The 60,948-nt window shown below is 56.8% G+C and overlaps 3 protein-coding genes across 10 annotated transcripts; 1 reads left to right on the forward strand and 2 right to left on the reverse strand.

Moving 5' to 3' along the window:
- Positions 1-8,342: 8,342 nt before the first annotated feature.
- On the reverse strand, positions 8,343-14,442 carry Fbxo2 (F-box protein 2). 3 transcript variants are annotated; one of them, XM_048349821.1, is made up of 6 exons: positions 14,328-14,442; positions 10,299-10,673; positions 9,954-10,062; positions 9,749-9,844; positions 9,068-9,206; positions 8,343-8,735 (listed from the first exon to the last, which is right to left on the reverse strand). In XM_048349821.1, exons 1-6 carry the CDS (start codon positions 14,347-14,349, stop codon positions 8,601-8,603), a joined length of 876 nt encoding a protein of 291 aa, XP_048205778.1. In that variant the 5' UTR covers positions 14,350-14,442; the 3' UTR covers positions 8,343-8,600. The 3 variants fall into 3 exon arrangements, with proteins under 3 accessions (XP_048205778.1, XP_048205776.1, XP_048205777.1); XM_048349819.1 differs by having other exon boundaries at positions 9,933-10,062; XM_048349820.1 differs by lacking the exon at positions 14,328-14,442 and adding an exon at positions 11,806-11,824 and having other exon boundaries at positions 9,933-10,062.
- A 137-nt stretch (positions 14,443-14,579) lies between these two features.
- LOC125354574 (F-box only protein 44) lies at positions 14,580-40,146 on the forward strand. Of its 6 annotated transcripts, XM_048350233.1 has the most exons (7): positions 32,082-32,293; positions 33,122-33,234; positions 35,274-35,578; positions 37,687-37,813; positions 38,787-38,882; positions 39,485-39,620; positions 39,715-40,146. In XM_048350233.1, exons 3-7 carry the CDS (start codon positions 35,314-35,316, stop codon positions 39,955-39,957), a joined length of 867 nt encoding a protein of 288 aa, XP_048206190.1. In that variant the 5' UTR covers positions 32,082-32,293; positions 33,122-33,234; positions 35,274-35,313; the 3' UTR covers positions 39,958-40,146. The 6 variants fall into 6 exon arrangements, with proteins under 6 accessions (XP_048206193.1, XP_048206192.1, XP_048206194.1 ...); XM_048350236.1 differs by lacking the exons at positions 32,082-32,293; positions 33,122-33,234; positions 35,274-35,578; ... (2 more) ...; positions 39,485-39,620; positions 39,715-40,146 and adding exons at positions 14,580-14,596; positions 15,585-15,870; positions 17,898-18,027; ... (1 more) ...; positions 18,372-18,507; positions 30,107-30,384; XM_048350235.1 differs by lacking the exons at positions 32,082-32,293; positions 33,122-33,234; positions 35,274-35,578; ... (2 more) ...; positions 39,485-39,620; positions 39,715-40,146 and adding exons at positions 14,882-14,954; positions 15,585-15,870; positions 17,898-18,027; ... (1 more) ...; positions 18,372-18,507; positions 30,107-30,384.
- A 130-nt stretch (positions 40,147-40,276) lies between these two features.
- On the reverse strand, positions 40,277-45,047 carry Mad2l2 (mitotic arrest deficient 2 like 2). The gene is made up of 8 exons (XM_048350238.1): positions 44,583-45,047; positions 44,364-44,482; positions 42,376-42,447; positions 41,844-41,944; positions 41,427-41,521; positions 41,221-41,294; positions 40,739-40,831; positions 40,277-40,597 (listed from the first exon to the last, which is right to left on the reverse strand). Exons 1-8 carry the CDS (start codon positions 44,620-44,622, stop codon positions 40,556-40,558), a joined length of 636 nt encoding a protein of 211 aa, XP_048206195.1. The 5' UTR covers positions 44,623-45,047; the 3' UTR covers positions 40,277-40,555.
- Between the last annotated feature and the right edge of the window lie 15,901 nt (positions 45,048-60,948).

Genomic DNA, 60,948 nt, shown 5'->3' on the forward strand with positions numbered 1-60,948 from the left:
TGGTGAAGAGGAGAAGAGCGTCTCGTGGACTGGTCTTGAACTTCAGTCCTCAGAGCTCAGCCTCCTCAGTGGCTAGGATGACAGGCGCGAGCCACCAGTGGCTTTTTTTATGGAACCTGCTCCCCCCCAGGAAGTGAAGTGACCAGGACACAAGCCCCGCACAATGTGAGAGCTCAGCCGGTGAACAGCTGCGGGGCCCTGTGGTCTCCTGACCGCGGCCCTGGCCTCTGGAGGCCGCTGCCACCATGGAGCTCCAGCTCCGGCCCTGGAGGCCCAGCTACCCTCCATGCCTCCATCCTCCATCTTCCCATCGCTAATGGAGACCTGGGGTCAAGACCTGCTACACAGCGAATGCCCAGCCCTGCTGGAGGAGGAGGAGGAGGAGGGGTGGAGGGGGAGGGGGAGGGGGAGGGGGAAGAGGAGGGGAGGGGGAGGAGGAGGTGGAGGAGGAAGAGGATCAAAGCACATCGCTGTGCTGAGCCGCGGCCCTGGAGGATGGGGGGGGGGCTCTCAGCTTGGTTGTCTTGTGCTCTGGGGAGGCCTGGGGAGCCCTGGGAAGGCTTCCTGGAGGTGGGGTGTGTGTGTGTGTGAGTGTGTGTGTATGTGCGTGTGTAACCAGAAGAGTGATGGCTCCTTGGGGAAAGGCTCAGCCGGTGGAAAGATCTAGAGGCAGCGGCAGCGGGAAGAAGTAACTCTGGGTCGTGGGTGCCGGCGGGGCGGCTCCGCTTGCCCTCCGGGAGGTGGGGGGGGGGACCTGGGAGGCCTCCCTGCGGGCCTGGGGCAGGGGCGGAGCCCAACCCCGCCCCCTCCACCCCGCTCTGCCGGGGCCGGGCGGGCGGGGGCCGCGTCTCACTCCCGGGCTGCCCGGGGGCCCACTGGCTGCTGCGCCCCGCGAAGGCCGCCGGACCTGACGCCCGAATCCCAGGCGCTGGTGCGGGCTCAGCCCTCCGTCCGCTGCGGCTCAGCTCCTTAAGCCCTGCAGGGGACAGGGCGGGGGGGTGGGGGGGAGGGCACCGGGGACATCTCCTGGCAGCCCAGGAGCCCCGGGCACCGCCGCCCCCCCGCGCCCTCCCCCGGGCACCGGCGCTCACACGGGGCCGGGCGGGGTTTAGTGCCGCACGCTGCCGAGTTCAGCCAGGGCGAAAAGATGCTGGAGCCCAGCGAACAGGAGAGGAGGGCGATCCGCCCGGAACCAGCCGCCCGGGCTGCGGGCTGAAGGGGAGGTGGGGCCCAGGGAGCGAGGGGCGGACGCCCAACACAGCCCCCCGCCCCCCTCCCCGCGCCCAGGGCCCGCCCCGCCCGCCCGCGCCCCGCCCGGAGCCCCCCCCTCCCCGCCCGGCCCGCCCCGCCCCGCCCGCGCCCCGCCCGAGCCCCCCCCTCCCCGCCCGCCCGCGCCCCGCCCGGAGCCCCCCTCCCCGCCCGGCCCGCCGCCCCCCGGGCTGGGTGGGCGCTGTCCGCGGTGCTGCCCCGCGCCCTCTCCGCGGCCGGGCCTGGCGAGTCCTCATCCACCCCGGGCGCCTCAGTCCACGTGGGAAGTCACCCGACAGCCCCGGCACCCCAGCTCGGCGAAGCCCCAGCACGGCTGCCGGGCCCTCGCGGGCGGATCCGGGGGCCAGGCGCCCCGCTTCCCGCTGCATCGGGGCTGAGGGCCCGGCAGGGAAGGCTCCGCTTGGAAGACGCCTCGAGCAGCCCCGGACGGGGCGGGGCGCGGCCTGACGGCCCTCCAGCCCCCACCCACCCGGGCCACCGGTCACCTGGGTGGACAGAGAGCCCAGGGGCGGGGAGGCGGGGGGGGGGGGAGGCGGGGGGGGGAGGTGGGGAGGGGAGGTCGGGAGGGGAGGGGAGGCTGCGAGGGGCAGCAGGAGCAGCTGGTTGGGGAGGAGCGGCTGGGAGCTTAGGAGAAGCTGGGAGGTCACCCCCCCCCACCCCCGCCAGGGCTGCCAGCCAGGTCCGCTCTCGCCGCCCCAGCACACCCGCGGAAGGCCGTCGGTCCGTCCTCAGGCCTCTAGCAGCTCACGGGGCCCACGCGGGCCCACGCGGGCCGGGAGAGGACTAACGCGCACAAGGCTGCCTTCCCATCGCGTAAAATCAAGTTTACTGGGTCAGACTCCCGGGAGTGGAAGCGAGGGCTTTTTCCCTGTTGCTGTCTGTTGTCTTTGTCTTCCAGTCTTGCTTGGGGGGGTCGGGGGGGTCCACGGAAATGGAGGGACGCGCGGTGAACAGATGCAGCAGTGGAACTCACTAGACTTTGTTGAAAATCAACTGTACAACGTGGGGTGGGGGGGACTGGGAGGGAATCGGAGAGAGCGAAGGAAGGGGTGACACTGCCCAAAAAGAAATGAACTCTCGCCCGGCGCGGGTGGCTCCCATCTGTCATCCTAGCTACTCCGGAGGCCGAGACCTGAAGCTCACAGTTCAAAGCCAGCCTGGCAGAAAAGTCCAATCAACTCCAATGAGCCACCAGAAAACCAGCAGTGGCACTGTGGCTTGAGAAGCAGAGCGCTAGCCTTGAGCAAAACAAGCTCAGGGACAGGGCCCGGGCCCTGAGTTCAAGCCCCAGGACCTGCACAAAGAAAAAAAAAAAGAACTGTCACCTGTCTCCATCCCAGAGGATGGCGCACCAGAGCCCCCCCACCCCCCCCCCAACTGCCAGGCTCCACCAACGTCTCCCACACCTGGATGAAATCCAAGCCCCCGGGAGACCCCGCCGGCTCTGCAGTGTAGGATGCATCCGGCTACGCGCCTGCTTTTCGGGGAATAATTCATGTTTCCGGTATTGGAGAGGAGAGTAATTGATCTAGGGGGAGTGGGGGCTGGAGCTCCCCCCACTCTCCCTCCCCTGGGCGCACCGCCTGATTTCCAATGCAGCCGGGAGCCGGCTAGGTCAGCGTCACGGCGGAGAATGGCGGGGGCTCCGCCGGCGTAGATTGGATTATTCCGCTCGCTGGAGACGAAAAACAAGATTTAATTCCCCTAGAAACGCCGGCCGGGAAAATCATTCTCCCCGCCTGCTTTCCTTTTGCTGTTCCTCTTTGCCAGACATCTTTGTCTTGGGGCAGCCAGGAGGGCCTTGTAATCCCAGCCCCCTCCCCGGCCCACCAACCCGGCAGGGATTCCGCTCCGTACTGGGATTTGAACTCAGGACCTCAACTCTGCAACTTAAGCCACACACGCAACCCCCCTCCCCCCCACCACACACACACCAGCCCAGCCCTTGGTGCTTTCGGTTTTCTTTCCGAGCAAGATCATGCATTTTTGCCCCACCAAATCTCCATTCCCCTCCTGCCACCTCTGCCTCCCGTATTGCTGAGACTACAGATGCACCCTACCCCACCGAGCTCCTTTGTGGACATGGGGGCCTCTGTAGCTGTGCAGGTGTCCCACTGGGAGCCTTCTGCTCCCTGCTGCCCGATAGCTAGAATTACAGGCAGGAGCTACCTTGCCCAGCCTGACTGCGTTCCTTTCACACACTTGTCCACCACCGTCCTTATGAGCAGCCGCTGATGAAGAGTAACGTGTTAGCTCTCTGCCACAACACAGGGAGGGTGTTTCCACTGGACAGATGGAGAAACTGAGGCAGCCTGGCTGAGCTCCTGAACCCCATTCCCTCTGGGAGCCCCCTAGGGGGCAAGGACCCTCCCCCCACACCGCTGGCTTCCAGAGGGTCCCAAAGGGTCCTGCACACAGACGGTGCTCAATAAATGCTCGCCTGCTAAAGGCATTCACACATGACCGCGTGTCTAGCCGGGCCCCGCTCCCCTCCCTGCCAGCACCCCCACCCCCAATTCTGGGGTGACAGGCGTCGGCGGCCCCCCAGCTTTGTGGGGGAGCTCGCTGTGTGGCCTGTGTGGGGTCCCTGAGCCTCTGACGTGGGGTGCACGGCACCGGCGCGAGCTTGGCGCTCCCCACGCGCCAGGCTCCGGGAACTGGAGCCGGGGGACACTGAGGCACAGACCTCGGGGGGGGGTTCCGGGGAAACAAAGGCAGCTCTGGATAGGGGGTGTCAGCCCCTCAAAAGCCAAACCACCTTCTGAGAGTTACCAAGAGTGGAACACTGAGGTTTGGCCTCAGCAGGGTGGGGGGTGCCAGGGGGGGGCCCACCTGGTCTACAGGGGAGACCCTCCCACCCCACCCCCGCCCGTGAGCCTTCCTCCTGCCCACACTGGGCGACCAGGCGAGGCGCGGTTATCCCCCAAGTGCGCCCCCCCCCCCAGGCTGGCAGGGCCGGGACCCCAGGCGCACCAGCTTCTAGAAGCATCCAAACAGGCCACGGCCACTCCTGCAGACCAGGACAAGGGCCAAAGCCCGGAGAGACCCCGCTGCCAGTCCTGGAGGAGGAAAGCCGGAGGGAGGGGGGCTGGAGACCCCTGCACTCGGCCCCGGGGATCAGAGCTCACAGCTGAAAGACAGGGGGTGACAGCATCCCCCGTGTTCTCGGGTTGCACGCGTGTTACACGCCTGTGCAGGGATCCCCCCCCCCCCCCCCCCCGCCGAGCGCCTTCCAGCATGGTGTGCACGCTGGGTCCACACTTCCCGTTCCTCTCCTGGACTCCGGACTTTTTCCTCATCCAGGAAGTCCCTCCTTACAGCTGCCTGCAGTCTTTCCTGCTGCCTTGCCACCGACATCCCAGCCAGCCAGCCTCCCCCCCCCTCCCCCTCCCCCCTCCCCGCCCTCCCTGCCCCTCTCCACAGCTGACAGCGGCTGGCTCAGGGCGATAATCCCGCCGCCGATTAATTGGCTTTTGTGGGGGAATGAAAACCATCTCATCTTAATCTCCTGCATTATTCTCCTTGTTCTGCAGAGTCAACACGAGATTAGGTTTAATTTACAGGGGGAGGAAAAAAATAGAGAAGTCATTACTCACTAGGTGCGCGGTGTCGGAGCAGCCTGGGTGCGCGAGCTCACCGCGGGCCAGCCCCCCCCCTGCACCCCCCCAGCCCGTCACTGTCCATGCAGACCCAGCTCTGGAGATGCTCCCCACAGCCCCCGGGGGGGGGGGCGGGTGAAGAAGCACCAAAGCCCCGGCCCCGAGGACGGCGGCTCGGCCCCCAGCAGCGGGCAGAGGTGTGGACGTGGGTTCGAATCTCGCCTCTGAGAAGGGAGGCTCGGCGGGTTGGGGCGCCTTGGTGATACTGACACCTTGTGGTCATCCTGGGAACTGCTCCTCCCAGGCCGGCTTCCCATCGAAAAAGCCGAGTGGGAGCCCTGAGTTCTGATCCCGGGACTGGCACCCAATATACGGATGCAGCTTTGCAGGGAGGGCAAATCGATCCAAAGGGCACGGAGGGGCTGCCCCCCCCTACAAAACCGGTAAACAGAGGCATCCGCCTAAAAGAACCCCATGTATTTGCTTTTAGATCCCCAGCCCCCTGACCAGAATGGCCTGGAAGCTCCTAGCGTCCCCTCCTGCTGCGGCCCTGGGGTCACTGTGACCTTCATCTGCAGCTCTCCGTCCATCTGTCCTCCCTCACCTTGGAGCCCCCTTGCTTCCCCTACTCCATCTGCCCCAGGCACCATCTTTGTTCCTGTTTCCTCCGCGAGCTGCCTCTTTGTTGTATGACCCACCGGACAGGTGACCTAACTGTGAGCTCTGAAACTTCCGCGGGGCCACCGCTGCCCCCTAGGGTGGGGAGGAGGGACCACGGGACGGACGGAATGAGCCTGGGCACTTGGCGCAGGAGCCTCCCGCTAGCTCTCAGCTCCTGCAACGATTGTTTGCTTCCTGAGATGCTGACACCACAGAGGGCAGAGCACACAGTGGGTCCTCCAGCTTTGTGGGTTGCCTGCTTCCATCTCCAAGCTCATGGCTTCAGCCATGGATCTGTAAATCAGTCATGCCTACCCCCAGGGCCTTTGCTTCTGAAGACCTCCCCCAGAAATCTCCTTCCTCATCTGCTTCCTCTTCACCATCTGACTCAAGTGTCAGCTCCTCAGAGAGTTCTTTCCCCTGCACCCTGATCAGGAAGTAGATCGCTCCCACTCATGTCTCCTATTTTGTTTATTTTACTCTACTATAGAGGTTCCTGAGGAAGTAGAATCTTAATTTTACTTTTTTACCAGCCCAAGACTTGAACTCAGGGCTTGGGCACTGTCCCTGAGATTGTGGCTCTCTACTACTTCGAGCCACAGCTCTACTTCTGACTTTCTGGTGGTTAATCTAAGAGTCTCATAGACTTTCCTGCCTGGGCTGGCTTTGAACCACAATCCTCAGATCTCAGCCTCCTGAGGTGTTAGGAATACAGGCATGAGCCACCAGCACCTGGCTGAGAATCTTACTCATAGGAATGAGCACCTAGCTTTGTGGTCTGAGGCAAGTTGTTTTACCTCTCTGGGCTTTGGTTTTCTTCATCTGTAAAAACCAGGAGACATAACTGTGTCTGTTTCATAAGGTTATTGTGATACATGTGTGTGCATACATATAATATTTATAATCTTAGAGTGGTGCTGGTTGGTAGATTGAGAGCTATATCTTGCTGGTAATTATCCTGATGTTTTTTTAAGTTTGATTGCTTCTTCACATTTACATTTCTCCTTCTAGGTTGTATTTTCTGCAGTGTGCGCTCGATTCTAACGATGACTTAGGAGGAGGCCCAGGGGACACCAGGCCCCATCTGCCCCCTGCTGGACAGCACTGGGGGTTCTGCCTTAAAGGAAGCTGCCCTCTGCCTTCCGGTAAAGCCGGGGGTGGAGGGCACCGCACCGGCAAGGGTTGGGGCACACATGGAGCCGATGCCCCTGGATTGGGACCTGTGCCTCCCTGGGGACTGTGTGTCCCTGGCCACCAGTGTCTCTCTCCTCCCGGGACGCCTCCTATGTGCAGAGTGGGAGTGATGGTGAGGCCCTCCCCCCTCCCCATCTCTGATTGACAGGAGAGGCGTGGCCCTGGCAGGTCCCTCCCCCAGCAGGGCCAGGGCCTGGCTGGCTCTGGGGCAGCTGCTGTCTCCGGGAACTGAATGCCACTAGCATGTGCACTGTCCCTCCAGTGAAAGATGCTCCAGAGCAGCAGGGTGAGGGCACCCCACTCTCCAAGAGCCCCCAGAGAGAGGCCACAGCAGCCTCCTGGCAGGACGCCGAGCTTCGGGTGGCTGGCTGGGGGCCCGGGCAGCTGAACCCCTCGCCACCCCGGCTCTGCCTGCCTGGCCCTCCCGGCCCCCACCCCTCTCCAGGGCCACACACCAGCTCCTGTAGCCCATCTCCAGCTGGAGCCCTGGCAGCCTCCCCCCACGGGGACCTCAAATTCAGAAAGCCCCCACTTGCAGCACCTCCACACTGCTGTCCAGACATCCAGGTCTGGGACAGGCCTACTCCAGCCTCCTGGCTTCACCCCCGTGCCGTGTGTCCCGCCTCCTCCACGGCCCAGTGGTTCCGTCCACACTGGAGGACCCCCATGTCCACTCCCAGACCCCCGAAAACGCCACCTTGCAGACATCAGCAGGTCACCCTGATCACTGTCTCATGACCGGCCCAGGCTGAACCCCAGACTTGGCACCCTGGAGAAGGCTCTGCAGGGGCCCAGGGCAGGGGCTTGGCCTTCCTGGCTTTGGTCTGTGAGTTCCTGAGGTCAACGCTCGTCTTTTGTCAGGCTGAAATGCCCACAGCAGGCCTGTGCCCCACTAGACCAGGCCCCCAGGACACTGCCCCGGGGGGCACAGCCTCCGTGAGGCCCTGCTGCTCACCCTCCCGGGACCTTCACTCCTGGGGCCTTCACTCCAGGGCCTCACGTGAGTGGGGCTCAGATCCTGGTGAAGGAATGAACGAGGGGCCAGCACCTGGGGGCAGGGTGATGAGGTTGGCCTCATTTCAGTAGACTTCCAAAGTGGTCTGGGGACACCCCTCCTGACACTGGGCATTTGGGGGTGCCAGGAAGCAAGTGGCTGGGCACACAGGGACCCCAAGGGCCAAGGTTGTACATCTGGCCAGGGCTTGGAAAAGACCCAAGACGCCCAAGGCGAATGCTTCGTGGTGGATCCAGTACCCAGCCCGGGGGAGCAGAGGCAGCGGAGGGGGTGGGGGTGCAGCCTCCACCCCCTCCCGGGCCACCCACCCCGGAGCCCCCAGCAGCCCTCCCCAGCCGGGGTCGGGGCAGCTCGGTGCCGGGCAGGCGCCGGGCCCAGCTCCCCCCTCCTTGGCCGCACAATCCCAGCCTTTGTCCGCGGCCTGCCCAGGCCCAGCTGGCCCCAGACCAGCCCCAGGGCCCTTGGAAACGGGATCCGCTGGAACCCCACCAAGTACTTTTCCAGCCGGGCCAGGGGCCCTCGGGAGATGGGATGGAAAGGGGAGGCGTCCGTCACCCGTCGATCGTTCGCTCATTCGTTCATTCATTCATTCCTTCATTCCTTGGAGAAATAGCGTTTATTGCGCGCCCACCCGCAGGCAGGCGCGGGCTAGCGCGGGGTTCAGCGGCAGGCCCCCGCCCCGCGGGGCTCACACTCTAGAGGCTCGGTCTTCACCCATCAAAGCCCGCTCTCCCCGCGGGGCCGGGCTGGGCGGGGCGGGAGGGGCGGTGCCAGGCGCGGGCACGGGCGAGGATGCACTACCGACTAAGGGGCCGATCTTCCCAGCCTCGGCCCTCCAGGGCGGCCGGGGGAGCGGGGCTCACTCAGGGCTCCACCCACACGCTGCTGTTGGTCACCCGGGCCCCGAACCAGCCCTTCCAGTACACGGAGTCCTGCCCGCCGTGCTCGAAGCGGACGAAGCGGACGCCGGGCCCGTAGTCGGTGAAGGTGTGGGAGATCTGGGGGCACGGGGAGAGGGCGAGTCAACTTCCCGGTCCCGAGGCCACGCCCCCGCGTGCAGGCCACGCCCCCTCCGCCCAAGGCTCGCCACGCCCCCACCGCATGCCCCGCCTCCGGCGAGGTCACGCTCACACCCCCGAAGGCCACGCCCCCGCCGCCCAGGCTCGCCACACCCCCACCGCATGCCCCGCCTCCGGCGAGGTCACGCTCACACCCCCGAAGGCCACGCCCCTCCCGGCGCGCCGCTCGGGTCGCTCGCTGCCCTTGTGGGCGTGGTTCCCACGCGCCACGCCCCCCCGCCCAGGCTCCTCCCCCTGCCCTACCGCCTCACCTCCATCCAGCCGCCGTCCTCGCTGTCCTGGGGCACGGCCACCTGCCCGCTGCTGAACTCGGCCAGCACGTCCTCGTGCTCCGACAGCAGCCTCACCGTGAGCTCGTACAGGCAGCCGGCGTCCGTGCGGCCCGAGTACCTGCGGAGAGGGGCGTGGGGAGGGCGGAGGAGGGGAGGGACGAAGCGGCACCTGCTGAGCACCGCGGGGACTCGCCCTCCATCCAAGCTCCTTTCCGCTCAGCGCTCAGCATCCCTGCCCGGTCCAACCAGTGACCCCGCTTTACAGACGGAGGTCGGCGATGGCCTTACAGCCAAGGCAGAGGACCACGTTTTGCTGAAAAGTGAGCTAATCAATCTCTCTCTCACACACACACAAATACCTATGCGCTAACATTCCACACGCCAGGGGCTCACGCCTGTCATCCCAGCTACTGAGGAGGCTGAGATCTGAGGATTGCAATTCGAAGCCAGCCCAGGCAGGAAAACTCCATGAGCGTCTTATCTCCAATGAACCACCAGAAACCCAGAAATGTGGCTGTGGTTCAAGCGACAGCGCACCAGGCTTGAGTTGAGCAAAAATAAAACAGCGAAGGGACAGTGCCCAAGCCCTGAGTTCAAGCCCCAGTACTGGCACATGCCTCCCCTCCCCCACCGCCTGGCCCCGCCCCCCGGGGCTCTCACCAGTCCTTCACCACGATGGCCGGCTGGGTGGTGTCCAGCAGCTCCTCCCAGTAGCCCTCAGCCTGCAGGTCAATGACCTGCGCTTTGCGACACCACCTGCGGGGGGGCCTGGGGTCAGAGTGTGGGGGCGGGGGTCCCGTCCCCCCTCCCCTTCCCCCACGCCCCTTCTCCCTCCCCCCCTTACTCGAAGGAGGAGGCGAAGTACTTCTTGACGCTGTCGTCGTGGATGAATTCCACGCCGCTGTCCCCAGGCATCTCCTCCACCCTCCAGCCGTCCCCGCCGTTCTCCACGTCGCTCCAGCCTTCCAGGTCCTCTGCGGGGACGGGACAGGCCCACCCTGGTCACCCGGTCCCTCCGGGGTCCTTGCCACGAATGGCGCGCGTGTGTGTGCGCCCGATGGACACCTGGATGGTGGGGGAGGGCCCTCTACAGTCTCCCTCCCGGGCGACCGTCTCTAGTGCCAGCTCACTGGGTGGCAGGCCCCGGCACAGGTGCCCCGGGGGCGGCTCGGTGCTGGGCCCCCGGCCCCGGCCTGCCCGCGGGCCTCACCTTCCCCGCAGGGGTTGCGCAGCAGGTTGCGGCGCCGCTTGCTCAGGAAGTAGAAGTGCTGCCAGTGGTCGCCGTCCTCGGCGTCGCCCTCGGGCACCAGCCCCTCCTGCTGGCACTTGAGCAGCCACAGCGGGGCGCCGTCCACCAGCTCCTTCCAGCGCAGGCACACCAGGCGGCAGGCCTGCACCAGCTGGGCGGCCGGCAGCTCGGCCAGCACGCGCAGCAGCAGCGGCTCGGGCAGCTCGGCCAGGTACGCGGCCGCCTCCCCCTCCTCCTCCCCCGGCTGCTCCTCCTCGGCGCTCCCCTCGGCGCACGCCGCCGCCTCCTCCTCGGGCTGCTCTTCCAGGCTCGCCTCCTCCGGCTGGCCCACGCTCTCTGTGGAAAGAGGGGCGTGCGGAGGCTTGGACTCCCCTAGCCTGGCCCCACTCCCAACCCCAGATCCGTCCTCACCCCAAACCTGGGACAACCACAGCTGAGCCAGGGATTCTGCAACTGGAGGCTGGTGCCCAGGGAGCAGACCCCAGATGAGACCCCTTCATCTGAAGAAATGAGTCCACTGCCCTTCCCCCTGCACATCTGGTAAGCCCCAGACCCTGGCAGAGGAAACTGAGGCCCAGTGGCTCTCCTCAGGCCGTAGCACAGAAGGGACGCTGGCATCACCGGTGGCAGATGGCTCTAGCACTGTTATTATGGGGAAGGGGCATTCCTGGAACTTGAACTCGGGCCTGAGCACTGTCCCTGAGCTTTTGTGCTCAAACCCAGAACTCTACAACTTGAGCAACAGCGCCACTTCTGGCTTCTTTAGGTGACTAATTGAAGACAGGAGTCTCACTACAGCAGGGCACTGGTAGCTCACACCTCTAATCCAAGTTCCTCAAGAGGTTGAGATCTGAGGATCACAGTTCAAAGCCAGCCCAGGCAGGAAAGTTCATGAAACTTTTATCTCCAATTAACTACCAAAAAAGCTGAAAGTGGGGGCTGGGGATATGGCCTAGTGGCAAGAGTGCTTGCCTTGTATACATGAAGTCCTGGGTTCAATTCTTCAGCACCACATATACAGAAAATGGCCAGAAGGGGCGCTGTGGCTCAAGTGGCAGAGTGCTAGCCTTGAGCAAAAAGAAGCTAGGGACAGTGCTCAGGCCCTGAGTCCAAGGCCCAGGACTGGCAGAAAAAAAAAAAAAAGCTGAAAGTGGAGCTGTGGCTCAAGTGGTGGAGCACTAGCTTTGAGCACAAAAGCTCAGGGACAGCAGGAGCTAGGATTACAGACAGGAGCCCCTGGTACCCGGTTCTAGCACTATTCTAATACTTCAATCCTCCAAGGCCCTTGCTCCGCTCCCCTCCTCCGGAAGACTTCCCAGCCCCCCTGCCCCAGGCACAGGCTCTCAAGTCCGTGTTCAAAGATGGATAAAGGGCTTCCTTGGCTGCAGTCCTCTGGTAAATGCCTTGGTCTCTGAAGGGCCGCCCGATCTAGAGAAGGTCAGAACCACTCCTTCCCCAGGGTGCTTACTGTGTGGCGCCATTCCGAGCACTTCAACTTCCCCTTACATCCTCACAGCTCATCACCTCCCAGGGAGCCCCTGTGTTCATCGACGAAGACTCAGGCATGGTACCCCTGTGTTCATCGATGAGGACTCAGGCATGGTACCCCTGTGTTCATCAATGAGGACTCAGGCATAGGCAGGTGAAAGGACTGGGGAATCACAAAACTCTAGATGGAGTCTACGTGGGAACCCAGAGAGTTTGGCTCCAAGGCCGACTTTGTCGCAGTGTCGACGAAAGAATTCACTGAGGCGGGACGCGGGTGGCTCATGCCTGTGATCCTTGCGAGGCAAGAGGCTGAAATACAGAGCATCACCGTGTGAGGCCATCCTGGGCAGAAAAACCCTGCTAGACTCCATTTCCAAAATAATCAGCACACAGCGACGCTGGAGGTGTGGCTCAGGTAGTAAAGCACCAGCAGAGCAAGCAAACGGAGCACGTGGAAGGCCCCACGTTCAAACCCCGATACTACTAAAAGAAAAGCCATTGAATGAACAGGTATGGCTGTGGTTTTGGTTTTGGGGATGGAAGTGTTCTAAGGCGGTGAGATGGGGAGTGATTTGTTGAAGGGTTGACCTGCCAGCATTGGAAAAGGAGACAAGAGGACTCGAGAGCTGAGGAGAAATGAGGACAAGAACAGAAGCCCCAACTGTCCCCGGCTGGCCACTGCGTGACTAAGGAGCTGGGAGGTGGCCATCTACCAAACAGAAAGATGGACAGGTGTTGGGAAAGAATACTTTTCTCCTTCTCCCATACCTGACACCCAGTTTCCTCATCTATGAAAGGGGAGGGGGGTGACCAGGGGCTGGGAATGTGGCTTAGTGGTAGAGTGCTTGCCTAACATGTATGAAACCCTGGGTTCGATTCCTCAACACCACATAAACAGAAAAAGCCAGAAGTGGTGCTGTGGCTCAAGTGGTAGAGCGCTAGCCTTGAGCAACAAAAGAAGCCAGGGACAGTGCTCAGGCCCTGAGTTCAAGCCCAAGGACTGTCAAAAAAAAAGGGGGGGGGTGCTGATCATTGTGCCAGGGTGCAATGATGATGCTGTGGTTCAAGTTCCCAGAGGAAAAGGCAAGACCATTCTGATCCCAAGGCCTGGGCAGATGTCCGGGCCGGCTGGACATGCTCTTGGATCCCAGCCTGCCTCATCTGGGCCATCTAAGCCTTGAGTAAACAGATACCAAGTTACCAGTATCTCAGAAGGAGGGAGAGCCCCAGGGGAGGACACAGGACCACTCTGGGTGGCTTGGGAGGCTTCCCCTTGCTCTCAGACGACCCAGGAGGAGGAACTCCAGAGGGCCCTGGAAAGCCAAGGGGACGGTGGAAGCAGGCCTGGCAGTGAGGGAGGGGGCCAGGGCAGACCCTGGGCTGGGCGGAAAATGCTGCGCACAGCCCTCTGGGGACCTAGGTCCAGTGTCCTCTCTTTCCAACGCCACTCCTGCCCTGCCCTGGCCCCATTGGACACCTGATGCTCCCCGAAAGGTGTACCTCACTCGATCAGTCCCCTCTCCTGGCCCCCAGGCCTGGCACTGAGGCCCCAGATCCAATTACGGCCCCCCAGCCCCCACTCTCACGCAGACAGTCCCCACATTGTTGCTGTGGGAAAGTTATCTGGCTCTGAAAGCCGGCTCTGGGCTGATTCACTTACCTGGGTCGGGCCTGACCAGGGAGTCCAGGGAATAGCTAGGCCTTGGGAAAAGTCATAAGCCCACGCTGGCACCCCAGTTGCAGGGGGGGGGCAAGCTGGGGGGGTGGGGGGTGATGGAGGAGCTGGGGTTTCAGGGCTGGAGAAAGGGTTGGCTACCTGAGCATGCATCTCCGGGGAAAGAAGGGGTGTGGGTGATGGAGACGATGCTCTTGTCCTTACCCTGACTCAGCAGGCCTGGCGGGCCACTGGAGAGGTGGAGGGGGTCTTTGGTGCCAGGAAAGATGACTGGGCAGTCCCGGGGAGCCCAAGACATTGGCCAAGACCAGCCCCAAATCTTTCTCACCACTAGCCCGCTTCCTGCAGGGCACCCTGCCACCCAGCCTGAGAGCAGCCCCTCCAGAGGAGGAAAGCCCGAAGAGGGAGGCTGGGAGGGGTGGATTCGAGGCCAGGAGTGAATCCAAAAGCCTACGGGAATTCAAGCTGCTCAGGGGCTGGGGCTGGCAAACCGCAGAAGTTGCTGGAAGACAAGGCTAGCAGGCACCGCCATCCCTGACGCCTCTGGGGCCCCCCAGCCCGCACCTTAGGGAAGCGGAGAGGCCGGCCTGGGTGAGGCCTCCGATGTCATTTCTAGGACCCTGGAGTCCCCTCTCCGGCCTGTCGCCTCTCACAGCCCCCCCGCCTGCCCACCACGGCCCAGGGAAGCCCGCGCTGCGGGGCTGCGTGCGGGGCTCCGCGCGAGTGGAAGTTTGCGCGCCGGATCTCGGAGCCCCACGGGCTCCGTGCTCGCCCGCCGGCCCCGTCTCCCCTCCGGGCTGGAGCGACTGGATCCAGGCGGCAGCTACCTGGGTCCCCGTCTCCGTCCATCGCTGCGGAGCGCGGTCGCTGGAGGAGGAGGAGGAGCCGAGCGCTGCGGGCCGCGAGTCCCGGCCGGCTGGCGACGAGTCCCCGGCGCTGCCCGCGTCTGGCCGGGTCCCGGCGGCCGCGCCTCTTAAAGGCCCCGCGCCCGCCCCGCCCCGCCCTTGGCCCCGCGCCCCGCCAACCCCGCACCCCCCCCCTCCCCGCGAACCCCCGAGGCTGCCGCCTCCCCGGAAGAACTGGGAGGTCAGGAAAGGTCAGGCGTCGGTTTCTACAACTGGCGACGGTGGGTGGGCGGTCCGACGCGGGGGTCCCGAGGCTGGCTGCGGGGAGCGGGGTCCCGGCGAGCTGGGGAGGGCGCGGGGAGCCGGCCTGGGCCGCGCTGGGGGCGGGAGCAGAGCGGCTCCTCGGCCCCGCGCCCCGAGGTGATTTTCCTGGGGCTGGGGGGCGGGGCGGACAGGGTCCGAGGGGCGGGGCCTGCTGCGTGCGGGGCGGGGCGGTGGGCGGGGCGGGGCGCCGCACGGGGCGGGGCCGGGCCGCCTCCCGGGTCACCCCAGGCCTGGACGGCTGCAGCCCCGCGGCCCGGCCCATCGCGCAGCGGAGGCTGAGCGCAGGTGACGCTCCAGGGGGGTCGTGGGGAGTGCAGGGCACCGGGCCCCACAGGCGGGGGGCCTGCAGGGCTGCTCCCCGGTCCCCGCCCGCAGTGCGGGGCGCCCCCGGAGGCCCGGCCCCCACCGGGCCCGAGCCGCGGGGCTCTGGGCTGCGCGGCCGCGATCGGAGGGGCGGCCCGGCGCACGGGCTGGGGGCCTCCATCCGCGTGCTGGGGTCCGGGCGCGGCGTGGGAGGCTGCGGGGGCGCGCGGGGGCGCGGGATGGGGGTAGGGAGGTCGGAGGGAGGGCCCTTCCCCATCGCCCAGCCTCGGCCCAGTCCCAGGTCGGCGGATCGCTGTCTCTCGGACCGGGAGGGGTCGGAGTTTGGCCTGGAGAGACCGTGACAATGCCCTCCCCGCCCCCTCCGCGCCCTCCCATCTCCCAGCTGGAGTTGGGGATCAGGACCGAGGAGGTCGGGCTCCTGGGACTGGCTCCTCCCTCCGCGGGTCTGCGTGACCTTGGGCCGCTCCTCCAAGGCTGTGTGTGCTCCGGCGCCCGGGGGAGGCTGGGATCCGGTCGGAGCTCACCTTTCCCCCATCACCTGCCCCGTGCCGGGAGCCCCGCCCCGCGCCTGACGGCCTTCCGCTCCCTCAGGAGGGGCGCCCCGGCCTGGCCATGGCCGTGGGGAACATCAACGAGCTCCCGGAGAACATCCTGCTGGAGCTCTTCACGCACGTGCCCGCCCGCCAGCTGCTGCTGCGCTGCCGCCCCGTCTGCAGCCTCTGGCGGGACCTCATCGACCTGGCCACGCTCTGGAAGCGCAAGTGCCTGCGCGAGGGCTTCATCACCCGGGACGGGGACCAGCCCGTGGCCGACTGGAAGATCTTCTACTTCCTGCGCAGCCTGCACAGGAACCTCCTGCACAACCCCTGTGCTGAAGGTGGGGTGCAGAGGGGCAGGAGGCCTGGCACGCACGCACGCGCACACACACGAGGGCAGCTAATGTTTTCTGAACACCAAGATGAGCCCGGTCCTTTGGCTGGCGTCACACTTTTGAGCCTCTCACAATAACTTACTTAGCGCATCCATTTTTCAGATGGATAGACTGAGGCCAAGGGACATTTCTTACTCCACTCCTAGATTAGTTCTCTCAGCCAGGTGCAGGGAGCTCACGCCTGTCACCCTAGTGACTCATGATGCTGAGAGCTGAGGGACTGAGGTCTGAAGCCAGCCCAGGCAGAATAGTTTGCCAGACTCCAGACTCCATCCTCATACTAGCCAGCAAAAAAAAAACCCAAACAGGCTGGAGACATGGCTCAAGTGATAAAGCACCAGCCAGACAAGCTCAAAGATCTGAGTTCTAAGTTCAAACCTTGGTACCAGCCTCCCTCCCCTCCAAAAAAGATTAGATCTTCTACATCCTTCCTGGAATAGGGAATGCCCAAGACATAAGCCATGGGGGAGGGGTTGTTTTTGTGCCAGTCCTGGGGCGTAAACTCAAGGCCTGAGCACTGTCCTTCAGATTTTTTACTTAAGGCTAGTGCTCAACCACTTCCAGCTTTTTGCTGCTTAATTGGAGATAAACTGCCTGGGCTGGCTTTGAACTGTGATCCTCAGATCTCAGCCTCCTGAGTAGCTAGGATGACAGAGGTGAGTCACCCGCACCTGGCCCAAGCCATGTTTTGTTAGCCTCCTTCACAGACTTCAGGCCTACTGAGACTGTCCCAGAAGGCACTCTTGCTTCTGGGAAACCCCAGACTTCTTTCTAGTGTGAACAGTGAGAAGCAAAATAATGAGGAAAAGAGCTCCAAGCTGCCCAGAGCTGTCTGGAACCCCAGCACCCAAGCTGTTCACCAACATTTTGCAAACTATAGTCCACCAGCCAAATCTAGCCTAGGGGTTCAGTATAGTTTTATTCTTCTAAAGGGTTGGGAAACACAAAGCAAGGCCAGCTGCGATGTCTCACATAAACTGAAGACCTTATCTGAAAAATAACCTAAAGTAAAAAGAGACTAGTGGCATGCCTCAAGTAGTAAAGCACCTGCCTGGCAAGTTTAAGTCACTGCATTCAAGCCCCAGTGCCACAGAAAGACAGGAGGAGGTGGAGGAGGGAGGAGAGAAGAAAAGGCAAAACTGTGATTTAAAAAATAAAAAAGCTGGGGCTGGGGATATGGCCTAGTGGCAAGAGTGCTTGCCCCGTATACATGAGGCCCTGGGTTCAATTCCCCAGCACCACATATATAGAAAATGGCCAGAAGTGGCGCTGTGACTCAAGTGGCAGAGTGCTAGCCTTGAGCAAAAAGAAGCCAGGGACAGTGCTCAGGCCCTGAGTTCAAGGCCCAGGACTGGCCAAAATAAATAAATAAATGAAAATGAAAATAAAAAAGCTAGAATCCTGTGGCACTTTTTTTTTTTTTTTTTTTTTTGCCAGTCTTGGGGCTTGAACTCAGGGCCTGGACACTGTCCCTAAGCTTCTTTTGCTCAAGGCTAGCTAGCACTCTACCACTTTAGCCACAGCACCACGTCTGGCTTTTTCTGTGGTACTGAGGAATCGAACCCCCGGCTCCATGCATGCTAGGCAAGCACTCTACCACTAAGCCACATTCCCAGCCCCTCGGGTGTAACAAAAGGTTTCTAGACCTTGTTCTGTTTAATGAAAAGTCCAAGCTCCGAGAGGAAAAGCAATTGTCTAAGGACACACAGCCCAGAATTGTTGGATTCCGTGAGACGCTTGGGTCTGTCCGCCCCACGGCAATGCTCCCCCATAGAGAACGGGCCTGGTATACATTCTCAGTGCCCAGGACACAGGAAACACCTGATGTTGAAGTGGGCCCTGTCCACGCAGCGACCCACACAGCACAGGGCTGGAGGGCAGCTGCCCAGGCCTCGGGAGAGGAGCAGAAGGAAGGGGTGTGCGGAGCAGGGGAAGCAGGGGGGCATCCTGCATGGTGAACTCTGCCTTCCCAGCAGAGGGCTTTGAGTTCTGGAGCCTAGATGTGAACGGAGGGGACGAGTGGAAGGTGGAAGACCTCTCTAAAGACCAGAGGAAGGAGTTCCCCAATGACCAGGTCAAGAAATACTTCGTGACATCTTATTAGTAAGATCTAGGGGTGGGGTCTCAGGGAGGGGGGGGTTGCCGAGGATACCCCCAGGGCTTCTGGCCTGGGGGAGGGGCAGCCTAGCTCCCAATGGGGCTGTTGCTGAGCCTCAGCCCCACGCCCCTCCACCTGCCCCCAGCACCTGCCTCAAGTCCCAGGTAGTGGACCTCAAGGCCGAAGGGTACTGGGAGGAGCTGATGGACACCACCCGGCCGGTCATCGAGGTCAAGGACTGGTGAGTGCAGGGGCGAAGTGGGGGAAGGGAAGGGGTCCTGCTGCTCAGCCCTCACCCCCACCCTGCCCCCATCTCCGAGGCCCTAACAGACCCTCCCTCTACCTGCAGGTTCGCAGCCAGGCCAGACTGCGGGTCCAAGTACCAGCTGTGCGTCCAGCTCCTGTCGTCTGCGCACGCACCTCTGGGGACCTTCCAGCCGGACCCCGCGACGATCCAGCAGAAGAGCGACGCCAAGTGGAGGGAGGTGAGTGGGGGCAGGTGGGGGGGCGGGACGGGGCCTGGATAGAAGGGGCTGGAGGGGGAGGGGCGGGGCACGTCCTGGTGGGCGTGTCTGGGGCGTGGCCGGGCCTGGATAGAAAGGGCCAGAGGTGGAGGGGAAGGGCATGTCCTGGGTGGGCGTGACAGGGGCGGGGCCTGGAGGTGATGGGGAGGGGCATGTCCTGGGTGGGCGTGGTAGGGCGGGGCCTGGAGGTGATGGGGAGGGGCATGTCCTGGGTGGGCGTGGCCAGGGCAAAGGGATTGGGCGGGACCTGGATAGAAGTTGTTGGAGGTGGAGGGGCGGGGCCTGGAGGGGCAGGGCAGGGTCCCTAGGCTGAGACTGCTGAGTCCGACCAAGGATCCGTCCTAAGCTCCGCCCTTTCACGGCTGGGTTGTGGAGCCGGAGCCTGGCTCACTTCATCTGTGAGCTGGGACTAAGAAGGCTTCCTGGGGAGGCCAACAAGATGCTGGCAGGGGGCTGGGAATGTGGCTTAGTGGTAGAGCGCTTGCCTAGCGTGCATGAAGCCCCGGGTTCGAGTCCTCAGCACCACATACACAGAAAATGTTGAAAGTGGTGCTGTGACTCAAGTGGCAGAGTGCAAAAAGGGAGCTCGGGGACAGTGCTCAGGCCCTGAGTTCAAGCCCCAGGACTGGCAAAAAGAAAAAGAAAGCTGGCAGTGGGAGCTGGAGCTTGGAGTACTTGCCTAGTAAGGTCTGGGTTCAGTCCTCCATGTCGGGGGAGAAGTGCAAAATTTAAAAAAAAAAAATGCTCACAGGCCAGGTGCTGGTGGCTCTTGCCTGCCATCCTAGTTACTCAAGAGACTGAGATCTGAAGATCAAGTTTCAAAAGCCAGCCTGGACAGGAAAGGCCATGACCACAGAAAGGCCATTCACCACCCGAAACCAGAAGTGGAGCTGTGCCTAGAGCATAAAAGCTCAGGGGCCCTGAGTTCAGGCCCCACAACTCAAAATGCTTATGTTATGCTCGCGTTCAGGACTCCCGAAAAGACCACCAGAGACCAAGACCGATGTAAACAGCAAAGAGGCGTTATTGCGAGCTAGCTCGGACCTCCGCTGATGACACTCAGAGGCCTCGAGTCACAATCTAGCAGTCTTTTTATATCATGAAACAAACAACTCTTAAGCAATCTGGGGAAACTTCCACACAGTCAGGCATATGTTTGATTAACAATACATCACACAAGCAAGCAGAGGGAAATAGGCTCATCTTATCCATAGTTAACTTTGTTAGCAGAGGGTCATAGTTAACTCTGTTAGCAGACGGCTATAGTAAAACTGTTAGCAGAGGGCTAAACCGCATTCCTAAAGTTAAACTTAATCTCTGTTTATATCTAACACATACATCCTCCATTTGAGACATTCAGCAGTTTTTCTCAAAAAATGTTTTGTGCACGCTTTCTGTGTCACCTCCTGATTTAGGGGAGAGCAAGCTTAGATTTTTAAGATGGAGTCACTTAGGCCCTTTTCATTCCCCCATTTCTTTTATGAGCCTTGGGAACCAATCATGGTTTCCTGGGGCTGGGGATATGGCCTAGTGGCAAGAGTGCCTGCCTCATATACATGAGGCCCTGGGTTCGATTCCCCAGCACCACATATACAGAAAATGACCAGAAGTGGCGCTGTGGCTCAAGTGGCAGAGTGCTAGCCTTAAGCAAAAAGAAGCCAGGGACAGTACTCAGGCCCTGAGTCCAAGGCCCAGGACTGGCAAAAAAAAAAAAAAAGAAAAAAAAGAAAGAAACCAGAAGCAACAATCCCCAAAAGATATGGCAGAGAGTGGTGTAGTCTGTTGGGGTTGCTCAACAAACACAATGTCCCAGGACTGGCCAAAAAAAAACACAAAACAAACAAAAACAAAAACAATCATGGTTTCCTTTGAGTTGGTTTATAAGATGTTACCTCACCATAGCATACAGGTTGGTATTGGTCCCGCAACAGCATTAACTGAACAGCATTAACTCTATCTTTTACAAAGGCAATAAGTTTGCTAATTACATAGGGTCCAATAGTAAGCACAAGCAAAAGTATTATTAGGGGGTCCCATAAGGGTAGAAATTAAGGTAGTCAGCCAAGGGAAGTTGCGCACCTGTTTCCTTAGGCTACACATAATGAGCCAATCAGGCTTCACCTACTTTGCAAAACCATCTCAGCAAGGGAATCAAGCAGTGAAAGATATTTACATGAGATCTTTCTGGTTTACATTTAGATGACATCACACAAGTCCCTTACCCCTGCAGATGCAGGTACAGATAAACATAGTTTCACACCAAAGCCCCAATTCTGACCCTATTTATATTATAGCCAATTTGATTACATACTAACTTTACTCATAAACTCTAATTTTAAGACATATTGATACTATTTGCTACATACTCAAACTTCCTAGGGAATGTCTTCCTTTTTCTAACCTAAAGGGAATCACTTGTCTTCCAAAATTTTCTTTTTTTTTTGGCCAGTCCTGGGGCTTGGCCTCAGGGCCTGAGCACTGTCCCTGGCTTCTTTTTGCTCAAGGCTAGCACTCTGCCACTTGAGCCACAGCGCCACTTCTGGCCATTTTCTATATATGTGGTGCTGGGGAATTGAACCCAGGGCTTCATGTATACGAGGCAAGCGCTCTTGCCACTATGCCATATCCCCAGCCCCCCAAAATTTTCTTTTTAAAGTTTTTCCTTATCCCCATTCATGCGCTCTTCTACTCACTCCGACCATCAGCGACTTACTTGAACATGCTGTGACAATTGACAATCCTTTCTTTCCAAATCCCTTTCTTATCCAGAGGAAACCATCTTGTTTCCTCTCTCCCTTTTTCCAAGGCTTTCTATACTAACTTTCCTCTTTACATTTCCTGGGGCTTCTTAGCTGCTAGAGTTTTAAACTGTCTACATTTTCTTTTCCTCTGGTTTGTGGAATCCGGTTTATCTCAACTACAGCAAGGTAATTTACTGTTGGGGAAAACAAAGATGGGGCCAGGATCAGCCCGATGGGACTGCTGCTCCTAAGAAACCAGACCAGACCCAACTATCATGAGTTACTATTTTAGAGTAGATTTCTCCAGTTTCCAGTGCCTTTAAGTGCCTAATGTTGGCCAGTGGCATCTGTAAGATCCACCCCCCAGGAGGGCTCCATGAAGATGCCCCAGCAGTTTAAATCTCTGTCCAGTTACCTTGGTACCTGGCACACCTGTTGGCAGTTACCTCCCTCTCTTCTGAGGTCACACCCTAATCCATCTGGACACACTCTAATGCTCTTGGACACACCGCCCACCCCAGGCATTGCCTGGAAGTGACTCTCCAGCCTGTCATACATGCTTTGGGTTTAGCAGCAGGCCATCAATTCCATGGAATTGCCTACCTGAAAAATCTCTTACAATATCCAATTTTCTTAAGAGAGGTAGTCAACTCAAGAATGTCCCTCCAAAATTTTAGTTTTAGCAGATCCAAAGCACTTTCCAGAAGAAATCAGCTGCGTGTGATAGAGTCCCATCTGTTTTTAACAAGATAGGGCTGCACAGGGTGAAGCTGTAGATTCTTTGCGATGACTGTCAGGCAGGGGGCGTGGCGGCAGCCGGCAGGCAGCAGTGTTTCCCAGTGGCTCCAACAGAATGTCGCACCTCCTGCTGGGCTGACTCGTTGGTGGTAAATTCCAAAGTTAGCTGGAAAATCCTGAATCCTTGGCCAAAAGTTAGGAGACATTTTAAACTGGTATTATCTGAAAGACACTATAGGAAATCTTAGATATCTTTTATAATGTGAAAAAGAAAAGCAGTTTACTGTTACTTATTTAAAATAATTATTTGCCACTGATCAAGTAGCTGTCCAGCCTCATCCACACACAGTCACTGAGCTCAGGCCACAATAAAATTGACAGTAAGCGGGAAACAGTTTTTAGCAGCAAAGAGCACTGTTTTTACAGGAAACAAAAATCCAGAATCTTTTCCATGTGCTTAAATTATTCTTTCAAGGAAGATAATGTTCCTTGAATAACTTAAACTATTTTACTGCACCACTTACTGCTTTCAGTAACTAAACCTTTTAAATTATTATTATTTTTTATAGGCCAACATAGAAGATTTGGCCTGTAATCGTCTCTCACAAGTGCAGTTTTCACACTGTTTACCATTTACCTACTCCCTCGGATCCCTTGATCTCAAAGGGGAGCTGATGGGCGAAGATCATCCATCTTCTGTAATTTCTTCAAGCTGACTCATGGGCGTTGCTTACCTAGTTAGGATCCTCTTACCTTAAACTACTTTACCAAGGGGCAGCAGGATCAGAAGTCCTCTAGGATTTTTTTTTTTTTCCAGTCCTAGGCTGTGAACTCAGGGCTTGAGCACTGTCCCTGGCTTCTTGTTTGCTCAAGGCTAGCACTCTGCCACTTGAGCCACAGCGCCACTTCTGGCCATTTTCTGTATATGTGGTGCTGAGGAATCGAACCCAGCGCCTCATGTATATGAGGCAAGCACTCTTGCCACTAGGCCATATCCCCAGCCCCATCCTTTAGGATTTTTACTCCATACTGGAAATTATTAACCATTTAACTTTTAACAATTATACAAACCCTCTCTTGGGCTACAGCACTGTAGCCTCTTATCATTTTAATTTGTATAAGCATTTTTTTGACCAGCTGAGGAAACCTAACAATGCCTAAATTACCTTTGTAGGCCTAGATCTCAATAAAGACAATTTTAGGTCCACAAGCTTTCTTTCCTGAACAAATATGCTAGCTCAGGATTCTCGTTGCCAATTAGAACTTTGAGTAGATGCAGGGGTTTGGGATTTTAAACTATCCCCCCATGTGACAGTCTTATCACTACTACTCACTATTACAGGTGGCTGGCAAGTTCCTGCCCAGTAACAGACATGGGCATTAGAAAGGCATACTTATGAACTATTCTTCTAGGACCTCCCGGCTCTGATTAACTTTCAAAGGGCCAAGCACACATGACTGACACCATCTCTGCCATTTAAGCAGTGGCTTACTGCATCCGGATGCTCCATCCTTTCTGTCCCAGGAGTGACTTTTCCATTCTGAGGTAAATGCTCCTTTAGCATTTTGTTTGGTCCGTTGCTGGACTTGGGCTCAGGGCCTGAGTGCTGTCCCTCAGCTCTCCAGCTCAAGGCTAACACTCTGCCACTTTTGAGCTCTAACATAACTCACAACTTTATTCCCAGCACTCTGCTGGCTGATTAGAGACGAGACTCTCACAGGGACCTTTCTCTGCCCGGGCTGGCTTTGAACCACAGATCATGAGTCTGTAAGGCCACTTTATACTCCAATTAAAGCAACAAGGTGGTCCACACAGAAATAGTTTTTAAGCATGATCTTACCTGGAACTTATTAAGGACCAAAGTTACATCTGACAAACCTGTAGGAATCGTCTGTCCTCCGTGAACCTGTCTACAATTTTTACAGAAAACCTGCAAAGTAAACTGGAGTAGCAATTAAACAATCATTTGGTAGCCATAATTTTCCTTTACATAACTTTAAACAGACATTTAGGACAAGTTTTATTTCCAAATCTCATATCTAGAAATCCAACATATTTTTTAAAGTCTTTAATATTTACTCTCTGGCACTCTGGCTGCTCAGATTCTTTATCTAGAAATGTATTTTAAAGCCTTTAAAGTCAAGGCTTTTACACCTTTGCCTCAGCCTTATTTGCATCCAAAAACTCTGAAACCCAGGAGGCATCCAGCCTCCTGGCTGCCTGTTTTAAAAGAGCCATTTTTTTTTCCTTTCAGTCCCAGCTACTGCATGAAGACCTTTAAACTCAAAAGACAATTTTTCCTTAATGCAAGAATTACAATTACAAAATTAGAAATACTTATCCATTCAGCTTTCCAATGAATTAGTGAGAAATGTTAGCCCATTTTGCCATTTCTTCCTACATAAAGAGAGTTAATGAGAGTTTACTTCTATTCCCATTAGTTTACTATATATATACTTTAAAATACTTGCCTGATTATATGTAACTTAAGATAGTTAAGTCTTACTATTACATCACAGTATACACATAAAATTCAGTACTTAAATCATTAAACTAATACCCAAAACAGTTGTAACAAAAGTACTTTTAACAGTGTTCACCAGAATTACAAACACAATAACTCCAGTCTCAGCATCTTTGCTTTTTCAATACATCCGAATTGCAAAAATAGCACAGGAATCAAATCACATCAGGTAAATCAACTTTTTAACCATTTAAAAAATCTTTTCCAATTCTTAGTACCTCTCAAGGGGTAGTTTTAGAAATTCCCATCAAATCATTTATTTTTACCACCAGGTTTCCAATGTTCACCTGAAAACAAAGGGACAAAAGAAAGGCCTCTATTGGCTCCATCCTGACTCCATAGAGCTTGATGAATTCACGCCAGCTTGCCCTCTTCCACCATGAACGGCCACCCCCATGGCTGTCCCACCACGTGGAGTGGCTACACAAGCAGGTTTTTTTTTTTTTTAGCAGTGACAAACCTTTATATTCAAATTTCTGATATTTAGCAGTGAAGGAAAATAAATTTCAAGTTCCCAATGCCCTTTGCTAAATCGGGTAACATCTTAATTCATTAAGATACACACTTTTTTTGACTGCAAATTAAAGAACCCTTAGAAATCTTTTTTTAACTCTAGTTCCTGTTTGTTTGTTTTTTTAAAAACAACAAAAACAATGCATTAATCTTTTAAAACATTTGATAATGCCTGAACTTGATGGCTTCCTGAAGGCTAAGCTTAAACTCATCCATTTTTGCATCACCCAGTCACATTTCTTTTTTTTTTTGGCTAGTCCTGGGGCTTGGACTCATGGCCTGAGCACTGTCCCTGGCTTCCTTTTTTTTTTTTTTTTTTGTTTTGTTTTGTTTTGTTTTTTGCCAGTCCTGGGCCTTGGACTCAGGGCCTGAGCACTGTCCCTGGCTTCTTTTTTTTTGCTCAAGGCTAGCACTCTGCCACTGGAGTCACAGCGCCACTTCTGGCCATTTTTCTGTATGTGGTGCTGGGGAATCGAACCCAGGGCTTCATGTATGCGAGGCAAGCGCTCTTGCCACTAGGCCATATCCCCAGCCCCCTGGCTTCCTTTTGCTCAAGGCTAGCACTCTGCCACTTGAGCCACAGCACCACTTCTGGCCATTTTCTGTATATGTGGTGCTGGGGAATTGAACCCAGGGCTTCATGTATACGAGGCAAGCTCTCTTGCCACTAGGCCATATCCCCAGCCCCACCCAGTCACATTATACACATACATACACATGCGTGCACACACACATACATACTCATACACAAATATTTGTTTAAAAACTTAAAAGCGCGCAAAATTAATACCGGCTATACATTTCCCAGTGGCAAGAGGAATTTTTGCCAATCTTACTTTTGCAACACCCAAACTTTAAGACAAAACTTTTTTACTTTTTTTTTTTTTTTTTTTTTTTGGCCAGTCCTGGGGCTTGGACTCAGGGCCTGAGCACTGTCCCTGGCTTCTTTTTGCTCAAGGCTAGCACTCTGCCACTTGAGCCACAGCGCCGCTTCTGGCCGTTTTCTGTATATGTGGTGCTGGGGAATCGAACCTAGGGCCTCGTGTATCCGAGGCAGGCACTCTTGCCACTAGGCTATATCCCCAGCCCCAAGACAAAACTTTTAACAAATGATTTTAGCATTCTCCAGCCTCCTTTTCCAGGGCTTGATAGTTTTGGCAAAACATTTTAGCACACCAAATAATTTTCTGCTGAAGGCTGGGTGGGGGTCTCCCAGAGTTCTTTCTGTGGACACTCACACTCTCATTGTGAGCTTTTGCCTGTACATCTTTCCAAATGAGCTAAACATAAATCCAGGGGGGTAGAGGGAGTCTGTCCCATTTCGTCAGTCACAGTAAGGAGATACAGAAAACAGAGAAGAACAGTCCAGACCAGTCCTATAACAAATATAGGCATTTTTTTTCTTTTCTGTAACACAATCTTTTCTAGTATCTGATTGGATTTACTTTTACTTTCTTTCCTAACTTACCACCAAACCTAGTCTCCTCAGTACTCAATCTCTTTTCAATTTCACTTTCTCTTTTACATGACAGACCAATTAACCACATCATTCAGACAACTCAGAACATTTGACATAAACCAGACAAACATACAAAAGTGGCAAGCAGTTTGACAAATCTGGAGAAGCAATGCTGCTAAGAAAAGGAAGAGAGGAGAATTCCACTGGGGACCTAAAGAGAAAGAGAAGTTGGAGTCACTCCTGGAAGTCTTCTGCTTGCCACATTCTCAGTTCAGGCCCGGTACCTAGGAGGAATTTAGCTGGAAGGTGGTGGGGAGTGCTCTGAGTGTGTCTCATTATGCTTATTTTCTCAGTAATACAACCTGACAGCATTTATCTCTTTTTGCTTAACACCCAAACCAGCTCTCACAGTATCCACTCAGTCCTTTCCACTTTCTGCTTCCAATCCTGACTCCTCACCTTTCCTTTCACTTCCTCTCACCGTCAAGCCAACATTCAGCAGTCCTTTCTATCAGTCCAAAAAATATTTACCACAAAATATGCAACAGCCAATACAATACTTATATTAAAACAAAAGCTTCTGCCACCAGGCTCTCCTGGTGGTTTGGGACCTGCTTAAGTTCTGAGGGGACCACTTCCCCCTCAGCCAGAGACAACCAAAACAGCCAAACAACAAAAACAAACACAAACACGAATGTGACAAAGAACTCGCTGTGTGCGTGGATTGCTAACCTGAGACCAAAGGCAGTTGTGGATGGAGAATCTGTTAATCACAAATACGGGTGCCTTTAGAATGAGGCAATCCACTCAGAACCAGAGTACAGAATCTCACAGATTGGCAATGCCTTCCCTTCACTTACAGGCCGGATTTTCACCGCCTCTCCATCAGGTGTCTGGGTGGGCTTGGGGGGTATCCTGGACGAGCCCCCAATGTTATGCTCGCATTCAGGATCCCCAAAAAGACTACCAGAGACCAAGACCGATGTAAACAGCAAAGAGGCGTTATTGCGAGCTAGCTCGGACCTCCGCTGATGACGCTCAGAGACCCCGAGTCACAATCTAGCAGTCTTTCTATATCAAGAAACAAACAACTCTTAAGCAATCTGGGGAAACTTCCACACAGTCAGGCATATGTTTGATTAACAATACATCACACTAAGCAAGCAGAGGGAATAGGCTAATCTTATCTATGGTTAACTTTGTTAGCATAGGGTCATAGTTAACTCTGTTAGCAGACGGCTATAGTAAAACTGTTAGCAGAGGGCTAAACCGCAATCCTAAAGTTAAACTTCAATCTCTGTTTATATCTAACACATACATCCTCCATTTGAGACATTCAGCAGTTTTTCTCAAAAAATGTTTTGTGCACACTTTCTGTGTAACCTCCTGATTTAGGGGAGAGCAAGCTTAGATTTTTAAGATGGGGTCACTTAGGCCCTTTTCACTTACAGTCCGGGTGCTGGTGGCTCAAACCTGTAATACAGCTACTTGGGAGGCTGAGATCTGAGTCTCTCAGTTCAAAGCTAGCCAGGGGAAGAAAATGTGTGAACTCTTATCTACCAAAAAAAAAAAAAAAAAAAAAAACCACGAACAAACAAAAAGAAAACAAAAAACAAAGGCCAGAAGAGGAAATGTGGCTCAAGTAGTAGAATGCTAGACTTGGGCAAAAAAGCTCAGAGATAGAATCCTAGTCCTGAATCCTAGCCCTAGGACCAACACACACACACACACACACACACACACACACACACACACACACACTGCTCAAAAGTTGATTGTTGGGGCTGGGGATATAGCCTAGTGGCAAAAGTGCCTGCCTCGGATACACGAGGCCCTAGGTTCGACTCCCCAGCACCACATATACAGAAAACGGCCAGAAGCGGCGCTGTGGCTCAAGTGGCAGAGTGCTAGCCTTGAGCGGGAAGAAGCCAGGGACAGTGCTCAGGCCCTGAGTCCAAGGCCCAGGACTGGCCAAAAAAAAAAAAAAAAAGTTGATTGTTAACAATATCAAGTTTATTAGGATATTAAATTTATTTTCAACTTACAAAGGGTGTATCTGCACATAACTTAAAAGTCAGGGCACCAAGCCAGCTGCTTAGCTATTCAGGAGGATGAGATCTGAGGATCATAATTCAAAGCCAGCTCAAGCAGGAAAATCCTTGAGGCTCTTATGTTCAATTAACCAGCAAAAATCTCAGTGGTAGGAGCTGGGGATATGGCCTAGTGGCAAGAGTGCTTGCCTCGTATACATGAGGCCCTGGGTTCGATTCCCCAGCACCACATATACAGAAAACGGCCAGAAGTGGCGCTGTGGCTCAAGTGGCAGAGTGCTAGCCTTGAGCAAAAAGAAGCCAGGGACAGTGCTCAGGCCCTGAGTCCAAGCCCCAGGACTGGCCAAAAAAAAAAAAACAAAAAACAAAAATCTCAGTGGTAGAGCACCATTCTTTGGTGCAAAAGCTTCAGGACAGCACCCATGCCCTGTACACACACACACACACACACACACACACACACACACACACACACACACACACACACACACACAGAGTCCCTGAGCAAATATCTTAGGCCCATCTTCAAAGGCTCAGTACAACTGTCATATGCTTTTCAGGCCCTACTGTCTCTGCCACAATTACTTCATTCTCAGCTCTACTGTTGTGTGAAAGCGTTTTAAATACCCCATGAGCAAACAGACATGACTTTTCAAATAAAACTTTATTTGTAAAAGCAGGAAGCTGGCACCAGTGGTTCACGCCTGTCATCCTAGCTATTCATGAGGCTGACATCTGCGGATCCTGGCTCAAAGCCAGCCTGAGCAGGGGACACTCTTATTCCTAAGGAGCCATCAGAAAACCAGAAATGACATTGTGGCTCAAAGTGGTAGAGTGCTAGCTCTAGCAAAAGAAACTCAGAGACGGTGTCCAGGCCTGGAGTTCAAACCCTGCACCAGCGCCCCCTCCAAAAAAAAAAGGAAGCAGGCTTGCAGGCCCTTGTCAGCCAACCCTTGATCTAGACAAGCTCTGTCAGATAGGACTTTGAGTTTTGAGAATGTTTGTTTTCATTAGCAAAGCTACAGTTGAACTCTTAATAAAAGACAGTAGTTTCTAAGATGACTAAATAATGGAAGTTTTAAATCTATACACATGCCTGGTAATGGCTCCATTTTTCAGACTAGGAAACGGAGGCACAGAGAGCCGAAATGACCTGCCCATGACTGCAGAGCTAGACCCCAAACCGCACCTGCTGAGCCAGGTCCGGCAGGGAGGACGCGGCCCTTTGCTTGCTTCCTTGACCCCTTGGGCTGCACCACTCTGGGACCAGCTCACCACACCTCTCCCTCCTTCTTTTTTTTTTTTTTTTTTTTTTGGCCAGTCCTGGGCCTTGGACTCAGGGCCTGAGCACTGTCCCTGGCTTCTTCCCGCTCAAGGCTAGCACTCAGCCACTTGAGCCACAGCGCCGCTTCTGGCCGTTTTCTGTATATGTGGTGCTGGGGAGTCGAACCTAGGGCCTCGTGTATCCGAGGCAGGCACTCTTGCCACTAGGCTATATCCCCAGCCCCTCTCCCTCCTTCTTCTTGCCCCCAGGTCTCCCACACATTCTCCAACTACCCACCCGGCGTCCGCTACATCTGGTTTCAGCACGGCGGCGTGGACACTCACTACTGGGCCGGCTGGTATGGGCCGAGGGTCACCAACAGCAGCATCACCATCGGGCCCCCGCTGCCCTGACACCCCTGAGTCCCCATCCCCTGGGCCCTGAATGGGGGTGGCTGTCAGAGAAGGGCCTGGCTTAGGAAGAAGTAATGGAAACCAACCATCCTCAGACCTCCTGGTTCATCCTTCCCCCGCTGCCTCTTCGTGGAGCCTGTTGGCCTGAGCAGCCTTCAGATGCTGGAGCCCCACGCTGCCAAGATCCCGACCTGATGCCCGCCCCCTTAAGCCAGGAAACAGGAGGGAGGGGTCCCCCCACCCACAGGCTGCTGTGAGAGGGGTCTCCAAGCCTGGGTGCCAGCCAGCCCACATCCATGCGTGTGCCTTCTTCTGGCCCCGGACCCTACCCGGGGACCTGTCCCCTGTGCTCTCCAGGGGCCCCTGAAGCAGGAACAGGGCCCATGCTGGCTGGTGAGCCTGTACCTCAGGCAGGTCTGGGGGTGGCGGGAGGGCGGGCCCTGCTGACCCATCCGTCCTCTGTCTACCTGAGCTCCCTCCTGGTGCTCCGGAGATGCACAGGACAGGGCCTGGGGTAGGGAGTGTGCCGGACGAGTACCAGCCGAATGGAGGGCTTTCCCTGGAAGCCAGAGAACCCTGCACTGGGCCCCAGTATAAGTGGGGAGGGGGACACAGGATGTGGCAGCCATAGAAAGGGTAAAGGAGTTCCCAACAAAGTAAGGTCAGGAATCCCAAGTCCCTAGAGGGGCTGTCATTTCTTCCCTGCCTCCCCAGCCGGGCCCACCATACCAGCTCCTCCCTGCTACAGGCGGCCAAATAAAAGGTGTTCTCAGTGGGCTCGTGCCCGGTGGCTTGTACCTGCTGGGGCTGGGGCGAGTTTCATACAGGGAGGGGGTGACAAATCACCGCGATCTCAGGCGGCCGTTCCTCGTCCTCTGTCTCTCTCTCTCTCTTTTGGTTCAAGGCTGGGACTCGAACTCGGTTTCTGATGCTTTCTTACATTGGTGGGCGCTCTACCAACTGAACCACGTCTCCAACTCTATTCCTGGTCACCTCACAGCCCCCTTCCTCCGGCTGTGAAGCCCCTGCTCGTGGGTTTCTCTGGGCAGTCCCTGGCCCCCTCCGGCCCCCTTTCCTGCGTGACCACAGGGGAGGCCCGAGCATCCAGGACGGTGTACGGCCCGCCCGGGATGGGGCGCCTGGGGCGGCCCGCGGGGCAGTCAGTGCTCAGCCGTGCAACCCCAGGGTGGCAGCAGGAAACCAGTACTGGATCCTTAAGCCGGAAGAGGATTTCACCTCCGAGTCGGTGCGGTGCAGCCCCCGAGGGATCCGGACACGCGCCCCGAGGGTGGGCGAGGGCCGGGCGCGGGGCGGGCTCGGGAGCCGGCCCCACCCCTCCCGCGGCCCAGACAGGCGAGGTCAGGCCGCAGCCCGGCCTCCCGCGCCGCTGGAGGAAGAGGAGCCGAGGTCGGTGCCGGAGAGGGGAGAGGCCGGGCCCAGGAGCCAGGGGCAATGAGATCGGCGGCTCCGAACCGCGCGGCCCGGCCAGGGCGTGTGGCGCCCGGCTGTGGTAGCAGGGCGTGGCGGGGGGGCGGGGCGTGTGACGCCAGGCCGGGCGTGGTGGGGGCGTGACGCGTGACGCGAGGAGGGCGGGGCAGGGGCGTGGCTCGGGGCGTGGCGCGTGACGCGAGGTGGACGGGGCGGGGGCGGGGCGCGTGACGCGAGGTGGGCGGGGCGGGCGCGTGACGCGGGGGCGGGGCGCGTGACGGGGGCGGGCGTGGCAGGACGCGTGACGCCAGGCGGCCGGGGCAGGGCGAGCGCGGACAGCCCCGCCGAGGCCCTGTCCGACGGGAGCTGCGGCGGCGTCTCCCGGGCTCTCGGCCCCGGGCCCGGTCGCGGATCGGAGCGGACGGCAGGACTGAGCGCAGGGCGGGGGACCTCCAGCCCGCCCGCCCGCCTGCCCGCGCTGACTGCGCCGGGCCCGCCGTCCACTGCGGGCCTGGCCCCGGGCCGAGGGCGGTAACCGGACCTCTGGCCTCCGCGCGCCTGGGGATCGCCGATCGCGGATCGCGGACGGTGGCGAGCATCGGCAGCCTGGGCCCAGTAAGGCCGGGGGGAGAGGAGGGGGGGAGGGAGGGGAGGGAGGGAGGCCGTCCGCGCGTGACCCCGCTGGCCACCTGGGCCGCCGACTTACACACCGGGAACCACCCGGGGCGTCGGCCTTGGCCCCGCCCGGCACACCCAGGCCTTCGCTGGCCGGGCCCAGGGACTCGGTGGGGGTTCTCCTTACGAGGGGGCGCATGGCCTAGTGCTACAGGTGTGTGTCCATACCGACCCTGGGGCTTGAACTCGGGGCCTGCGCGCTGCCCCCGAGTCTTTTCACTCAAAGCTAGCGCTCTGAACTTGAACCACAGCTCCACTTCAGGCTTTTTTGGTGGTTAATTGGGGATGAGTCTCTTGTACTTTTCCTGCGCAGGCTGACTTGGAACTGTGATCCTCAAATCCTGAGATCCTGAGATCCTCAGATCCTGAGGAGGAAGGGATTACAGGCGTGAGCCTTCCATTCACAGGTTTTTACCAACATGTTAAAGTTGTTAGATCTCACTTCCTTTTTTCTTTTTTGCCAGTCATGGGCCTTGGACTCAGAGCCTGAGCACTGTCCCTGGCCTCTCTTTGCTCAAGGCTAGCACTCTGCCACTTCTGGTCGTTTTCTATATATGTGGTGCTGGGGAATCAAAGCCAGGGCTTCATGTATACCAGCACTCTTGCCACTAGGCCATATTCCCAGCCCCCTAGATCTCACTTCTTACAAAGCTATTCCCAGGTAGAAGCGCTGGGCACACGGTGGGCTTTCCCGGCAAGTCATTTTTCACAAGGCATAAACTTGCTTCCTGTTTTTCGCTCTGCTGAGTTCAAAATGTTCTTCCTTAGCATAGCCAGAGGGACCAAAGCTCCTTTTCCCGGACCAGCTGGTTGACAAGTCTCTGGACCCTCAGAAGGGCCTGGCAAAGCTTGTCCACAGAGCTGGACCACATCCTCCATCCATTAGGGGCAGGGGTAAAACCATCATGGTAAAACCTTGCTGCCCCCCCCCCCCCCAAACCTTACCCAAGGCTGGGACTTAAGGTAGAACCTGGAGCTCCCAAGGTCTCATTCCTGCCCCCCCCCCCAGCCCTGGCTGGAGGAATGTGATGATCTCTGTCTCATAGGTGAGTCTTGGGCGAGGGGACTGTTTCTCCACTCAAGCCCCTTATCCAGATAATTCATGCCTTTTGTATTCTGACAATGAAATCGCCACTACCAAACCCCTCAAGGAACTTGGCACCCCACTATGTCACCTCTGGGAAACCTTACCAGTTGTCTAGCTACCTTCAAAAGTGTTTTGTTGTTGTTGTTTTGTTATTTGTGCTGGTCATGGGGCTTGAAGTCAGAGCTTGGGCGCTGTCCCTGAGCTTTTTTGCTCAAAGCTAGCATTCCACCACTTGAACCACAGATTCATTTCCTGCTTTTTTAGTAGTTAATTGGATAAAAATCTCACGGACTTTCTAGCCGAGCTGGCCTCAAACTGCAATCCTTCCATCTTAGCCTCTAGAGTAGCTAGGATTACAGGCCACTCAGCTCTTGTTTTTGTTTGTTTTGTCTTTCATTTAAAAACTGGAGCTCCCTGTGGTCCCAGCTGGCCTCGGACATTTTTTTTTTTTTTTTTGGCCGTGGGACTTAAAATCTGGGCCTGGGCGATGTCCCTGAGCTCTTCAGCACAAGGCTAGCACTCTACCACTTGAGCCACAGTTCTTGTTTTCTGGTGGTTAATTGGAGAGAAGAGTCTCTTGGACTTTCTTGCCTGGGCTGGCTTTGAACTGTGATCCTCAGATCTCAGCCTCCTGAGTAGCTAGGATTAGTGAGTCACGGGTGCCAGCTTTGAACTCTTGATTCTCCTGCTTCTGCCTCCCCAGGGCTGGTTGGTCACTACTGACTTACACCACTATACCAGGTTAGGATGTGGGAAGAGCGTTAAGGCTTTGATCTCTAGGGCTGGGTGACTAGCTCAAATGTTAAGAGTGCTTGCCTTGCACTGAGTTCGAATCCCCATACAGCCAGAACAAAAAAGAATCCCCAAACTTGGCCCTAAAGATTTACTTTGATTTTATTTTGGGACATGTGCACACACCCATCCACATGCACACCCTGGAACTGGGGATTCAACTCGGGGCCCTAGGCTCCTGCTTGGCTTTTCTGCTCAAGGCTGGTGCTCTATCCCTTGGGCCCCTCATCCAGTGAAGCTTTTCTGCTGTTAGTTGGAGACAGAGTTTCATAGACCTTTCTGCCCAGGCTGGTTTTGAACTGCAAACCTCAGATCTTAAGTCTCCTAAGTAGCTGGGACTATAGGTACACGCCATTGTACCAGACTCTGTCTCTAAAGACCTAAATATTTGTGCTGTGATTTCCCTAATGTGAGTGCTCTGGCCCACCCCTGGTGTGGAAAGCTTTTCCGGAATGCGCCCTTGTCTGGGGTGGGGCTCTGGGGGAAGCTCTCTCCACCAAGCCAGAGGCACTACATTCCTGCTCCGGTACTGAGGAAAGCCGAGGAAATGCTCCTGATCTTGCTTTTCCTCCTTTATGGAGGAAAAAGGCCCGTCCCTGGTGACTCATCCCTGCAATCTTAGCTACTCAGGAGGCTGAGATCTGAAGGTTTCTGTCTAAAGTCAGCCCAGGCAGGAAGGTCCAGGAGACTCTTATTTCCAATCAACTGTCAAAGAGCAGTAGTGATCCGACCTTAAGCAGAAGCAGCTAAGGATAACCAGTGCTGTAATCCTAGCTACTCAGGAGGCTGAGGTGTGAGGATCAAGGTGGAAGGCAGCCTGGGCAGGAAAGTTTGTGAGACTCTTAGCCCCAATTAACCACAGGGGAAAAAAAAGCAGAGGCTGCAGTGGTACAGAGTGGGCAGAAATGCTCAGGGACAGCACCCAGGCCCGGAGTCCAAGCTCTAGGACGAGCACAAACATAAAATGAGAAACAAGCGCGGGGGTGGGGGCAGGAGCTGCCCCTGGGGATCCACTGTCCCCTCCCTGCTCCAGGCTCACGGCTGCTGTCCCCACAGTCCTGAATGCTGTCCCTCTACCGCCATGGCCAAGATCAACATCAACGAGCTCCCAGAGAACATCCTGCTGGAGCTCTTCACGCACGTGCCCGCCCGCCAGCTGCTGCTGCGCTGCCGCCCCGTCTGCAGCCTCTGGCGGGACCTCATCGACCTGGCCACGCTCTGGAAGCGCAAGTGCCTGCGCGAGGGCTTCATCACCCGGGACGGGGACCAGCCCGTGGCCGACTGGAAGATCTTCTACTTCCTGCGCAGCCTGCAAAGGAACCTCCTGCGCAACCCCTGTGCTGAAGGTGGGCTGGACTGCCACAGCACCCCATCCTTTCTCCTTACTGAACCTCAGGGCCTTTGCACCTGCTGGGATGTTCTCATGCCCCTAACTCCTGCCAAGCTCCCTTGGTCTTGGTTAAGAGACCTACCCTGACCTCTCATCCAAAGGCAGTGCCTCCCGCTTGTCACTTCTCGTAACCTGAGCTTATTACCCTTTCCCTCTGCTACCTCATATTCTCTGGACACAGTGGATCTTGTCACCCCCCCTAGAGTGACCGGGACACCTTTTCATGGCACATCACAGATCCACCCGTCCCAGTTTAGTCTTAAGCTCCCAGCCCTGAGGCTTGGCCTGGGTGTTGACCCTGGGCTCCTCTTGCTCAAGGCTAGTGCTCTACCACTTGAGCCACAGCACCACTTCCGGCTTTTTCTGCAATTAATTGGAGATAAGACTCTCACCTGCCCAGGCTGGCTTTGAACTGTGTTCCTCAGATCTCAGCCTCCTGCGTAGCTAGGATGGCAGGCGTGAGTCACTGGTCCCTAGCCTGCCTGGGTTTGTCCTGGCCTTCTGTGCCAGGCTCTCGGCGAGGCTGTACAGATGTAATGGCGTCCTATCTCCCCACCTCCTCCTGGGTCACACTAGGCAAACGGAGGAGTGACAGGAGACTGCCGTGGCATCGTGTGAGAGCCCCCTCCCCCCACTCACCTATAATGTTCTCTACTTGCCCCTTTCCTCCTTCCTTCCTTCAGCACCTACCACAGTCTGTGCAGTGAAGAATATGAGGCCTAGTCTGTGCGTTCAAGACCCCTCTGGTCAATTTCCTTTTTTCTCCCTGGGCACCTGGGAATTGGTGACAGTTGACAGTAAGCTCCATTGGCTACAAAGCATGCGCCAACCCCGCAGATTATGTGCCCAGAGAGCCGTACTGCCACGCGCAGAGATCTGGTCCTGGCTGATTACGATCGGTCCCCTCCTGCCCCAGCTTCCGTGAAGCAGCTGCCCAGTTCGGTCACAGCCCTGCGAGCAGGCCTTGCACTGTGCCCCACATCCAGCCGCGCTCGGCCCTTCCCCATCCTAAATGCTGGCCAGCCCCGCTTCTGAAATTCTACTAGGAAACTCCCAGCGCACAAGGAAATAGGTGTGGAGATAGGTGGAAATGCACCTGGTAATGGTACCCTCGTTCTAGGCCACGTTGATGGAAAGGTGGGACTTGTTTCTGGGGTACACCAGGCTCTACCTGAACAGGACCCCCCCCAAGCCTCCTGCTAGGTCCTCTATGAACACCAGCCCAGGGGATTCCAGTAACCCCACCTTGCACAGGCCCAGGCCCAGGGGTCTCTTCAATAGGGAGCCTAGTCAGGCCTCAGCCCACGAGTCTAGCTCTTTCTGGACACTGGGGGGCACCCGAGAGCAGGTGGCCTGTGTGTGGGAAGACGCCTGTCAGCCCCCTGGGCTCCATCCCAGGCCCTTGGTAGTTCTTCCCCATTGCAACAAGGAAGGAAGCCGGGTCTAGGGTTTCTGCACATTTATATCTCCAGCTGCACAGCTGGAGGCGTGTGGCTCCAGTTGAGAGCCTGCCTAGGAAGGCTGAAGCCCTGAATTCAAATCCAGTCCTGCCAAATAGTGAAGGTGATGGTGAAAGTGCTAGTTAGCTGTGCCAGTTGGGCACAGAGCAGGAGAGGCAGCGAGTCAGTATCTTTTGGAAGGAGTAAGCAGGCTAACTCCTAGGGGACCACCACCCCAGGAATCTGACCACAGTGAGCCTTGTTCCCTTTGCCATGCTTTCTCCCCGGAGAGCTGAGGTTGGGGGGCTCCTGTGACGAGACCACTTGCTGAGCACGTGCACCCCCAGAACCGCAAAGTGATGGAAATGATAAACGAGCACCACAGGCTGGGTGCTGGTGGCCCACACCTGTAATCCAGGCTACTCGGGAAGCTGAGGTCTGAGGATCACAGTGTGAAGCCAGCCCAGGCAGGAAAACCCGAGACTCCAGTTAACCACCAAAAGGCTGGAAGTGGTGGAGACGTGGCTTAAAGTAAACACAAAAGCTCAAGGGCAGTGTCCAGGCCCTGAGTTCAAGCCCCAGGACCGGCACAAATAATACTAAAAGAAATGTTTGTCTTTCCCAGAGGACATGACGTCATGGCGAATCGACTCCAATGGGGGACACCAGTGGAAGGTGGAGAGCCTCCCAGGAGACCATGGGACTGACTTCCCCGACCCCAAAGTCAAGAAATACTTCGTCACATCCTTTGAGTAAGCCCAAGAAATGTGAGCTGAGCACCGGTGGCTCACACATGTAACCCCAACTACTCAGGAGGCTGAGATCTGAGGGCTGCAGCTTGAAGCCAGCCCGGGCAGAAAAGGCCCCATGAGACTTAGCTCCACCAAACTACTCAGCAGAAGCTGGAAGTGGAGCAGGGGCTCTAACAGCAGAGCACTAGCCTTGAGAAAAAAGAGCTCAAGGATAGCGCCCAGGCCCTGAGTTCAAGCCCCAAGACAAAATTAAAAAGAAATGAGGAGGGGCTGGGAATATGGCCTAGTGGCAAGAGTGCTTGCCTCATATACATGAAGCCCTGGGTTTGATTCCTCAGCACCACATATATAGAAAACGGCCAGAAGGGGCGCTGTGGCTCAAGTGGCAGAGTACTAGCCTTGAGCAAAGAGAAGCCAGGGACAGCGCTCAGGCCCTGAGTCCAAGCCCTGGGACTGGCACCACAATAAATAAATGAATTAAATACTTTAAAAAAAAAAGACACGAGGGCAGAGTGCCAGGATACCCACCTTTGTCCCAGGCAAAGCAAGGCCTGGTGCTCAGAAAGGTGGTTCCCAAACACTCTCCACAGCTAACTGGCGCCACCAAACCTGGCCCCGTCCTAGGCACCAGGAGGGCACTGGGCAGTTAAAGCGGAGCAGGGTGCCTGCAGCCGTCCTTCCTGCGGCTAAGTCACAGAGGGGACTGCATGTAGCCCTGGGAACTGAGGCTCGGGTCCAGATCAAATGCTACCCAGGCCCAGGTGGGCCAGACTTGCTGCACAAGTCTCCTGTGGTTCAGGTCAAGGGAAAGACAAAACCACAGCCAGTGCCTGTCCTGCAGTGGCAAAACAGGGAGGTGGGGGAGAGGGGGATCCCCTGGATCTGCTTCCCTGGTCCCCAACGTCTGCCCCAACCTGGCAAGGGAGCCCCGACTCACTCAGCTGGAAACACAAGCCTTGCCCTCTGCCCTCAGAATGTGCCTCAAGTCCCAGCTGGTGGATCTCAAGGCCGAGGGCTACTGGGAGGAACTGATGGACACAGTGCGGCCTGACATCGTGGTCAAAGACTGGTGAGTGGGGCTCCTACCTGTGCCCCCAACTCGGCATCACCCACCCCACGCACACACCAGCCACCGGCTCGGAGAACCCAGAGCGCACGCTGCCCTGCCCAGGGCTGTCCTGGGCACGGGCTCCCCCACAGCCGGGCCCCAGCCCAGCCCTTGCTCCTGCAGGGACACCTCCTGCCCTCCTGGGACAGAGGCCTGCAGAACTCTGGCCCTCTCTGGCGTTGCTGAAAACCCACCCACCACCCTGCCTCTCAGCCTTCTCCCTGCTTACCCCAGGAATCTGCTTTAGTGCTGAGGATGGGACCCAGGGTCGCACATGCGCTAAGCCTGCACCAGAGCCTGGCCAGCAAGCTGGGCACCCCTGCTCTGCGCACAGATCTAACTGCAAGGCTCGGGCTTGGCCTCCCCATGAACAGGACCCAGGTCCCCTGTAGCGTTTAGGGAACATGGCTTGGACAGTCTGCCTTTGGCTTGATACAGACCAGCTATGTGAGGTCCTACTCTCAGTTGAACGACCAAAAGGTGCCCCTTTCTCAGATGGGGCCAGCAGGGCACAGGGAGCAAGCTTGGGGCAGGGACACAGCTCTGGGCCCTGCCCTCTCCAGGTTTGCCGCCCGGGCCGACTGTGGCTGCACCTACCACCTCCGGGTGCAGCTGGCCTCGGCCGACTACATCGTCTTGGCGTCCTTCGAGCCCCCGCCTGTGACCATTGAACAGTGGAGCGACGCCACGTGGAAAGAGGTGAGGCCTCCCCGCCCGCCCAGCCAGCCCGGCGCAGCCCAGCCAGCTCTCCTGGACGCCCTCCCTGGTGCTCACTGGCTCCCCCCACCCCTAGGTCTCCCACACCTTCTCGGACTACCCCCCAGGCGTCCGGCACATCCTCTTCCAGCATGGGGGACTGGACACCCAGTTCTGGGCTGGCTGGTACGGTCCTCGTGTCACCAACAGTAGCATCATCATCAGCCACAAACCAGCCAGGAACCCGGCCCCAGCCCCGCCGTCGCCCGAGAGGCTGCAGCTGCAGCGGAGAACAGAGGACAGCCCCTCGCTCTTCCCGCTGCGCTTCCACAGGCCGTGACGAGCCTCCGCCACGGCCACCATCTTCCTTCCCGTCCTCGGTCCTAGTCAGCCACAGGCCTCCCCAGGCAGGAACTGAGCCTTCGGCAGGACCTCGGGCCCAGGAGCCCCTGCCTCCGTCCAGCGTCAGAAGCCCCCAGCTGGTGGGGATTTACGGATGCTTTGTTACAATAAATATTTTCAGTAAAACTCAGCCTGGGTTGTATTTGCAGTGAGGTGGGGGCCGCTGGGTGACATGGGAGGAGTGCGCCCCATCTTGCCTCTCCCCCCACCCGTTAACATGGCTGCACCGGCCCATCTCAAGGATTACACACAGCCCATCAGCCCTTGGGGCCCTTTATTGAAACACCTCACAGAACAGTAGTCAAGATGCCCAGTGTGGACAGGTGAACCCGGGAGGCGGGAACTGTGGTCCCGGCATCCCTTGCTGCCCCCACCCCCAGCCACCTCCTCCACCATGGCAAGCTAACCTGAGCAGCCCGGCCAGGAGGAGGCGCCACGCGGGTGATAAGAGCACTTGGAGTCAAGGAGCCAGGGTCCCTGCCCCGGGCCCCCCCAGTGACAGACGGCCGTGGCACCGGTGGGTGGCAGGTGTAGCCTCAGCTGCTTTTATGAGCTCTCTCTTCCACATACAGCTGCATCTAGGAGAGAGGAGGCCAGGGTTGGGGGACAGCCAGGCCCGGATCTCTGGCAGGCCTGGGGAGGGGTGCCCCGGCCCAGTGGCGTCTCCAAACCTGAGCACCCAGCCCTCCTGCAGGCCTCAGCCCAGCATCGCAGCTCACCTTTAAGATGTCAGACGTCATGGTCTTGAGGGGTATCAACCGGGGGTCGTGCATGTGGACATCCTGCTCATCTGCCAGGATCCAGGGGAAGTCCTGGGAGTAGACAGGACTGGGGTGTGGAGGGGACCCGGGCCAGGCCAGCTCTTGCTCTGCAACCCCTCCCCTGCAGAGTGGGGTCCTGAGACTCCAGAGGGAGACACGTTCCCTCCAGGCTCCTCTTCCAGGAGCCCCGGTGACACTCCAGCCCTGAGGTGCTTCAAAGCAGGCCAGACCCCCTCCCCCAAGACCCCTTCCCCCAGCCAGAAGCGCTGGCAAGCCAAATGTGGCTCCACTGGGCTCCCGCAGGCTCTGGATGCCCAGCTGCAGCGCGGGCCCGGGGCAGTGGTCCTGAGTGAGCAGCTAGGAGCAGCTGGGCGCCTGGCACTGTCAGCAACAGCACCCAGACCATCTAGCACCGAGACCCCTGGCCTGTGGCCTCTCACCTTGATGACCTGGATCTTCTCCATGTTGCGGGTGGCAGCCTCTCTCGTGTGCACCAGGACTGTGAAGGTGCAGCCTGGGGAGGAGAGCTTGGTCTGCCCCTGCCTGTCCCCGTCTGCCCTCTCCACCTCCCTCCCTCCCAGCCAGTGGCCCCGGGCTCTGAAGGGCGGGGGAGGAGGGGGGAGGCTGAGGGTGGCCATGAGCACACCTGGGGGGTTGTGGTCCAGCACGGCATCGCACACGCTGATCTTCAGGATGAAGGCCCGGAGCAGCTGCTCCACGTGGGACAGCAGGGAGTCTGAGCTGGAAAGGGGAGCACGATGCTCATCCCACCATGACCTCCCCAGCAGCCCTGGGCCCAGAGCCCCCATAGCACCTCTGAGGACCGGCTGGCCCCGTGCCGCAGGCAGGATGGAGGGAGAGAGGCTAACTGCCTTCCCTCAGAGGACCAGGACAAAACCCTCAACCCTTCAACCCTCCACCAGGTCTCCAGGCCTGGGGGAGATAGGCTTGCCTTAGGCCACACAGCCAATGGGAAGAGGCGGACCAGCCCCAGTGGCCTGCCTTCACTGTAGGAGCATCAGCAGACCAGCTAACACATTCCCTACGGCGGCGTGGGGGGTACCTGATGGAGAGCAGGGGCGGCTGGGTGATCTCGAAGACGAACTTCTCCACTGGACGGTGCTCTTTATCCAAAATCACCACGACCACTTTCTCCACATCATTCTGCAAAGGGAGGGATCCTGACTCCAGAGCTGGGCAGAGTCCACCCCTACCCAAGGGTGGGGAGGGGTCCTGCCGCCCTCTTCCGCTGCTGACCAGTGCTGCATCGGACACCAGAGGTCAGGCTGGGAGAGGACGCTGGGCCCCAAGGATGTCCCAGCAAGTCTCAGAGGTGAGGAGCTCAGATAGAAATTACAGGACACACGTGACAATCCAAAATGTTCTGAGCCAGCCCACCTAACCCGGTTCCTGGCTTGGACCGAGGTGCCCTGATGGGGTTCACAATCCGGAGCCTTGTTACTGGCTGGCGGGGGGGGGGGGTCTCCAGAGTGCAGAAATAGGCTTCTGGGGTTGGGCCACAGGCACCCTACATGGCCAGTGGGAAGATGAGCATGGAAGGGCTTGGGGTCCGGAAGGGCCTGGCACCCCCTCACCTTCTCCAGCAGTGGCTTGACGCAGTGTAGCGTGTCCTGGATGTACTGATTCAGCTCCGGGTGGCAGGACATCTGCACAGAATCCCACACACTGTTGAGGTCCCAAGCACGGGTGGGGACCACCAGCTCTGCCCCCCCCCCCCAATTTGGCTTTGGCCAGAGGCCCAGCTGCTCCCTAGGACTCCCGGCCTTAGAGACCCAAAACTATGGGGCTAACAACTATGCATTTACCCATGTGAACAGAACTTTTAAGACAAAAATCCAGTCTCAACATTAGCATTTAAAATAGCATTAAGTACTCAGCACTGCCAGCTAACACCTTAAATTACAGCTATCCAAGAGGCTGGGATGAGAGGATTGAGGTTTAAAGTCTGCCCAGGCAGGAAATGCCCTGAGATTCTTATCTCCAGTTAACCACAAAAAAGGGGGAAGTGAAGCTGAGGCTCAAGTGGTAGAGCCCCAGCCTTAAGCATAAGGGACAGCACCCAGACCCTGAATTTAAGCTTCCATACTGGCACAAAGTAAAATAATAAAGTAATATTAGGCGTCCAACAAAGTGGCTCATGCCTGTAATCCTAGCTACTCAGGAGGCTGAGATCTGAGGATCAAGTTTCAAAAGCCAGCCTGGACAGGCAAGTCCATGAGGCTCTTATCTCCAATTAACCAACAAAAAGCTGAAGTGAAGTGGTGGCTCCAATGGTAGAGCTCTATGTAGCCTTGAGCAAAAAAAGCTGGCTAGGAATGTGGCTCAGTGTTAGAGTGCTTGCCTAGCATGCATGATGCCCTGGAATCAATTTCTCAGTACCACATAAACAGAAAAAGGCGGAAGTGGTGCTGTACCTGAAGTGGTAGGTAGAGTGCTAGCCTTCAGCAAAAAAAGATCAGGGACAGTGCCCAGGTCCTGATTCAGCACCAAAAAAAAAAAAAAAAAAAAAAAAAAAAAAAGCAAACACACACACACACACACACACACACACACACACACACACCATCTAGCCTCAGGCCAATCATTTAATTTATCCGTGGTGATCTCATAAAAATAGAGGATTAAATGAAGTCAGTATCTGAAGCTGTAGCAAAACAATAAGAGTCCCTAAGAGTGCTGAGCTAGAATAAAAACACCAGGCAAAAGCTCAAGACCTTAAGTTCAAACCCCAGTACATGTACACATGCACACATGTGTGCACAAATACACCAATGCATACAAATCATGGTGATGACTTTGGTTCAGAGTCCTTCACTTCTGGCTAGCTGAATTTCCTTCTAACTGAGGAGAAGGCAAGGAGAAGCTGGAGATGAGGGGTAAGAGGTTGTCTAGCTACCAGAGGCTGTGAGAGATGAAAGGGGCCTGAAAGTGTTATTGAAAAATCCATCTCTGGGCTAGGAATATGGGTTAGTGGTAGAGTGCTTGCCTAGCATGCATGAAGCCCTAGGTTCAATTCCTCAGCACCACATATACAGAAAAAGCCAGAGTGGTGCTGTGGCTCAAGTGGTAGAGTGCTAGCCCTGGGCAAAAAGAAGCCAGGGGCAGTGCTCAGGCCTTGAGTTCAAGCCCCAAGACTGGCAAATAATAATAACAACAACAACAATTCCTCAGAACCACATAAACAGAAAAAGCCAGAACTGGCACTGTGGTTCAAGTGGTAGAATGCTAGCCTTGAGCAGAAGAAACTCAAGGGCAGTGCACAGGCCCTGATTCAAACCCCAGGACTTGCAAAATTAAATAAATAAAAGGAAAAATCCATCTCTGTAAGGAGGCTGCGATCTGGGACCAAAGCCAGAGCAAGCATGCAAGTCCATGGGAGTCATCTCCAATTAACTACCAAAATATCTGGAAGTAGAGCTGTGACTCAAGTGGTAGAATGCTAGCCTTGAGCACACAACCTCAGGGGCATCGCTCGGGCCCAGAGTTCAAGCCCCAGGACCGGTAACAACAACAACAACAACAAAAATCCACCTCTACACCCTCTGAGAGTTTGGAGGCTCACCTGGACCGGCACGTTGTACTTCTTGCGCTTCTGGAAGATACCCACCGGGTAGACCTCGCGCACATAGAGGATCAGGTGCACGGCCACCTCCAGGAACTCGCACAGCACGTCGGCCACCACTGCAGAGGAGGCGCAAGCCGGTGGTCAAGACCGCGCGGTCCAGACCGTGCTCCGGGAGGACGCCCGCCCTGACACCCACCGCAGGTCCCGTCTCCCTACCTTGGCCAAAGTTGAGGTCCTGTCTGGTGAGCGTGGTCATCCTTCCCGCCACCTGGGGCTGGGCAGGGGACGGTTCCAGCGGCCCAGGGCGCAGGCCCGCGGGTCCCGCCCCGACGCCCCTTCACACGGCACTGCCGCAGCCTCGGGCCCCCTTCGTCCCCGGCGTCACGCTCGGGAGCATCAGCCTCAGTCCCCCGGCCGCCCGCGCCCCGCAGTGTCGCACGCAGGAAAGGCAAGAGCCCCCCCACACCCCCCACAAAAACAGCTGCGGACGCGGAGGGAAACCGCTGGAGGCGCAGGGCCGGGGGCGCAGGGCAGGACGGAAGGATGAAGGCCCGCTCTCTGCCAGCCAGATCACTCCTCCTTCCTCCTCTCCCGGCACCGGCTCCGGCCTCGGCGCCCACCCGGGCTCAGGTCGGTGCCCACAGCCGGGAAGCGACGACCGCTCGCGAGTCCCGCGCAACCCGCGACCGCGGCGCCGCTTGGTGACGTCCGCAGCACGCCGACGGGCCTAAGGCTACGGCTAGCCACGCCCGCTTGCCTGAACCGCCCAATCAGGACCTCTGGATCTGGTTATGGGCGGGGCTTATCGGGGCGGGGCTTGGGCTGGACGTCAGCGGCCTCCGCGCCCGGCTGTGAGCTGCGGTCTCAGGCTGCTGGCGCGTGGGACGCCAGACCGCTTAGTCTCCTCCGATGTCCACTTATTTTTCCCTCCAGGCCGTTTCTCTTGCTTTAGGGGCGCTGGAAGGGAAGAAGACGAAGAGGGGTGGCCGGTGAGGGCAGCTGGGAACCACGGACGGCGATGTCAACGGAAAGCGAATCCGTTGTCTTGGGGCGGGGACAGGGCCGGGCAGCGGTGCAGTCTAAGTGTGTGCGAAGGCCCTTGAGTTCACCGATTTTTTTTTAAAGAATAATAATTTAAAAGTTGATCTTTTAATTTAAAAGCTGCAGCCTGGTGCTGGGCACTGGGCTGACTGTGCCTGTGGGTTTGTCGTCGCTGAATCCTCAGAGTAACTCGTCCGATTGTTCCCCCCGCCCCTTTTTTTTGCAGGTGAGCCTAATGAGGTTTAGAGAGGGAAAGAAGTCTGCCCTGAGTCTCCCAGCTACGTCGGGGGTGAGGCAGGCAGAGGTGCCTTCTTGCCACCACAGTTTACTGCTCTCCAGTTCTAGAGAGGCGCCAACTCCGTCCAGAAGAGTCCTCAGAGATGAGAATAGTCATATGAAAATACTTTAATTCCCTCTAGAGCTTAGCATCCATTCCTACAGTCGCGTTTACAGATGGTGAAACATGCCAGGGTTGTTCCTTGATTGACCAGAGTGGAGTAGGAACCAATGGTATTTATTTGGACACTAGGAATTAGACTCTGTTTTTGAACACTGGTGTTTGAATTCAGGTACTTGCACTTGCTCATCCACTTCAGCCATGCCTCCAGCACTTGCCCCCTCCCCACCTTTATCACCCTCAAGGTAGGGTCTTTTTTTCCCCCAAGGGACAGGCTTCAAATCTAGAGTCTTCCAGGTCAGAAGTATCTCCCAAATCATCCCTCTGGCTTCCTGTACAGCTGAGATCACAGGCATATACCACCACATCTGAATTATTGACTGAGATCAAGTCTCAATTTTTTGCCCAAGTTAACTTTGATGGAGATCCTTTCAGTATCTACCTCCCCAGTATCTGAGGTTATAGGTGTGAATCACCACACCCAGTGGGTTTTAACAATTACAATACCACCTGTTACAAATGAGGAATCTAAGGTCAGAGAAATAGCTATGGAGTTATGGATGACAAGTCAGAATCAGAACCAAGAGGACTTTAGTCTCTGGCCTCTAGGGATGCCAGAGACTATGGGAAATTCCATCTACCACTTTGTGTATGGATCTAGTTGGAATGTTGACTGCTTACAGCTCATTATTGGGGACGTGCATCATTGTTCCAGATGCCGTCAAACCTGCATTTGCATAGTTCTAATGGGAAGGAGTAAGGAGGATTAAGGCAGGGATGTCAACAGAGCCTTTTTCAAAATTGCAGTCCTAGGAAATCTGCATCAGAATCCCCAAGGAACCTATTAAACCTTTGGCTGTCCAGCTGCCAGCTCAGGGTACACAGCAGGGCTCTGGCCCTTTAACAAGCTCCCCAGGGGAGTGTGGGCTTTGCCACCTTAGTTTGTTTGCATTTTGTAAAATGTTAATGTTTAACCCAAAAGAATAGATGATGTGTTGATACCTGGTGCAGCTGGCAGTACATTTGGGGCGTAGCAATTCCTCTCAAGAGTTGGGAGCTGAGCACCAGTGGCTCATGCCTATAATTCTAACTACTTGGGAGGCTGAGATCTGAAGATGGAGGTTTGAAACCAGCCTAGACAGACAATTATCCAGTAAAAAGCCAAAAGTAGAGCTGTGGCTGAAATGGTCGCGTGCCAGCCTCGAGCAGAAATGCCTAAGGCACAGCACCCTAGGCCTTGAGTTCAAGCCCTAGTATTGGCACTTCAAATAAAAAGGAGTTAGGGACCCTGCCCACAGCTCAGCATGTAGAAGAGGAGCCTTTCTACATAGAGCCACTGTGGAGAAAGAGCTCAGTGGCTTGTCGACCTGGGTGCCTTGAAATTTCATCATCATGGACCTTTGGTTACTGGGGGAAATCCAGGATCCTTCTCCTCACCCCATGCCCCCGCCCGCCTTTCCCTCACTGGCTCTTACTCAAGCAGCTTCTTCATAGGTGACTTGGCAGAGGCCCTGTCCCCAAGGAGCAAGGGCAGGGGAACCCTCCAGGAGCTCTGCCTGGAGCTCAGCAACAACTGCTTCCTGTATCTTTTTTTTTTTTTTTTTTGCTAGTCCTCGGTCTTGAACTCAGGGCCTGAGCACTGCCCCTGGCTTCTTTTTGCTCAAGGCTAGCACTCTGCCACTTGAGCCACAGCGCCACTTCTGGCTTTTTCTATATATGTGGTGCTGAGGAATCGAACCCAGGGCTTCATGTACACGAGGCAAGCACTCTTGCCACTAGGCCATATTCCCAGCCCCAGTGTATCTTAATCCAATTGGTATGATGGGTGGTCCTGGGAGGCCCAGATTACATTATAGGGTTAATTTATTACATTTTTTTCTTTTTTCTTTTTTTTTTTGGCCAGTCCTAGGCAGTGAACTCAGGGCCTGAGCACTGTCCCTGGCTTCTTTTTGCTCAAGGCTAGCACTCTGCCACTTGAGCCACAGCGCCACTTCTGGCCATTTTCTGTATATGTGGTGCTGGGGAATTGAACCCAGGGCCTCATGCATACGAGGCAAGCACTCTAGCCACTAGGCCATATCCCCAGCCCCAATTTATTACATTTTTAATAGCTATTGGCTGGGAGACTTCCCGCCCCCCGCAAAGTTATTTGCATGATTTCACCATAATGACAACATATGGGAGGGGGGTTATGAGGGGGAAGGTGGAGATTGAGGACAGGGCACTTACTTGCCAAGTGGAGCAGTCCCTAAGGCTCTGCATTGGGACCAGAGGGAATCTCACTCCCAAGAGACATTTCAATGGAGATATGGAGAAAAGTTATCACAAGAAACCAGAAGCAGAGGTTGGGGATATGGCCTAGTGGCGAGAGAGCTTGCCTCGCATACATGAGGCCCTGGGTTCGATTCCCCAGCACCATATATACAGAAAACGGCCAGAAGTGGCGCTGTGGCTCAAGTGGCAGAGTGCTAGCCTTGAGCGGGAAGAAGCCAGGGACAGTGCTCAGGCCCTGAGTCCAAGGCCCAGGACTGGCCAAAAAAAAAAAAGAAACCAGAAGCAACAATCCCCAAAAGATATGGCAGAGAGTGGTGTAGTCTGTTGGGGTTGCTCAACAAACACAATGTCCCAGCTACTCTGGGGCTGAGATCTGAAGATCATGGTTTGAGGCCAGCCTAGGCAGGAACCGTTTATGAGAATCTTATTTCCAATTAACCAACAAAAAAGCCAAAAGTGGATCTGTGGCCTAAGTGGTGGAGTGCTAGACTTGGGAGAGAAGGTATTGCTAAGGGACAGCATCTACATCCTGAGTTTGAGCCCCAGTACTGACACAAAAAAATAACCAACTACAAATGGGTAAAATAACAGGCAAATAACAGGCAAAGCTGTGTCCAACCCCCAAGATGCCACCCAAGCCCCCCCGCCCACCTCCAGGCTTATTACAAGAACTGTCCTTTATCCCACCTGCCTGAGGATTTCAGGATGCTAATACACAGGGGTGGGGGAGAGAGAGAGAGAGAGAGAGAGAGAGAGAGAGAGAGAGAGAGAACTACAAATCCCACCCATGCTTTCTGGGCTCACTTAGCCTCTTGAGCAGGATCCTGCCTCATTCTTTCTGCTCAACATCCTACCTACCACCTGATGACATTCAGGTGCTCAGTGAGTATGTGCTAAGTGGCTGAATACAGAATATGGAGATCCAGGTGCTGTTGGCTCATGCAAATAATCCTAGCTACTCAGGAGGCTGAGAACTGAGGATCACAGTTTAAAGCCAGCACCTGAAAGAAAAGCCCATGAGACTCTTCTTCTTTTTCTGCCAGTCCTGGGCCTTGGACTCAGGGCCTGAGCACTGTTCCTGGCTTCTTTTTGCTCAAGGCTAGCACTCTGCCACTTGAGCCACAGTGCCACTTCTGGCCATTTTCTATATATGTGATGCTGGGGAATCGAGCCCAGGGCTTCATGTATACGAGGCAAGTACTCTTGCCACTAGGCTATATTCCCAGCCCCATGAGACTCTTATCTCCAATTAAGAACCCCAGAACTGGAAGTGGAACTGTGACTCAAAATGGTAGTGTGCTAGACTTGAGCAAAAAAGCTCAGGGACAGACATTGCTCAGGCCCTGAGTTCAAATTCTATAACCCACCCCCCAAAAAACAAAGTGGAGATACCCTGGGTGCCAGTAGTTCAAACCTGCAATCCTAGCTACCTAGGAGTCTGAGATCCAAGGAATACAGTTTGAAGCCAGCCTGGACAAGAATGTCCAAGAGACCCTTAACTACCAAAAAAGCCAAAAGTGGAGCTGCGGCTCAAGTGGTAGAGTGGTAGACTTCAGAAGAAAAAAAAAATCTCAGGAACAACAGCCAGGCCCTGAGTTAAAGTTCCAGAAAGGTACAAAAATAAAAGAATATAGAGGAAGGAATCCTTCATCGTGATCAGGGCTGTCTTCCTGGCTCCACTTGAATCCCAGCTTGGTCTGAGTAAAAAGCTTAGGCTTAGAGCTGTTGGAGGGGGGTGTTTAGGGCTGTTTTCAAAAGCAAATCCTGAGTAGCTAGGATTACAGAGATGTGAGCCATCAGCCTCCCAACTTCCACGACATTCTTTTTTTATATGTACATAATTTTACTATTATTAAAATGTGTACAGAGAGAGGGGTTACAATTTCATAATTCAGGTAATGTGTACATTCCATTCTTTTTTTTTTTGCCGGTCCTGGGGCTTGAACTCAGGGCCTGAGCACTGTCCCTGGCTTCTTTTTGCTCAAGGCTAGCACTCTGCCACTTGAGCCACAGCGCCACTTCTGGCCGTTTTCTATATATGTGGTGCTGTGAAATCGAACCCAAGGCTTCACGTATACAAGGCAAGCACGCTTGCCACTAGGCCATATTCCCAGCCATGGCATTCTTATAACTCTACAAAGAGAGCCCCCTCCACTCATGAGCTCTCCTCTCCCCCCAGACTCTGGCCACCACCCGTCCATTCTATCTCTGTGCTCTTGCCAGTTCTGAACCTGTCACGTAACAGAACCTTGCAACTTGTGGCCTCTTATGTCTGGTCAGCGTCACTTGGCATGAGGTTTCCAGGGTCATCCAAATCATGGCATATATTGATGCCTCACCCCCTTAAGTGGACAGACCACATAGTCATCCAAGATCATGTGTCCCAGCTGGCCACTGGGGGCTCATGCTTATATAATTCTAGCTACCCAGGAGGCAGAGATCTGAGCATCACAGAAGCTAGCCAGGCAGACAAAACTGAGATTAAAAAAAAAAAATCTCCAACTGACCAGCAAAAACTACAAGTGGAGGTGTGGCTCCAACATTGATCTTTACAAGCTCACAGGATGCCAGGCCAGCTCCCCCTCTGAATTTCTGATCTGTTCCCTCCTCACAGCATCAAGGGCTCTCCTGTCTCATGACCTTTGCGCTAGGCTTTTCCTTCTAATAGCAAGATCCCTCTCCCTACAGCCACAAGACTCATTACCTCATTGTGTGTGCAAAAAACAACATCATGCCTCCTGGAAGAGGTCTTCCTTAAAAGCATCCATCTTGCCGGGCATGCTTTCTCCCCTACACAACCCTTATTTTGTTATATTTTGCTACTTTGTTAATATGTCGTATCTTCTTTCTCCAGCAGTGGAAGGCAAGCTCCATAGAGAAGAGGTCTCTACGCACTTTGCTTACCCTGCTGCTGGCCAGCACATAGTAGGTGTTCAACACAGTAGGGTGAAGATGCGAAGCTTCCATTGGGAAAACAGCCCAGGTGCCTGTCCTGCCCAGGGTCTGACAACCACAGTGCCAGCTAGTTTGGGGGGACCCTTTTCTAAGGGCCGGACCCTAAGGTGCTAAGAACATTGTCTTCTTGCAAAGGACTGTGCTTGATCCGGAAATCCCGAGAACCAGCTCCGAGGTCCCAGGACAGCACCTGGCGAGAGCCCCATCCCCGGCCCCGGCCCCAGCCCGGCTGCGCAGCGCGGTTCCGAGCGAGCTCGGAGCGAGCATTCGTCACACTCTGCAGAAAGAAAGAAAAGCCGTGGAAACGGATGGAGCCCCGGGCGCCCGGCGCCGGCGCGCCCGCCCCCCACGTGCCAGGCCGCCTCCCCGACTCTCGCCAACCCCCCCCCCACTCTTTGATCTTCGCGGTGCCCGTGGCCCTGTGACCCCAGACGAGTTATGGGGGCCGTGGGACCCATAGCCCGGCATTCCTGGACTCCTGGGGTCCTCGTGGTGATGGATGACGAGCCGCCCCCAACGCGGGTGGTTGGCTTTGTCCTGCTCAGGGCTGGCTGGCCGGACGGGGCGCGGAGGGACGCAGCCCCGAGTGTGTGTGTATGCTGAGGTGTGTGTGTTGGGATCTCTCTCTCTCTCTCTCTCTCTCTCTCTCTCTCTCTCTCTCTCTCTCTCTCTCTCTCTCTCTGTCTGTCTTTCTCTGTCTCTCTTGTCTCTCTGTCTCTCTCTCTCTCTGTCTCTCTCTTTCTCTCTGTGTGTGTGTCTGTCTGTCTGTCTCTCTCTCTCTCTCTCTCTCTGGCTCCCTCGCTCGCTCACAGGTGCGCAGCCGGTGCCCAGGTGAGGTGGTACCGTTTTAAAGATCTCGAGTACCCCGAAAGAGAGCGACTTGTCCGAACCGCCCCGACCTCCTGCCCCGCGCCCTTTCCGGGACTACAAAGGCGTCCCCCGGCCCGGCCTCCGCGCGTCCCCTCCCTCGTCCCCGCCCTCCCCCTCTCCCCGCCCCGGGCGATTCTCCCGTCCGCTTTGACAGTCCAGGCGGAATAATCCTTTTGGGGAGCAGCCCCACCGCCCCCTCCTCGACCGGCCGCGGCCGCCGCTGAGCGCGCGGACTTGAGCCATTGTTGGGGGTCCGCCCGACACGCCCGCCGCGGCGCGGGACCGCCCGCCCGCCCGCTCCCCGCTGGGCCGCTTCGGACGCGGCACCGCTGCCGGGGCCCCTCCGGTCCCGCGCGCGCCGGGGCCCCGCCGCCCCGGGAGCAGCGGCCCGCCTCGACCCGAGCCCGCCGGGCCGCCGGGCTGCGCCCGCCTTTGTCTGCCTCCTTTGTCTGCCCCGCGCCCGGGCGGCGAGGCGCGGCCTCGGGGGAGCGGGCCCCGAACGCGGAGCGCAGCTGGCGAGGGCGCGCTGGCCCGGGAGCGCGCGGGGACCCGGCCCGGGCCGCCTCGGGGCGGGGGACCGAGCAGCCCGCGGTCCCGTGCCCCTCCTCCGACCCCCGCCCCGCGCGCCCACTGCTCCCCGCGCGCCCCCCCCCGCCCCGCGCGCCCCTCCCTCCCCGTGAGCCCCCTCCTCTCCGTGCGCCCCTTCCTCCCCGCGTGCTCCTCCTCCCCGCCCGCTCCCTCCGACCCGTCCCGCTCAGCCTGGGCGCAGCCGCCCGCCACCCGCGCACTTCTCCGCACCCAGTCCGCTCCGCTCCCGCAGGCGTCCGGTGCCGGCCCCGCCGGCCACCCAGGTAAGGCCCGGCCCCGGCCCCGGCCCCGCCCTCTCGCCTCCCTGGGCGGCGCGGGGACAAAGGTGGGCTACCTGCCGCCCGAGGGAGAGGCGACTCCCTCCCCCGCCCTCGTACCCGCGCTCGGTCCGCCAGTCCGGGCACCGTCGCTTCCCTGCTTCCCGCCCTCGCCGCGCGTCTCTTCCGATCGGGCCTCCGCTCCCGGCCCCCGCGCGTCCCCTCGGATCGAGCCTCCGCTCCCGGCCCCCGCGCGTCCCCACCCTTCCCCCTGGCCACGCACTTTCCCACGCCGACACCTCGCGCGCGCCCTGGCCACCTCTCCAGGCCCCCGCCGTCGCCCGCTCGGCTCCGCAGCCTTCTTTCTCCCTTTGGGACCTGCTATCTCTTTGTCCCTCGGTCTCTGGATCTCTGGGTGGTCTCTCAGGCCCCGGGTCCCAGGCAACCCTCGTCGGAAGACCCACACCCCCCCTCCCCGAGCCCGGGCTAGCGCTAGCCAGAGAACTGCTCGGTCCCCTCGACGCCGCCTGGGGCCCGGGGTGTTCGGGCAGCGCCGGTGCGCCCCCCGCTTTCCCCACCCCAGTCCCCCTCGACAGCACTGGGCTTCTTCCTCGGAGCAGACGCGGTCCCCTTCCTGCCCAAGGCCGCCCTTCTCCTCGGCACCCAGGGGCCTGTCTCCCGTAGGAACAGAGCTTTGAGACGGGACAGCGCCTGGGTTTCCCGCCAAGTTTCCCTCGGCGACCTCTGCTGGGTGTCTCCTCGGCCTTCACTTCCCCGGGCGGCCGCCCTGGCCCTCTGCAGCCCCTCCACGCGGCCCACCTCCCGGCCTGGGTTGGCTGCTCGTTTTTTCTCCATCCTTCTGGGTGCCGGCAGCCTGGGGTTCTTGGGGAGATCCTTGACAAAGGAAGGCATCTCTCAGGAGCCTTGTGCCTCCGTGGCAAAGGGGGATCAACGCCTGCCTACAGGGGTGGTGCCAAGGGGGAGGAAGGCCAGGCGGGGACAGGAGCACCACAGAAAGCATCATCAATTCTAGGTTTCGACCTGGGCACCCTCCCCTCCCCCATTACACCAGTCCCACCACTCCCTCCTGCACATGCAGGACCCAAGCAGCCCCCCTTCCCCGCCATGGCTCCCCCTCTCTGCACATCCTAAAGTCAGTTTTCAAGCCAGGTGGAAGGGAGCCCTGCTTTTGGACTGTGGTCAGGGCAGATGCTTTGCTGGCCCTCTGTCAGGAGGCATGGGTACCGCTCACTTCGGAACCTCTTATCCTGCACGATTCCTTTCTTTCCTTCTTCTTCTTTTTAAATGGTGCTGGCCCCCAAGTGATTTCCCTTTTCTCCTGGGCCTTGTCTTGGTTGGGTCCATACCTGTAGCCTCACCCACGAACCCCCTGATGGTGGATCACCCGCCCTAGATGTCTGGCGGTGATGTAGAGTGAGTGGCTTGCTGAAGGCCGCTTCGCTTCGGGAGGGGGCGTCCCTCAGCTGGCGGGGGTCCTGGCTGCCCTGGCTGAGTTTTTGTTTCAGCCACAGCCAGCCGAAAAGCATTGGCCAGGAGCTTTGCCTTTAAAGAGGCAGGAATGGGGCCACGCTTCCCCCCATTCTGTTCCATCCAGGCTTCTGCCCAGCATGTTGCCCAGTAGACAGGTCGGGTGGGCTTGGCTGAACTGGGCCCTGCTCCCACACACCCCCCTTTCTCAGGCAGCAGCCTTCCTGGGAAGCCAGCTCAGCAGTTCCTGCCGCCCTCTGGGAGCGTCACCACGTGGAGATCATAGCATCTTCTTTGCCCTCCCTTCCCCCATTCAGTCCACCCTCCCTCCCAACACGAACTCACTCACAGCTCCCAACACCTCTGCTGCCCCCCTCCAGCCCCTCACTAGCCCCCCCCATCTGCATCCCAGGTTTCCAGATCCTGGCTGGGCCCTCTCACTTCTGTGTGTCTTTGCCAGAGCTCTTCCCTCTTCTGAGGTGTCTTCCCTGGCCGGCGTAGAGCAGATGCTCCGTGCACATTCGATCCAGAGGGCAGGAATGAATGGGAAATGGCAAGCCACAGCTCCTTCCTGGGTTCTGCCTGGTCCTGCTGGCCAGGCCGGGGCAGAGCTGGGTCCAGGGCCCCCAGGGTCAGGCACTCTAGCGAGGCATGCCAAAGGCGGAGCAGGTGCTGAACGTCCCAGCTCTCCTGGCGCCGGGCATTGCACTGCAAAGTGAAACTCACCGCTGTGCCTGGTGAGGAAACAGACTAGGCAAGAAGGGGCTCACCGGGCAGCAGCTGGCTCAACAGCTGTGCCTCCTAGACCTGGCTCCACCCAGAGGGCCACGGAGCCATAATGTGACCCCCGACCTCCCTGCCTCCTAGGAGAACAGGAGCTTCCTTCAGCCAGAGGCCCCAGCAGACGGCTGGGGCAAGTCATCCGAGCATCCCCTGTTCTGCTCAGACCTGCCTCTTCTTTATGGATTTAGTTGTTATTTTAGAGGTGATACTCAGCCAGGTGAATTTGCTCTTACTCATTTGTTTAGTTTTGCTGCAGGGATATTGGATTGAACTCGGGTGCTCAGAGCTCTCCCTCTAGCATTTTTCTTTTTTGCTCAAGGCTTGAGGCTCTGCCACCCTGAGTCACAGCTCCACTTCCAGCTCTTTGCTGCTTCATTGGAGATAAGAGTCTCACAGACTGGCTTTTCCTCAGGCCTCCGCCTCCCGTGTAGCTAGGATGGATTACATCCCTGAGCCACAGGCACCAGGCTCTTGCCTGTCTTGGTGTTCCCGGCCCCCTCCGCTTGTCCAAACCCAGCCTTTTCCTCTGAGTGGGTGATAGAGGGGAACCTGGACTCCCTCTCCCGCCATGTAGACAGAAGGTGGCTAATGGCCCTGCCCCCTGGGTCCCAGCTTAGACCACGTACCACACCCCAATAGCATGGCCTGGTATTGCCACCTAATGCATGTCCTCAAGGGGGAAGGGGGGAGGGGTTATGAGGAGGCTCTGCTGGGACCCAGAGCAGGTAGGATGGGGACATTGTAGGACCTGTGGGTTTGTGTGTCATTCTCAGGCTCTGGGTTAGGCACATGTTCCTGGTCTCCAAGAACCCCAGCAACTACACTGGTAGTGCTTACTGAGTGGAGGCAGGAGAAATGGTCAGACACAAAAGAGACATGGGGATATGGGTTCAAATCCCACCTCTACCACTTGATCTATTGTGCCACCTTGGGCTGGTCCCTCAAATATTTGTCCTGATAATTCTATGTAGCCATTGTTGTTATTGTCTAAAAAATATTACCCAGTGCAAAGAACGGAACAAGATAATAACATACAAATCTCTAAGCCTAGAATAGGAGATGTCCAACAGCTGATCCCTAAAGAAATTGTTCTGATGTCTAACAAAAGCCCAGAGAGGTTAATTCCCTTGCCCAGGGTCACATGGCTTGTTCAGCTCGGAGGCAGGATTCACACCTGGGTCTCGCCAGCTCACCGGCCTCTGCCAGAACCCCACAGAAGGCGTTTTGTCACTTGAAGATTAAGTGACAGATCTGAGCAAATGACAAATGATGCTAAATTGTCTGGGCACCAAGATAACGAAGTTTGGGAGATCGTGGGGGGAGGGGGGGTTGCTCTATCCCCACACAAACTGCTTTGGAGAGGAGGGGTGGTGAGGATCTGTAACCAGGCAGAAGCTAAGAGCCAAGCTTAAGGCGGGGTGTGTGTGAGGGAAGGCCGAGCAGGAAGCCCCTGGCCAGCAAGGCCTCTAAGGAACCCCCACACCCCCTGGCAGGTCTGAGGTGTGAGCTTTGGGGGTGGGGGGGAGCCCATGCTGCTGTTGGACACAATTAAAGCAGATGGAGCCACCCCTGCAGGGAAGGGAAATCTCATTTGCTAAGACAATGGCCCCCTCCAGGCTGGTCAAGGGCTGTCCAGCGGCCATCGATCACCCTACTTGACACAGAGGACGTGGCCACCTGCGCCCACCCCTACACAAGCAGCCACAAAGGATTCCAGAAGCCTCCTGAGCCCTGCCCCACCCTGGCCCGAGCGAGCCCCTCATTCCTCTCTTTCCTTATCTCGTAGTAACAGCCGCCATTCGCCTTACTCGTTGCATTTCCCCCACATCTTAACATCAGAGAGGTTAAGAGACTTGCTTAAGTCACACAGCTCCTCTTACTGTGCTCAGTGGGGCTCATCCATGGCTAATTTAACAGGTTTGGGCGGCCTATCTTTCAATCCTTAATAAGGGTTATGTCTGTGCCTCTGCTTTTTTTCTTAGTCCTGTGACTCACACCTATGACCCTAGCTAGTTGGGAGGCAGAGATCGGGAGGACCACAGTGTGAGGCTGACCCAGACAAAATGATTGAAACCCATGCGGGCACTGATGGCTCCTGCCTGAAATCTCAGCTGTTCAGGAGGTTGAGATCGGCAGATCCTGATTTGAAGCCAGCTTGTGCAGAGAAATCGCTGAGACTCTTCGCTCCATCTAATTAACCAGCACAAAGCCGGAAGGGGAGGTATGGCTCAAGTGATAGAGAACCAGCCTTGAGCAAAAGAGCTAAGCAAGAGTGTGAGGCCTTGAATTCAAGCCTCGGTGCTAGTGTGTGCACATGCACGTGTGTGCAAGTGTGCACGCACACCCTCAGCCACAAGCACTGGACTTCAGGTTCCTTAAAAGCCTCAGAGGGCTTCTGTTTTTATGGGGAGCAGAGCCAAGGCCTCCAGATCTTCCCCTCCTCCTCCCCATCCGGCACGCTTGCTCCTCTAGTGAGGAGCTCCTGAGAGATGGCAGTACCCCTCAAAGAGGCCCTGTGCCAGCCCCCTCGTGCCCATGCCCGCAGTCTAGTCTGTAAGGGCCTCCCTCGTGCTCACCGATCAGCCACAGTTGGCAAGCTGGGCACAGAGCCCGCAGGCCTCCTCCGGGAGCCGGGAACCAGAGCGCTGGCTGGACCTGGCTTTGCCAGCCTTCACACAATGCCCCTGGAGATCAGGCTGGCACACACATGTCCCTAGCCCTCGGGGGCACCTGCAGACCCCAAGGGACGGAGTCTGTCACCTCTCCCCACCTGTGGCTGGCAGTTGGATAGACAGATGGAGGAGTCTTGTTACCAGGCTCCTTGGCATACGCAGCCTGTGGGACCATGCACCTGACCCAGAGTCCAGGGCTCGCTCTCCGCTACCCCACCTCCTCCCTGCCCCCCCCCCCACAGAGGGTTTTTGTTTTGTTCTTTGTTGGCAGTGCTGGGCAGGAACCCAGGGCCCGTGCACATGCCAGGCAGGCGCTCTACCTCTAAGATACATCCTTGGTCCCCACCCCCACTCCCCAAAAGCCTGTGGGGCAGTAGCCATGTTTTCTCAAATTAAATCAAGCCCACAATCCCAATACTTCGCGTATAGCCAGTAAAATGTATTTCATGAGCTGTGTAGCACCCCCATAATTCCTTTTCCAAAGAAGTTGGCACTAATTTATGCAGATGCAACTGTAAGCCTTGCATTTTCAGCCTCTCTGCCTAGAGTCTGCACTGTGCCCTGCCAACCCCCCTCTATAATGGTGCTTGCCTTAAAGGAATCAACAAAGGGAAAAGGAAGGGGCCACTTCCTGCCCTCCTGGATATTTGCCAGTGACTGGATGGGTGCCCATCACTCCGGTGATGAGCTGAGCCTCTAGCTGGCTTCGCGGGATGCTCAAGTCTACAAAATTCCTAGCTACTCAGGTGGCTGAGATCTGAGGATTGAGGTTCAAAGCCGCCCTGGGCAGGAAAATCCGTGAGACTCTCATGTCCAATTAACCACCAAAAAGCCAGAGGTGGAGCTGTGTGGGGCTCAGCTGGTACAGTGCTAGCTAGCCTTCAGTGAAAAAAGCCAAAGGACAGCATCAAGGCCCCAAGTTCAAGCCCCAGGCCCGGCACACACATACAAAAAATGTTGTTTTGTGGGTGCTGGAGGTGGAACCCAGGATCTCTAGGGCATGGTAGGCAAGTACTTAATTGAGCGTCAGTCCCCACCCCTGAAAAACAAAACAAAACAAAAACTGGTGCCACTAGGCTCGCTTGGTGAGCTTGAGCCAAGCCTCCATCCCAGCTTTTTGCTGGTTAATTTGAAGATAGTCCCTGGGACTTCTTTGCCCAAGCTGGCTTCATGCTGTGATCCTCCAGATCTCAGCCTCCTGAGTAGCTAGAATGACAGGCGTGAGCCATTGGAGCCATACAGCGTGGCAAAAATCTGGTCTTCCAGCCGCCCTGGGGAGCCAGGAGGCCAAACTCCACAGTTGTCTTCCAGGCAGGCCTAGCTGGTCAGCCCCAGAGGCCGGGCTTCTAGTGGGGAGGGGCTCTAGGAGTGATTAGTTGTCTCATTTGCATATGCCCCGCCCCAATTGCTCTCTAGGGAAGGGGGGCGGAGCTCTGAGCATTGACTGGCCTTGGAGACAGGGACTGAATCCCGTATCCCCAGTGCAGCCCGCACCCTGTGGCTTGCCATCACCCAGCCTCAACGTCCTTGTTTGAAAACTGGAGGGAAGTGGAGGTGAGCTCAAGTGGTATAATTCTGTTCGTAGGATGGTGTGAGTGTGTGCCTATGTGTCCCAGGACTGGGCCTTGAACTCGGGGCCTCTGCCTCTCACTGGGGGTTTTCAGCCCAAGGCCAGTGCTCTGACTACTTGAGCCACAGTTCCACTTCCAGCATTTTGGGGTGGCTAAGTGAAGATGAAGAGTCTCACCGTCTCCTGCCCTCGCTGGCTTGGAGCCCCGATCCTCAGACCTCAGCCTCTTTGGTAGATGAGCCCCCGGAGCCTGGCTTAGGATGACTTAGTTTGGTTCTGTTGGACTGGTGTGGAGATGACTGTCCCTGGGTGGTCGACGCTCCTGAGGTCTGTCCCCCACTCCTGGTCAGGCCGGCTCTGGGCTTGGCCTGTCCCCAGCTTTGTGAGTGTGCTCCAGGCAGAGCCGTCTGGGGCGGGCGGGGTGGGGAGCTCCTGCCTCCCCTTCTGGCTTGGGTGACACAGCCTCCACCTGGCTCCCAGAGTGACAGGGATGGATGGGAGCCTGTCATCGCGTCCCTGGGGATCCTTGGCACGGCTTCTGTGGCAGCCCACGTTTCCTGAGGGGCTCTCTGCCAGGCTGGCATCTTGGTGGTTGGGCTGTGCCAAGAGCTGACAGGCTTGAAGGGAGGGGGGGGACGCCCATGCGGTCTCCTCCTCCCTACCCTGGCTCCAGCACACACCGGCGGGCACACGTACGCACACACACACGTACACACACACTTCAGGGCATCCCCTAGCATCCTGATCTGCAGTCACCAGTGCCTAGACTGGCGTCTGATCCTGCAGAGCTGAGGCAGGACCGAGCCCGCCACCGAGGGCCAGGGTCCGGGCAGGGCTTGGACAAGAGGATGAAAATGCCCTGTCCATCCTGGCACGCCAGGGCTCCGCGAGCCAGGGAGGGCTGTGAGGGAACACAGAGGGCAGCACGCTGGGGCAGAGACTGGGGAGGTGGCGTGGCGCAGGGAACTGCGGGCACGGGTCACAAAGGGTGGGTGGGCGAGATGGGGGGGGGATGGACGGAGGATGTTCTGGGAAGAGGGGCCACCCTGTGTGAGAACAGACAGCATAGATGGGGTGTGCCGAGGGCCCAGGGCCCAACCTCTGCTCGGCATGAAGGGGAGAACGCAAAATCCAGAAGCACAACGCTAGTTCAGGGCCACCCTGTACAAATTCTCCAGCACCTGTGGTTCAGAGGGAAGGTGCTGGGGTGGGGGGGGGTGTGGAGATACTAAGTAAGAAGGTGCTGGGTGGGAAGGTACTGAGTGGGAAGGTGTAAGTAAAAAGGTGTTAGGTGGGAAGGTACTAAGTAAGAAGGTACTGACTGAGTGGGACGGTACTAAGTGGGAAGGTGTAAGTGAGAAGGTATTAGGTAGGAAGGTGATAGGTGGGAAGGTGCTGGGTGGGCAGTACTGAATCACTGGCCATCCTCACGGGCAGAGACATAGAGCTGCCTCCACATGCCCACCGGGCCCGTCAGCCTCTGCCAAGTCCCCATCTGCCCCCAGCCGTGTTTCCTGAGTCTCCTGTCCTCGCCTCTTTGACCCCCAGAGTGGGGGATCCCATCCAGAGGCTCCCTGTGGACCGGGGACATCCTCCTGGCGTCTAAAGGACAGAAAGACGGTCCTGGAGCTGGGCAGTGTCCCACAGAGCCAGCCTTTCTTGTCTCCCCCTCCCAGGGAGCACGGAG

Source organism: Perognathus longimembris, chromosome 7 (genome assembly GCF_023159225.1).
Source record: "Perognathus longimembris pacificus isolate PPM17 chromosome 7, ASM2315922v1, whole genome shotgun sequence".
NCBI classification, from domain to species: Eukaryota; Metazoa; Chordata; class Mammalia; order Rodentia; family Heteromyidae; genus Perognathus; species Perognathus longimembris.

Bases quoted from the DNA above. Each gene is read 5' to 3' on its own strand.
- Mad2l2 (XM_048350238.1), bottom strand. From the start codon at position 44,622: ATGACCACGCTCACCAGACAGGACCTCAACTTTGGCCAAG. The intron at 44,483-44,582 runs GTAGGGAGACGG...CCTCCTCTGCAG, and splicing joins GGACCTCAACTTTGGCCAAG to TGGTGGCCGACGTGCTGTGC. The intron at 40,832-41,220 runs GTGAGAGGCCAC...GTCTACTCCCAG, and splicing joins AGAAGATCCAGGTCATCAAG to GACTTCCCCTGGATCCTGGC.
- Fbxo2 (XM_048349819.1), bottom strand. From the start codon at position 14,349: ATGGACGGAGACGGGGACCCAG. The intron at 10,674-14,327 runs GTAGCTGCCGCC...CTCTTTCCACAG, and splicing joins GGACGGAGACGGGGACCCAG to AGAGCGTGGGCCAGCCGGAG. The intron at 9,207-9,748 runs GTGAGAGCCCCG...CCCTCTCCGCAG, and splicing joins GCCATCGTGGTGAAGGACTG to GTACTCGGGCCGCACGGACG.
- LOC125354574 (XM_048350234.1), top strand. From the start codon at position 15,606: ATGGCCGTGGGGAACATCAACGAGCTCCCGGAGAAC. The intron at 35,579-37,686 runs GTGGGCTGGACT...TGTCTTTCCCAG, and splicing joins GCGCAACCCCTGTGCTGAAG to AGGACATGACGTCATGGCGA. The intron at 38,883-39,484 runs GTGAGTGGGGCT...TGCCCTCTCCAG, and splicing joins GACATCGTGGTCAAAGACTG to GTTTGCCGCCCGGGCCGACT.